The 72,089-nt window shown below is 42.0% G+C and overlaps 2 protein-coding genes and 1 long non-coding RNA gene across 8 annotated transcripts; 1 reads left to right on the forward strand and 2 right to left on the reverse strand.

Moving 5' to 3' along the window:
• The first annotated feature begins 27,566 nt into the window (after positions 1-27,566).
• Positions 27,567-28,376, forward strand: LOC121818576 (B-cell CLL/lymphoma 7 protein family member A-like). The gene has a single exon (XM_042242785.2). The coding sequence runs from the start codon at positions 27,591-27,593 to the stop codon at positions 28,284-28,286; it is 696 nt and encodes a 231-aa protein (XP_042098719.1). The 5' UTR covers positions 27,567-27,590; the 3' UTR covers positions 28,287-28,376.
• Positions 28,377-33,465: 5,089 nt separating this feature from the next.
• CDV3 (CDV3 homolog) lies at positions 33,466-47,725 on the reverse strand. 6 transcript variants are annotated; one of them, XM_060395731.1, is made up of 6 exons: positions 47,115-47,725; positions 46,361-46,437; positions 37,664-37,809; positions 36,987-37,146; positions 35,785-35,834; positions 33,466-35,377 (listed from the first exon to the last, which is right to left on the reverse strand). In XM_060395731.1, exons 1-6 carry the CDS (start codon positions 47,352-47,354, stop codon positions 35,361-35,363), a joined length of 690 nt encoding a protein of 229 aa, XP_060251714.1. In that variant the 5' UTR covers positions 47,355-47,725; the 3' UTR covers positions 33,466-35,360. The 6 variants fall into 6 exon arrangements, with proteins under 6 accessions (XP_060251714.1, XP_027816155.1, XP_027816149.1 ...); XM_027960354.2 differs by lacking the exon at positions 35,785-35,834; XM_027960348.2 differs by having other exon boundaries at positions 33,466-35,834.
• Positions 47,726-53,139: 5,414 nt separating this feature from the next.
• On the reverse strand, positions 53,140-54,412 carry LOC132657429 (uncharacterized). Its single transcript, XR_009595607.1, has 2 exons — positions 54,082-54,412; positions 53,140-53,364 (listed from the first exon to the last, which is right to left on the reverse strand). It is a non-coding gene; the product is annotated as an uncharacterized LOC132657429 (long non-coding RNA).
• Between the last annotated feature and the right edge of the window lie 17,677 nt (positions 54,413-72,089).

Here is a 72,089-nt window from a genome sequence, read left to right on the forward strand (position 1 = left end):
AGAAAAGCATCATTTTTCCTAATTTCAAACTATATTACAAAGATATAATAATCAATATAGCATGGCATGGACATAAAACCAGACACATGTATCAATGGAACAGAGTAAGCCTACACATGCATGGTCAGCTTGCAACACAGGTGTTAAGGATATACAATGGGGTAGAGAGAATCTCTTCAGTAAATGGTGATGGGAAAACTGAGCAACCACATACAAAACAATGAAACTGGACCACTATCTTATTATTCCATACACAAAAATAAAACTCAAATGGATTAAAGACTCGAACATAAGACCTGAAACCATAAAACTCCTGGAAGAAAACACAGCAGTGATCTCCTTGACATAGGTATTGGTGATGATGTTTTTAGATTTGACACCAAAACCAAAATAAACAAGTGGGACTAAATGCTTCTGCATGGTAAAGAAAGCCATCAACAAAATGAGATGGTAACCCATCAAATGGGAGAAAATATTTGCAAACTACGTAACTGATAAAAGGCTAATATCCAAATTATAGAAGAATTCATACAATTCAATAGCAAACATCCAAACTGATTAAAAACGTGGGTAGAAGGTCTGAATAGACATTTGTCCAAAGAAGACATACAGATGGCCAACAGGTACATGAAAAGGCGCTTTACATCACTTATCAGGGAAGTGCAAATCAAAACTATATGATATCACTCACACCTGTTAGAATGGCTATCATCGAAAAGACAGAAATAACAAAGAGTTGCTGAAGATATAGAGAAAAGGGGACACTTGCCCCACTGAGGGTAATATAAATTGGTGTAGTGACCGTGGAAAACAGTATGTATTTTCCTTAGAAAATTAAAAATAGAACTACCATGTAATCCAACAGTTCCAATTCTGGGTATTATCTAAAGAAAATGAAAACACTAACCCCCCAAAATTGACCCCCATGTTCATTGCAGCATTATTTACAATAACCAAGATATGGAAGCAAACTTAGGTGTCCTTTGATGGATGAATGAACAAGAAAATTGGTAAATACATACAATGGAATATTATTCGGCCATAAAAACAAGGAAAATTTGTCATTTGTGACCTTGGGGGTATAATGCTAAGTAAAAGAACTCAGATGGATAAAGACAAATGCCATATGATTTAACTTATACATGGGCTCTAAAACAAAACTCATAAAGAGAACAGATTGATGGTTGCCAGAAGCTGGGGTCAAGGGTGTGAAATGGGTGAGTGAAGGTGTTCAGAGGTATAAATAAGTAACTCCTGGGGAATGTAATGTACAGCACGGTGACTATTGTTAATAACATTGTATTGAATGTTTGAAAATTGCTGAGGGTAGATCTGAAAATTTCTCATCACAAGAAAAAATTTTTGTAACTATGTATGGTGATGGATATTAACTAGACTTATTGTGGGGACCATTCTGTAATATACACAAGTATCAAGTCATTATGTTGCATACCTGAAACTAATATGTTACATATAAATTTTACCTCAAAAAAACCCCAAAAAATATAGGTTGCCACTGAGTCCAAGTTTCAGTCAACCAACCAAGTAATAAGTTAGAGCTCTCGGTACTAACACTTTAGATCTAGAATCTCTGGTTAGTGAAACCATATCAATGGATTCAGCTCAGTCTAGTAGTATATCCTCTTCTCCTTACTCTGAAAGTCACCCCGTTGTGTCTGACCCTTTGTGACCCCATGGACTATACAGTCCATGGAATTCTCCAGGCCAGAAAACTGGAGTGGGTAGCCTTTCCCTTCTCCAGGGGATCTTCCCAACCCAGGGATCGAACCCAGGTCTCCCGCATTGCAGGCAGATTCTTTACCAACTGAGCTATCAGGGAAGCCTAATGCTCTTCAAATACATTCCCACATGTATATTTCAGAATTCTGCTTATATATGTTAGGAAAATCTTAATACTTCTTCCCCTTTCGGGTCACTTACTATGTGGGTGGTGGTGGTGGTTTAGCCGCTAAGTAGTGTCCAACTCTTGTGAGCCCACGGACTGTATGTAGCCTGTCAGGTTCCTCTGTCCATGGGATTCTCCAGGCAAGAATACTGGAGCGGGTTGCCATTTCCTTCTTCAGAGGATCTTTCTGACCCAGGGATCAAACCGAGGTCTCCTGCACTGCAGGCAGATTCTTTTACTGTGTGGGTAGTGGCGTCAAAGAAGTTCTTGAGAATGGGCATGTCTTTGCATGAGAATTTGACTCAAATGAAGAATCTCAGGATTTGCAAAAACAAACAAACAAACAAACAAAACATTAGCCACCTTGGTTAACACAGGATGATAAACTATGTCCACTGACAAAGAAGGTTCAGTTTAGTCTGAATCTGGCCAGAAGCTCCAAGTTTCCCCATCTCTCCCAGTCAATGTCCTAATCACATAAGCAATTTAATGATTTTGTAAATTCAACTGATGTTATAATTCTGCAACCTGCACAATTAAGTTTTGCTTGATTTTCAGCAACATCAAGCCCCCTGGCTCCATGAAATAATTCTCTTAGGATTGCCATGGATGCTCTCTGGTCTTTGGACTGTGACTTGAGCTGAGAGTTTAAGGGCTCAAGCTTGTCATTTCTTCCTGTAAGCACTCCGGTGCATGGAGAACCAACCCCACACTAGCCCTTGCAGACATCATTACTGCCATAAAAGTCAAGTGCAGCCCAAGTCCCAGGCTCACAAAACACTTACTTCAGTAGACACTTCATCCCAAACAGAGGTAGTAGCTGAACTCCTATGCATGTCATGGATTATGAATATCCCACTGGCCAGTGGCAAGGAGCTCATAATTTTGCTTGAGTTCCAAGGTACCACCAAACCAATCCCCAAATCAAATCTTTGAAGATTTTTCTCCTGAAACCATTCCTGGCACCATTTCATCCACCAGCATTCAGTCAGGAAACAAATTAAACCAGTAATTTAGACAGGAAACATATAAAGAATGCTTCCCTGGTGGCTCAGAGGTTAAAGCGTCTGCCTGCAATGCGGGAGACCTGGGTTTGATCCCTAGGTCGGGAAGATCCCCTGGAGAAGGAAATGGCAACCCACTCCAGTATTCTTGCCTGGAGAATCCCATGGGCGGAGGAGCCTGGTGGACTACAGTTCATGGGGTCGCAAAGAGTCGGACACGACTGAGTGACTTCACTTCACTTCAAAAGTGGTTAACATTTAAGAAGGATAAAAGTGTATGCTAAGACATACATCAGTAGCAACTATAGAAAGCAGCCACAAGCCCTAGAGTTGAGGAAGAGTGAACAAGAAAGGAACTTATAGGCCAATGGTACAAGATAGAAAGTCCAGAGATAAACCCATGCATCTATAGGAACCTTATCTTTGACAAAGGAGGCAAGAATATACAATGGAGAAAATATAGTCTCCAATAAGTGGTGCTGGGAAAACTGTACAGCTACATGTAAAAGATGAAATTAGAACACTACCTAACACCATACACAAAGATAAACTCAAAATAGATTAAAGACCTAAATGTAAGACCAGAAACTATAAAACTCTTAGAGGAAGACAGAGGCAAGACATCTATGACATAAATCACAGCAAGATCTCCTCTGACCCACCTGATGGAATAATGGAAATAAAAATAAACAAGTGGGACCTAATTAAACTTAAAAGCTTTTGCATAGCAAAGGAAACTATAAACAAGGTGAGAAGAAAACCTTCACAATAGGAAAAAAATAATAGCAAATGAAACAACTGACAATGGATTAATTTCCAAAATGTTCAAGCCGCTCATGCAGCTCCATACCAGAAAAACAACCCAATTAAAAAGCGGGCAAAAGACCTAAACAGACATTTCTCTAAAGAAGACATACAGATGGCTAACAGACACATGAAAAGATGCTCAACATCTCCCATTATTAGACAAATGCAAATCAAAACTATAACGAGGTATCACCTTGCCTTGGTCAGAATGACTATCATCAAAATATCTACAAACCATAAAAGCTGGAGATGGCGTGGAGGAAAGGGAACCCTCTTATACTGTTGGTGGGAATGCAAATTAATACAGCCACTATGGAACACAGTATGGAGATTCCTTAAAAACCTAGGAATAAAGCTACCATGCACGCGTGTCTGCTCAGTCGTTTCAGTCTTGTCCGACTCTGCAACCCCATGGACTGTAGCTAGCCAGGGTCCTCTGTCCATGGGATTATCTAGGCAAGAATACTGGAGTGGGTTTCCATGGCCTCCTCCAGGGGATCTTCTCAACCCAGGGATTGAACCAGTGTCTCCTGTGTGTCTTCCATTGCAGGCAGATACCTTACTGCTGAGCCACCAGGGAAGCTCAAAACTCCCACGTAGCCCAACAATCCCACTACTGGGTATATACCCTGAGAAAACTATAATTGAAAAAGACACATGTACCCCAACGTTCATTGCAGCACTATTTACAAAATGGCTTCCCTGGTGGCTCAGAGGTTAAAGCGTCTGCCTCCAATGCGGGAGACCTGGGTTTGATCCCTGGGTTGGGAAGATCCCCTGGAGAAGGAAATGGCAATCCACTCCAGTATTCTTGCCTGGAGAATCCCATGGATGGAGAAGCCTAGTTGGTTACAGTCCATGGGGTCGCAAAGAGTCGGACACAACTGAGCGACTTCACCTTCACCTTCAGGATATGAAAGCAACTTAGATGTCCATCGACAGATGAATGCGTAAAGAAATTGTGGTGCATATATACAATGGAATATTACTCAGCCACAGAAAGGAACACATTTGAGGCAGTGCTAATGAAGTGGATGAACCTAGAGCCATTTATACAGAGTGAAGTAAGTCAGAAAGAGAAAAACAAATGTCATATATTAATGCATATATGTGAAATCTAGAAAAATAGTACTGATGAGCGTAGTTGCTGGGCAGCAATGGAGACACAGCCATAGAGAACAGAGTTGCGGACATGAAGAGGGGGCAAGAAGAGGAGGGTGGGATGATGAGAGAGTAACATGGAAACATGTACGCTACCACATGTAAAACAGATAGCAGAGGAGAATTTACCGCATGACTCAGGGAACTCAAACTGGGGCTCTGTGACCACCTAGAGGGGTGGGATGGGGTGGGAGGTGGGAAGGAGCTTCAGGACGGAGGGGACATATGTATACCATGGCTGATTCATGTGGATGTTTGGCAGAAACACAATACTGTAAAGCAATGATCCTTCAACTAAAAATAAATAAACTAAAAAGAAAGGAACTTAGAAACTTAAAGGCAGGGTCCCTCTCAAGGCTGAGGTTCAAACTTGGGAGGGGAGAGTATGGCTGCACTGCAACAGCCAACCTGCTAAAAAACCTGCTGGTGGATATGGGCTGAAGTAACAACTGGAGGGTGTGAGCCACGGCTGAACCGTGAGGGCTACCGAGGTGAACATCCCAGGTGAATATGACAATCTGCCCAGAGGACTGGAAGAAAGGCATAGGCCTGTTGCTAACTCTACCGTTTTCCTCCAGCTCCCTCTGTTGGCAAAGCAGAGCTGTGTCCAGAGTTCCTTGAATCACAATGCAAGGCGAAGGAGGGTAGCTTTGGAAACTAAAGTCTATAAGTTAATAATGGGCACACCACTTATTTATAGGAGTTGTAGGAAAGTACTCTGCTAAATTCAGAATGTGGACAATTCTACAAGCCAAATAACCAGAACTGTAAGAATACAATGAGAAAATCATAGGAGGTTAAAGACTAAATGCAATGGTCATTCTTGTCTGGTTTCAAACAAACCAACTGAGAAGCATCAGGAGAAATCAGAGTAACACCAGCAGACACTTGATATTAAGAAGATGTTAGTTGTTTAGGTGTGATAATGGTGATATGGTTAGGAATCTTTATCCCTAGGTGAAATATTTACAGATGAAATAGATCTGGGATTAGCTTTAAATGAATCCAGGAAATGGGGAAAACATGTTCCCAGGTGAAATAAGAGTGACCCACAGACTGATCATTGTTGAAGCTAGGTCATAACCTCAAGGACATTTATTATACTATTCTCTCTTCTAATGTATTTGAAATTTTTCATCATAAAACATCCTAAAAAATAAAATCCCACACTCAGAAAAAGATTTAAAGATAACACAACTCACCTCAATGTCAGGAACTCTATATTCTGCTGCTTTGAGAGGGAGACAGTAAGGAAGACAGCCTCAAAGGCATCCATGCCGGCTTTGGGCTGGGAATACAGCAAAATGCATTTCCAAACCCAGTGTGAAGACACAGTAGTTTCCTGCTTTATTTCTCTAGCCTTAAATCTAACAAGAGTGGAAGCAAAGCCTCATGGTCACAAACATACCAGAGTCAAAACAGCTGGGGTGGAATCCTGGCTCCTTCATCACCTGCTCTGTGATTCAGGCAAGCTTATCTAAGCTTTCAGAAGCAATTTTCCCATCTTTAAGGGATTGCCAGGAATTAAATGAATAACATTTGTTACATGTTTTGGACAGTGCCTGCCCCAGGGTTAAACACTTTATTTTTTTTAAATTCTAAAAAAATGATTTGCTATTTGATACTCTTGCTAGACTGGAGCTAAGGTTAAAAAAATATATGAAAGGAACATGGGAGGGTCAGAGAAGGACATAGGAACATAACAGAAGCTGCAACCTGCCTTTAACCCCATTACACTAACATGGTGCTACTGAGGTGGTGAGTCCCTGACATCCAAGTTTAATTCAGGCTCTAATTAAAGCCATACATTTGGACTGTAAAATCAGAGAAACCCAGGAAGACAACTGCAATAGTTCCACCAATTTAAAACCAAAGACAAGCCTAAGAGGCTGCTTCTCTGTGCCCGCATGCTATTCGAAAGGATGCTTCAGTGCAACCCAGATGACCCCTAGAAGGTGACTGAAGTCAACCACCAGCCCGAAATGTGGTCAGTAAAGAGCCTGAATTTCCAGTGCTGAGTAGGCAAATTGCACGACAGTGCAGTTGCTGACGCCTGTCTCTGATAAAGTTAATCATGTTCATTTCATAGTCACCTGAGAGAACTACAGAATTGCAAAGAAACCCTTAAAACCCAGAGGTGTTGTTACTAGCAACATAATGGAAGGGCAAATTTAAAGTAGCCAGGAGTGATGTAAGGCAAGTTAAGATTTACAGTGAGTAACTTCTGGAATGATCAGATTTATTGTCAAGACACAAGAGAGACAAAGTTAGTATATGAGAAGGAAAACAAAGGAACTATAGTAATTATATTGACGGTGAGGTAGTTTTCTTGGAAATGAGAGGATATATTTAACAGTTTTTATACTGATAATTACTGAATGATAAAAATGTGTATGTAAAAATTAAAAAAAAGTTGTATTTCAGCTGCCCACACTGTTTCAGTATCTATTCTCCACCCTCACCCCTCATTTCACAGTCTCTGATAATGCAAAGATGCCTGCTCCTTGGAAGGAAAGCTATGATGAACCTAGACAGCATATTAAAAAGTAGAGACATCACTCTCCCAACGAAAGTCCATATACTCAAAGCTATTGTTTTTCCAGTAGTCATGTATGGATGTGAGAGTTGGACCATAAGGAAGGCTGAGTGCCAAAGAATTGATGCTTTCGAATTGTGGTGAAACTTGAGAGTCCCTTGGGCAGCAAGAAGATCAAGTCAGTTGATCTTAAAGGAAATCAACCCTGAATATTCATTAGAAGGACTGATGCTGAAGCTCCAATACTTTGGCCACCTGATGCAAAGAGCTGGCTCATCGGAAAAGACCCTGATGCTGGAAAAGATTGAGGGCAAAAGGAGAAAGAGGTTGGCAGAGGATGAGACAGTTGGTTGGCATCACTGACTCAATCAATGGACATGAATCTGAGCAAACTCTGGGAGATAGTGAAGGACAGGGAAGCCTGGTGCTGCAGTCCATGGGGTCGCAAAGAGCTGGACACAACCTAGCGGCTGAGCAACAACAATAACACATTTAGAAATATGATAATCCTTTTGGGACTAAAACTACAATCAAAAGGATTTCCTATGCAACTGGCCATGTGTTTTCCCACTCCATCACAGAGAGATCAATTCTCTCCTTGACATACTTTGTGGTTCCCATATTTTGCCACATATTAGAATTAACTGGAGAAAAGAAAAAATCCCTATGTGCCATTCATACTCCATACCAGCTAAATCAGAACACCTGGGGTAGGGGTGGGAGTCGGGCATCAGTATTTTAAAAAAGATCTCCAGGTTCTTCCAAGATGAAGCAGTTTCAGAACCGTGGATGTAACCCATAGAGTTGCCTCACTTCTTAGGAAGAAAATCAGCTGCAGTCTTTTTTGGAATGATATACTGTCTAAACTTTGGCATTGAAAATCAAGGACACAAAGTCTCTGTCCTGAGGTAACGTTTTGAGTTTCCATATACTCACATTCAAAATAATTGATAGTTTATTTTATATATTTATCTCCCTACATAAAAAAAGATTTTAAAAATAAAAGTTTGAGTTTTCTGGGGGAAAAAAGGTAAAGTTATACAACAGAAGTTGAGTGATGGTATAGAAAATTATTGTCAGATAGTTTGTCTGTAACAAAGTAAGAAAAGGTAAAATATCCTGGTTTAGGTTTTGAAAGGAGAGTTTGGGGTCTGTAGGGAAAGAGCAAATAAGCCAAGATGGCACGGTCAGGCTCTCTGTCCCCACGGCCTCTCACTCTTGTCCCATGATTTATAAGTTGTAAATATTGACTATGTAATGGCTGAGATCACTTACAGCACTGCACGTGTGTGTCATGAGGTACTTGCTTGGCCATGAGCTACTTTTGTTCTGTAAGCATATATAAGCTGGAAAGCCCTTGCGGGTTGTTATGTGATGGTTGCTGCATCAGCCAGGAGGGAATAAATGTGTCCGCAGTTCCTACGGCTCCTTGAGTGTTCTTCCAGCTTCCCTGCTCGTGCCTTGCCTACCATGGGTTCAGCAAACAGTATTGCACAGTGAGATACAGTGAGTCAGTTGGTGTAGTCAGCAGGATCAGTAGATAGGGTCAAAAGCTATTCATGTTTAAAGAAAATCAAAAGACCATGTTTCCTAAAATGGCACTGCAAAAAAAGTAGAGCATCACATTCAATATTTGCAATAAATTTAAAAAATCATTCCCTTAGCTGAATCTGCTATCTGGTTAAGGGAGAAAGTGGCTGCCTTTTTAGTGGTGCTCACCTGATACTAAAGCTGTCTACTCAGCCTGTTACTGATTAAGAAAGACTATGGATGCTGCTTCTTTCATACTTAACACATTGTCTTCCACCATATTTGGAGACAAAGGATCTTATCCTTACACTTAAAAAAAAATTTTTACTAGAATATATGTTGCTTTACAATCTTGTGTTAGTTTCTGCTGTATAGCAAAATGAATCAATAATATGTGTGTGTGTATATATATATTCCCTCATTTTTGGATTTCCTTCCCTTTCAGGTTACCAGAGAGCACTGAGTAGAGTTCCCTGGGCTATTCAGTAGGTTCTCATTAGTTATCTATTTTTACATACTATCAATAGTGTGTGTATGTCAGTCCCAATCTTCCAAATTCATGCCACCCCCTGCTTTCCCCTTTGGTATCCACCAATTTGTTCTCTATGTTGGTGTCTCTATTTCTGCTTTGTAAATCTGTTGTTTTCATTCAGTTGCTAAGTCGTGTCTGACTCTTGGCGATCCCATGGACTGCAGTGTGCCAGGCTTCCCTGTCCTTCCTTATCTCCTGGAATTTTCTGTCTCATGTCCACTAGGTTGGTGATGCCATCCAACCATCTTATCCCCTGTCACCACGTTTTCCTCCTGCCCTTGATCTTTCCCAGCATCAGGGTCTTTTTCAATGAGTCAGCTCTTTGCATCAGATGGTCAAAGTATTGGAGCTTCAGCTTCAGCATCAGTCCTTCCAATGAATATTCAGGGTTGATTTCCTTTAGGATTGACTGGTTTGATTGCCATGCTGTCCAAGGGACTCTCAAGAGTTTTCTCCAGCCCCCACAATTTGAAGGCATCAATTCTTTGGCACTCAGCCTTCTTTATGGTCCAACTCTCACATCCATACAGGACTACTAGAAAAACCATAGCTTTGAGTATATGGACCTATGTCAGCAAAGTCTCTGCTTTTAAATATGCTGTTTAGATTTGTCATAGCTTTCCTTCCAAGGAAAGAGCATCTTTCACTTTCCTGTCTGCAGTCAACATCTGCAGTGATTTGGGACCCCAAGAAAGTAAAGTAAAATCTGTCACTGTTTCCACTTTTTCCCCTTCTATTTGCCATGAAGTGATGGGACCAGATGCCATGATCTTGGTGTTTTGAACGTTGAGTTTTAAGCCAGTTTTTTCACTCTCCTCTTTCACTCTCATCAAAGAGGCTTTTAGTTCCTCTTTGCTTTCTGCCATTAGAGTGGTATCATCTGCATATCTGAGGTTGTTACTATTTCTCCCGGTAAAACTGCAGTGTTGGAGAAGACTCTTGAGAGTCCCTTGGACTGCAAGGAGATCCAACCAGTCCATTCTGAAGGAGATCAGCCCTGGGATTTCTTTGGAAGGAATGATGCTAAAGCTGAAACTCCAGTACTTTGGCCACCTCATGCGAAGAGTTGACTCACTGGAAAAGACTCTGATGCTGGGAGGGATTAGGGGCAGGAGGAGAAGGGGACGACAGAGGATGAGATGGCTGGATAGCATCACTGACTTGATGGACATGAGTCTGAGTGAACTCCGGGAGTTGGTGATGGACAGGGAGGCCTGGTGTGCTGCAATTCATGGGGTCACAAAGAGTCGGACATGACTGAGCGACTGAACTGAACTGAATGCTCCCTAAAGCCCACTTGACTTCACACTCCAGGATGTCTGGCTCTGTGCTGTGCTGTGCTTAATCACTCAATCACATCCAACTCTTTTTGACCCCATGTATTGTAGACTGCCAGTCTTCTCTGTCCATGGGGATTCTCCAGGCAAGAATACTGGAGTAGGTTGCCATTCCCTCCTCCGGCGGATCTTCCCAACCCAACAATCGACTGGGTGAGTGATCAAACCATCATGGTTATCGACGTCATTAAGGCCTTTTTGTGTAGTTCTGTGTATTCTTGCTACCTCTTCTTAATCTCTTCTGCTTCTGTTAGGTCCTTACTTTTTCTGTTTTTTACTGTGCCCATCTTTGCATAAAATATTCCCTTAATACCTCCAATTTTCTTGAAGAGATGTCTAGTCTTTCCCATTCTATTGTTTCCCTCTTTCTTTGCATTGTTCACTTAAGAAGGCTTTCTTATCTTTTCTTGCTATTCTCTGGAACTCTGCATTCAGTTGGGTATATCTTTCCTCTTTCCCCTTGGCTTTTGCCTCTCTTCTTTTCTCAGATATTTGTAAAGCCTCCTCAGACAACCACTTTGCCTTCTTGCATTTCTTTTTCTTTGGGATGGTTTTGTTCACCACCTCTTATACACCGTTACAAACCTCTGTTCATAGTTCTTTAGGCACTCTGCTACCAGATCTAATCCCTTGAGTATCTATCACCTTCACAGAATAATCATAAGGATTTGATTTGGATGAAATCTGAATGGCCTAGTGGTTTTTCCTACTTTTTCAATTTAAGCCTGAATTTTGCAATAAGGAGCTCATGATCTGAACTCCAGGTCTTGTTTTTGCTGACTATATAGTTTCTCCATCTTCAGCTGCATAGACTATAACAGGTCTGATTTTGGTACTGACCATGTGGTGATATCCATGTGTAGAGTCATCTCCTGTGCTGTTATTGGATGAGGGTGTTTGCTATGGTCAGTGACCAGAGTGTTCTCTTGACAAATTCTGTTAGCTTTTGCCCTACTTTATTTTTTTATTTTTAAAAATATAAATGTATTTATTTTAATTGGAGCCTAATTACTTTACAATATTGTATTGGTCTTGCCATACATCAACATGAATCCGCCATGGGTGTAACATGTTCCCCATCCTGAACCCCCCTCCCACCTCCCTCCCCGTGCCCTACTTTATTTTGTACTCCAGAGCCAAACTTGCTTGTTACACCAGGTATCTTTTAATTTCCTATTTTTGCATTTCAATCCTCTATGATGAAAAGGACTTCTTTTTTGTATTAGTTCTGGAAGATCTTTTAGGTCTTCATAGAACCAGTCAACTTCAGCTTCATCAGCATTAGTGGTTAGGGCATAGACTTGGATTACTGTGATGTTGAATGGTTTGCCTCAGAAATGAACCAAGATTATTCTGTCATTTTTGAGACTGTACCCAAGCATTTCAGATTATTTTGTTGACCATGAGGTCTACTCCATTTCTTCTAAGGTATTCTTGCTCACAGTAGTAGATATAATAGTCATCTGAATTAAATTCACCTATTCCCATCCATTTTAGTTCACTGATTCCTAAGATGTTGAGATGGCATATACCAATTTTTTCAAATTCCACCTAATATACGATGTTTGTTTTTCTTTCTCTTAATTTATTCTGTGTGAAGGTCTATCCACATCTCTACAAATGACCCAATTTTGTTTCTTTTTATGGCTGAGTAATATTCCCATGTTCTTTATCCATTGTTCCTGTTAACAGACATTTAAGTTGTTTCTTGCTGTCTGCTCTGACTGGATCCCTGCAGAGTGCAGTTGGGTAATGGTGTTCAGTGGAGAGGATACTTACGGCTGAAATGAGAATTGATAACTTGAGTTCTACCCACCTTCTATTACTATATCCAGCTATTGTCTAAAATGCTAGTTCTCACTTGGGCTATAATTTTTTAAAAGTTTTAAAATACGTTAATGATTTCCTTGATGTGGACATAATCCCTTCTCATTTATTTTTAGATAATAAAAATGCTGTTTAGGGTGATTATTTATGTTCTTTGATTAATATAATCATAATATTCATTACCTTTATATCAAGCTTGAGAAGCAATTCATGGGAATTCCCTTGTTGTCCAGTGGTTATGACTTGGTGCTTCCACTGCTACAAGTTGCACAGTGCAGGCAAAAACCAAACAAATTTAAGAAGCAATTCAGGACTTCCCTAGTGGCACAGTGGATAAGAATCTGCCTGCCAGTGCAGGGGACATGGGCTCAATCTCTGGTCAGGCAAGATTTCACATGCTGCAGGGCAGGCGAGCCTGTGCACCTCAACTACCGAGCCCATGCTCTAGAGCCCATGAACTAAAACTACTGAGCCTGCGAGCCTAGAGCCCATGCTCTGCAAAAGGAGAAGCCACCACAATGAGAAGTCCATTCACAACAGATTAGCCCCTACTCACCACAACTAGAGGAAGCCTGTGCAAAGCAATGAAGACCTAGCTTAAAAAAAAAAAAAATCACAACTTGCCTGCATTTTTCAGGCCCCATTATACCTTGTCAGTAGCTGGGTGATAAAAACTATCATACAGTTTCAGGACTCTAGTTATTGGAGTATCTGTGTGTATGATTCTCTATGTCCTGGATTCTCCTTCCTAGCTCTGATTATCCTATTAAATTCTACCTCCACTGTGTAATACAGATTCTGACCTCAATCTTTTCCTGTCTACCACCTTCCACCTAATCTCTCACCAATTTCTATCCCACACTCCCAAACTCCTGACATCTTTTCCCATATGTTTTTATTCCAGTTTCACATTCTAGTGGAGGGTGGTATTAAGAAAGATGGGAAACAAATGTTTGCAAATCATGTATCTGATTAGGTATTAGTATCCAGAATATATAGAGAACTCTTCTGACTCAACAATAAAAAGAGAAAAAGCTCAATTTAAAAATTAGTGAAGGATTTGAATGGATGAATTTTTCCAGAGACATAAAAATGGCCAATAAGCACATGAACAGATGTTCAACATCATTAGTCATTACAGAAATGTGAATCAATACCGAGAGATACCACTTCATCCCAACTAGGATGACTAGAACTAAAAGTCAGGTAATGAGTAATTATAAAAAGAAATAAAAATCCCCAGACACTGCACAGCTATTTTGGAAAAGAGTTTGGTAGTTACTCAGAAAGTTAACATATGATCCAGCAATTTCACTCCTAGATCCTAACCCAAAACCAAGAGAATTGAAAAAACATGTTGATACAAAATCTTGTACTTGAAAGTTCATAGAAGCATTATTCATAACAAGGACAAAGTGGAAATGACAAAATGCTTATCAAATAATGAATAGGTAAGTGAAATATGGCACATCAACATGGTTGAATCCTGTCTAGCAATCAAAAGTAATGAAGTACTGATACATGCTACAAAATGGGTGAATCTCAAGAACATGCCAAATGAAAGAAGACAGTAAAAAAAGACCACATATTGTATAGCTCTACTTATATGAAATGTCCAGAATAGAGAAATCTATGAAGGAAAAATTATAGTTGCTACCTAAGGTTGGGGATTTGAAGGGAAGTGGGAAAGGACTGCTCATGGGCATGGGATTTCTTCTGGAGATGAAAACATTCCAGAATTAGAAGTAGTGATAGTTGCCCTCCTGGTACTAATAAGCCAGTGTCCTCATGATATAATGAGCTCTCCAGAATGGCTGCCACCCACCTTTAATGTTAAAAATTTACTATTTAGACAAACTTAGAGAAGGGAAGAGTGATAGGAAGTATGTTTTTGTGTGTGCTCTATCTTTGAATAGGACTATTGAGAATAATCTTAATCTAGTACAAAGAATGACCAAATAATAAATTATTAACAGTAATGGTGGGTGGCAACCATTCTGGAGAGCTCCTTTTTTCACGAGGACACTGGTGATGGCAAGTGCTATTTTGAAATCCTCCCTCTGGCTTATTAGCACTGGGACCTCACCACACTCACCAGCCTGTCAGTACCAGTCCTGGCCCTCCGCCTAAGCTGAGTAGCTATCTGCATGGGGACACAGCCTTACCCACCAGGAAGCCAGTAGCAGCTGTGGGCTGCCCTGAGGCCCCCAGGGTCCTGGGACCTGGCCTGTCATAACAGATAATTGAGGAGTTGGCCACACTAGTGGGCTAGCACTAACCTCAGGTCACCCGAAGTCCCTAAGCCCACCATGTCAAGACCATAGCCTCAACCACCAGCAGGCTGATACCAGCTTCAGAACCTCAGGCCCTTATAGCTAGAGTCCCAGGACCCAGCTCTGCCCTTTAGCCCCAGACTTGTCTCACTCACCAGAGGGTGGATGTCAGTTCTGAAACACCTGGGGTCCCTCAGCTAGCAGCCTGGAGTCTGGCCCTGCCTATGGTGGGCCAGCACTAGCCCTGGAACCTGTCCCCATGCACTTGAGTCTAACACCAGCTCTAGGACACCAGGACCGGCAAGCAACCATCCCAGGACCCAGATTTCTCACCAACAGGTTGGCACCAGCCCTGGAAGCTCCCTTGAAGCCAGTTGCCCTTGAATTAGTGCCAGGAGCCAGCATGAGGAATCCCGCCCATGGCAAAGGTCATGAGGAATAAAGCCAGACATATGCAAAGGCGTGATCTGGCTTCAGGGGTTCCCCCTGGGTTTTCCTGAACATCCACCCCCAAAAACCAGAGTCTGCCTACCTTATTGCACTGTGCTTTCCACTCTTCTGACACAACAGGGGGCCATCCCTGATCACCTTCCTCTAAAAGGAATTAACTTAGGGCTCCAGTTAACAGTCTCCTGCATATAAAAAGAATGTCTCGGTTTAAAGCCCCTTTGATGGCTTTCTAACTTACCTGACCAGTCTGCCTAGACTTTTACAACTTGTGAATTGTTTACAGCCCCCCAACCGTGAGAGGCACAAAGCTTAAAGCATCTTAAAAATACAGAGCCTTTTCTAAAGAGCTAAAAATTATATTGGTGACAGGTTTCACTGTTGAGTCAATGACTGCTGCCAGGCCTCCATACTCTTTATCTTTTAGGCACCTGAAGGATATTAATCAATGTAATTGGGATATAGAAAAAGGAATATAGTAGTTTTGATGTTAGCAACACTAGAATTTTGAGTTAATTACTTTTCTCTTTGCTATAAATCACTGTACTTCTTTCATTGTTATAAATTGTTGTGTCCTTGCTATGTAAGAATGTAACTTTATTTAGTGCTTTCCGAGAGTGGCACCAGACTTTTGGAAGAACAACACAAATAAGTTCTCTGGTTGACAGACACTTATCAGAAAAGGGCTGTAAAATGTTAATTAGCCTTCTGGCCAGAAGATGATGTAAATCACCTAAGGCTTATGTATACAACTAGGTATGCAGAGAGAAAGCCTGGTCTCGATAAGAGTCAGGGCTGCAGACACTGCATAATTTTGTATTATCCATTGATCTCTATGTACAATCAAAAGTATAAAAGGCCTTTCTGGACAATAGAGGAGGGGCAAGTCACTGGAAAGACTGATTCCCCCGTGTCTTTTCTTACTCTATTTTCAGGCTGAATTCCCATCTGGGGTGTGGAGGCTCGCCATGTCTACTTACTTGCCCTGGCTTCTAAGACCCACGAGAGAGGGAGCCCAAGGCAGGGCAACCTCCGCTATTCAAATGGGCGCTATTCAAATGGGCGCTAACATAGATGGTGCAAACCTCTTGTCCTGAGGTTTTATTAGTAATCCATGTAAACCAAGTTATTCAGCTTCTTTTCTTCACTAAATTTTCCTACTATACTATTTCTTCCTAATCTCTCCTTAATATTTCTAAATAAATAAGTTTTTCCTTGCCACACCCTCTCCCCTTCAAATTACCCTGGATCCACCAGGGCTGGACCCTGGCAAACTAGTCCAGCGGCTGGTGGCCTCTGCATTAGATAGGGCCTGGTAACCAACTGGACCAAGGGCTAGTCATGACTACCAGCATGCCCACCCACAACAGAAGGGCCTAGAACTTCACAAAGAGTGAAGAGCATATAGTGAAGAGCACCCCTAGAGCATATAGGCCTGGTGACCACAGGAGAAAGCACTGCTGTGATGTAGGACATTCTACAGAAGGCCACTTCTCCAAAATCAGGGAATGGCTGATCTGCCTAATACATAGAAATTAAAACAGCAAATTAGGCAAAAAAGAGGAAACAGAGGAATATGTTCCAATGAAGGAAAAAGATAAAAACCCAGAGGAAGAGCTAAATGAAGTGGAGATAAATAATCTATCCAGTAAAGAGTTCAAGGTAAATATTATAAAGATACTCAATGGACTCAGAAGAATGGATGAACACAGTGAGAAGTTTAACAAAGAGTTAAAAAATATATAAAGAAGACTCAGAGCTGAAGAATACAACTGAAAAAAAAATACACTAGATTGGAATCAACAGATTAGATGATACAGAGGAATGGATCTGCAAACTGGAAGTCACAGTAGGGAAAATCACCCAAGCTGAACAGGGAAAAAAAAAGTGAAGACAGACTTTTAAGAGATCTTCAGGATAACATCAAGTGTATTAACATTTGCATGATAGAGGTGTACCAGGAGAATAAAGAGGCAAAGAACATACTTGAAGACAAGGGTTCAGCACCACTAAACTGGTTCTACAAGAAATGTTAAGGGACTTCTTTAAGTGAAAAAGAAAAGACCACAACTAGAAACATGAAAGTTACTAAAGAAAAATCTCATTTGTGAAGGTAAGTATACAGTCAAGGTACTAGATCAATCACTTATGAAGCTACTAGGAGGGGAATATGACAAAAGCAGTAAAATCACCTACGCCCACAAGTATAGTTAAGGGATACATAAAACAGAAAGATGCAAAATATGTTGTCAAAAGCATTAAATATGGGAGAGTAAAAATGCAGGGCTGTCAAAATGTGTTCAAACTTGTTACCAACTTAAAATAATCATATATATATTACATATATATGTATATAGGTACATATAGGCTGCTGCTAAGTCACTTCAGTCATGTCTGACTCTGTGTGACCCTGTAGATGGCGGCCTACCAGGCTCCTCTGTCCTTGGGATTCTCCAGGCAAGAATGCTGGAGTGGGGTGCCATTTCCTTCTCCAATGCATGAAAGTGAAAGTGAAGTCGCTCAGTCATGTCTGACTCTTCGCGACTCCATGGACTGCAGCCTACCAGGCTCCTCCATCCATGGGAGTTTCCAGACAAGAGTACTGGAGTGGGTTGCCATTGCCTTCTCCAATATGTAGGCTGCTTTGTATTAATATAAACCTCATAGAAACCACAAACCAAAATCTACAATAGATACACACACAAGAGGAAACCGAATATAACACTAAAGAGAGTTATCAAATCACAAGGGAAGAGAACAAAAAAAGGAACCAAAAAGAACTATAAAAACAACCAGAAAATAATTAACAAAATGGCAATAAGTACATACTTATCAATAATTACTTTAATACAAGCAACTTATGCAGCTTAATTCCAGAAAAATAAACAACCCAATAAAAAATGGGCCAAAGAACTAAATAGACATTTCTCCAAAGAAGACATACGGATGGCTAACACACACATGAAAAGATGCTCAACATCACTCATTATTAGAGAAATGCAAATCAAAACCACAATGAGGTACCACTTCACACCAGTCAGAATGTCTGTGATCCAAAAATCTGCAAGCAATAAATGCTAGAGAGGGTGTGGAGAAAAGGGAACCCTCCTACACTGTTGGTGGGAATGCAAACTAGTACAGCCACTATGGAGAACAGTGTGGAGATTCCTTAAAAATTGCAAATAGAACTGCCTTATGACCCAGCAATCCCACTGCTGGGCATACACACTGAGGAAACCAGAATAGAAAGAGACACATGTACCCCAATGTTCATCGCAGCACTGTTTATAATAGTCAGGACATGTAAACAACCTAGATGTCCATCAGCAGATGAATGGATAAGAAAGCTGTGGTACATATACACAATGGAGTATTATTCAGCTGTTAAAAAGAATACATTTGAATCAGTTCTGATGAGATGGATGAAACTGGAGCCGATTATACAGAGTGAAGTAAGCCAGAAAGAAAAACACCAATACAATATACTAACACATATATACGGAATTTAGAAAGATGGCAATGATAACCCTGTATGCAAGACAGCAAAAAAGACACAGATGTATATAGCAGATTTTTGGACTCAGAGGGAGAGGGAGAGGGTGGGATGATTTGGGAGAATGGCATTGAAACATGTATACTATCATGTAAGAATCGAATCGCCAGTCTATGTCTGATGCAGGATACAGCATGCTTGGGGCTGGTACACAGGGATGACCCAGAAAGATGTTATGGGGAGGGAGGTGGGAGGGGGGTTCATGTTTGGGAATGCATGTACACCCGTGGTGGATTCATGTCAATGTATGGCAAAACCAATACAGAATTGTAAAGTAAAATAAAGTAAAAATAAAAATAAAAAAATAATTACTTTAAATGTAAATGGACTAAAGAGTCTCTTGATGAAAGTGAAAGAGGAGAGTGAAAAAGTTGGCTTAAAGCTCAGCATTCAGAAAACGAAGATCATGGCATCTGGCCCCATCACTTCATGGCAAATAGATGGGGAAACAGTGGAAACAGTGTCAGACTTTATTTTTCTGGGCTCCAAAATCACTGCAGATGGTGATTGCAGCCATGAAATTAAAAGATGCTTACTCCTTGGAAGGAAAGTTATGACCAACCTAGACAGCATATTAAAAAGCAGAGACATTACTTTGCCAACAAAGGTCAGTCTAGTCAAGGCTATGGTTTTTCCAGTGGTCATGTATGGATGTGAGAGTTGGACTATAAAGAAAGCCAAGTGCTGAAGAATTGATTCTTTTGAACTGTGGTGCTGGAGAAGACTCTTGAGAGTCCCTTGGACTACAAGAAAATCCAACCAGTCCATCCTAAAGGAGATCAGTCCTGGGTGTTCACTGGAAGGACTGATGTTGAAGATGAAACTCTAATACTTTGGCCACCTCATGCAAAGAGCTGACTCATTTGAAAAGACCCTGATGCTGGGAAAGATAGAAGGCAGGAGGAGAAGGAGACAATGGAGGATGAGATGGTTGGATGGCATCACCAACTCAATGGACATGGGTTTGGGTAAACTCCGGGAGTTGGTGATGGACAGGGAGGCCTGGTGTGATGCGGTTCATGGGATCGCAAAGAGTTAGACATGACTGAGTGACTGAACTGAACTGAAATGGACTAAAAGACAGTGGCTGAATAGATACAAAAACAAGATCCATTTATGTGCTGCCTACAAGAGACTCACTTTAGGTCTAAAGACACACACAGACTGAAAGTGAGGGGATGGGGAAAGGTATTCCATACAAATGGAAATGAATAGAAAGTCAGGGCAGAAATACTTATATCAGACAAAATAGACTTTAAAACAAAGACTGAAACAAGAGACAAAAAGAAGGACATTACATAAGGATCAAGAGATCAATCCAAGAAGATATAACAATTGTAAATCCAAGAAGATATAATAATTGTAAATATACATAAACCCAACATAGGAGTACCACAATAAATACAACAAATGTTAATAGATATAAAGGGAGAAATTGACAGTAACACATAGTAAGGGACTTAAACTCCTTCCTCTCCTCACATAAATGGACAGATCATCCAGGTGGAAAATCAATAAACACTGGCCTTAAATGATACATCAGGCCAGATGGACTTAACAGATGTGTATTTTTCAACCATAATGCCATGAGACTAGAAATTACAAGAAAAAACTGCCAAAAAAAAAAACACATAGAGGCTAAACAATAAGCTACTAAAACAACCAGTAGATCACTGAAAAAAGTCAAAGAGGAAATAAATACATGGAGACAAATGAAAACATAATGAAGCAAAAATCTATGGGACACAGCAAAAGCTGTTTTAAGAGGAAAGTTAATAAGAACACAAGCCTCAGAAAACAAGAAAAATCTCAAATAAACAACCTTACACCTAAAGTAACTAGAAAAAGAAAAACAAAACCCAAAGTAGAAGGGAAGAAATAAAAAAGATCAGAGCAGAAATAAGTGAAAAAAAAAAAAAACTAAAACTACAACAGAAAAAAATCAATAAAACCAAGAGCTGTTTCTTTGAAAAGATAAATAAAATTCATTAATGTTTATCCAGATTCATCAAGGAAAAGAGAGAGCCCCAATAAATGAATTCTGAATTTTCTATTTCAGAAATGAAAATAGGAAAGTTACAACCAATGCCACAGGAACACAAGATCATGAGAATACTGTGAGCATTTATATCAATAAACTGGAAAACTTAGAAGAAATTCCTAGAAATGTACAATTTCCTAAAACTGAATCAGAAAGGAATAGAAGACATGAATGAACAGACTAATTAACAGGAATGGAAGTTGAGTCAGTATTTTTTATAACTTCCAACAAAAGTCCACAGACTTACAGCTGAATTCTACCAAACAGTTAAGGAGTTAACATCTAAACTTCTCAAACTCCAGAGGGTTCAGAGGAAGGAACACTTCCAAACTCATTCGACAAGGTCAACAACACTCTGATACCAAAACCAAAGATATAAAAACAAGAAAATTTCAGGCCAATATCATTGATAAATACAGATGTAAAAATACCCAACAAAATATTAGCAAACCAAATTCAACAGTACATTAAAAGGATCATACACCATGATTAAGTGAGATTTGTCTGAGAGAAGCAAGGATGGTTCATTATTCCCAAATCAATTAATGTGATATACCATATTAACAAACTGAAGAGGGAACATCCTTGGTGGTCCAGTGGCTAAGACTCCATGCTCCCAATGCACAGGGACTGGGTTCAATCCTTGGTCAGGGAACTAGATCCCACATGCCACAACTAAGAGCTCACATGCCACAACGAAAAGATCCTGCATGCTGCAACAGAGATTGAAGATCCTGCACCCTGCAACTGAGACCTGCCACAGCCAAATAAAATACTGAAAAAAAAAAAATCAGGAAGAAAAATCATGATCATCTTAATAGATTCAGAAAAGCTTTTGACAAGATTCAAAATCTATTTATAATTTAAAAATTCTCAACAAAGTTGGTATAGAGGGACACACCTCAATGTAATAAAAGTCATATATGATAAGCTCAGATAACATATGGTAAAAAGCTAGAAGCATTTCCTCTAAGATCAGGATCAAAACAAGGATGCCCACTTACTTTTCCTAAAATTTATTTTAATTGGAGGATAATTACTTTAAAATATTGTGATGGTTTTTGCTGTACAACATGAACTGGCCACAGGTATACATGTGTCCCTCCCCCCCCCACCCTCTGCCACCCTGAAACCCCTTCCCATCTCTGTCCCCAGTCTATCCCTTTGGGTTGTCCCAGAGCACTGGCTTTGGGCACCCTGCTTCATGTATCAAACTTGCACTGGTCATCTATTTTACATATGGTAATATACAATTTCAATTCTATTTTCTCAAATTATCCCACCCTCACCTTCTCCCACTGAGTCCAAAAGTCTATTCTTTACATCTGTCTCCTTTGCTGCCCTGCATGTAGGATCGTCAGTATCATCTTTCTAAATTCCACATACATGTGTTAATATATAGTATTTGTCTTTCTCTTTCTGACTTACTTCCCTCTATATAATAGGCTCCAGGTTCATCTACCTCATTAGAACTGACTTAAACGTGTTCCTTTTTATAGCTGAATGATATTCCATTGTGTATACGTATCACAACTTTCTTAATCTGCCGACAGACATCTAGGTTGCTTTCATGTCCTCAGGTCAGTTCAGTTCAGTTGCTCAGTCGTGTCCGACTCTTTGCAACCCCGTGAATCCCAGCACGCCAGGCCTCCCTGTCCATCACCATCTCCTGGAGTTCACTCAAACTCACATCCATTGAGTCGGTGAAGCCATCCAGCCATCTCATCCTCTGTTGTCCGCTCTTCCTCCTGCCCCCAATCCCTCCCAGCATCAGAGTCTTTTCCAGTGAGTCAACTCTTCACATGAGGTGGCCAAAGTACTGGAGTTTCCACCTCAGCACCATTCCTTCTGAAGAACACCTAGGGCTGATCTCCTTTAGAATGGACTGGTTGGACCTCCTTGCAGTCCAAGGGACTCTCAAGAGTCTTCTCCAACACCACAGTTCAAAAACATCTATTCTTCAGTGCTCAGCTTTCTTCACAGTCCAACTTTCACATCCATTCATGTCCTAGCTATTGTAAATAGTGCTGCAGTGAACATTGGGATACATGTGTCTCAATTCTGGTTTCCTAGGGGTGTATGGCCAGCAGTGGGACTGCTTCATCATGTGGCAATTCTACTCCCAGTTTTTTAAGGAATCTCCACTCTGTTCTCACAGTGGCTGTTGTGGTTTGCACTCCCAACAACAGCGTAAGAGGGTTCCCTTTCCTCCACACCCTCTCCAGCATTTATTGTTTGTAGACTTTTTTGTTTTGTTTTGTTTTGTTTGTAGACTTTTTGATGATGGTCATTTTGACTGGTGTAAGATGATACTTTATTGTGGTTTTGATTTGCATTTCTCTGAGTGATGTTGAGCATATTTTCATTTATTAGCCATCTGTATGTCTTTTTTGGAGAAATGTCTGTTTAGGTTTTTGGCCCACTTTTTGATTGGGTTGTTCACTTTTCTGGTATTGAGCTGCATAAGCTGCTTGTATATTTTGGAGATTGTCAGTTGTTTCCTTTGCTATTATTTTCTCCCATTCTGAGAGCTGTCATTTACCTTGCTTATTGTTTCCTTTGTTGTGCAAAAGCTTTTAAACTTAATTAGGTCCCATTTGTTTATTTTTTTGTTTTTATTTCCATTACTCAATGAGGTTAGTCATACAGGATCTTGCTGTGATTTATTTCAAAGAGAGTTCTGCTTATGTTTTCCTCTAAGAAGCTTATAGTTTCTGGTCTTGTATTTAGGTCTTTAATCCATTTTGAGTTTACTTTTGTGTATGGTGTTAGAAAGTGTTCTAGTTTCATTCCTTTACATGTAATTAAACAGTTTTCCCATACATATTCAATGGAGACTATCTTTTCTCCATTGTATATTTTTGCCTCCTTGTCAAAAAAAAAGTGTCCATAGGTGAGTGGATTTATCTCTGGACTTTCTATTTTGTTCCACTGATCTGTATTTCTGTCTTTGTGTCAGTACCATACTGTCTTGATGACTGTAGCTTTGTAGTATAGTCTGAAGTCAGACAGGTTGATTCCTCCAGTTCCATTCTTCTTTCTCAAGACTGCTTTGGCTATTTGGGGTCTTTTGTGTTTCCATACAAATTGTGAAATTATTTATTATACTTCTATGAAAAATAACATTGGTAGCTTGATAGGGATTGCATTGAATTTATAGATTGCTTTGGGAAGTATAATCATTTTCTCTATATTGATTCTTCCAATCCAAGAACATGGTATGTTTCTCCATCTATTTGTGTCATCTTTGATTTCTTTCATTAGTGTTTTATACTTTTCTGTATAGAAGTCTTCTGTTTCTTTAGGTAAATTAATTCATAGGTATTTTACTCTTTTCATTGCAGTTATGAAGGGGATTGCTTCCTTAATTTCGCTGATTTTTCATGATTAGTGTATAGGAATGAAAGTGATTTCTGTGTATTAATTTTATATCCTGCAACTTTACCATATTTATTGATTAGCTACAGTAATTTTCTGGTGGCATATTTAGGGTTTTCTATGTAGAGGATCATGTCATCTTCAAACAGTGAGAGTTTTACTTCTCTTCCAATCTGGATTCCTTTCTATTTCTTCTCTGATTGCTGTGGCCAGGACTTCCAAATCTATGTTGAATAGTAGTATCACTCTCACCACTTCTATTCAACACAGTATTATAAGTCCTAGTAACAGCAATCAGATGAGAAAAATAAAAGAAATTCAAATTTCAAAGGATGAAGTAATGCTGTCACTGTTTGCAGATGACATAATCCTAGTATATATAAGATCCTAAGTGAAAATGTTAGTCACTCAGTTGTGCCCAACTCATTGTGTTTCTCTTTCATGGGATTTTCCAGCCAAGAAGACTAGAGTCGTTTGCCATTTCCTTCTCTAGGAGATTTTCCTGCCCCAGGGATTGAACCCATCTCCTGTACTGCAGGCAGATTCTTTACCAACTGAGCTACCAGGGAAGCCCAATAAAATCCTAAGTTCAGTTCAGTTCAGTTCAGTCACTCAGTCACGTCCGACTCTTTGCGACCCCATGAACTGCAGTACGCCAAGCCTCCCTGTCCATCACCAACTCCCAGAGTTCACTCAGACTCATGTCCATCGAGTCAGTAATGCCATCCAGCCATCTCATCCTGTCGTCCCCTTCTCCTCCTGCCCCCAATCCCTCCCAGCATCAAAGTCTTTTCCAATGAGTCAACTCTTCGCACGAGGTGGCTGAAGTACTGGAGTTTCAGCTTTAGCATCATTCCTTCCAAAGAAATCCCAGGGCTGATCTCCTTCAGAATGGACTGGTTGGATCTCCTTGCAGTCCAAGGGACTCTCAAGAGTCTTCTCCAACACCACAGTTCAAAAGCATCAATTCTTCAGCGCTCAGCGTTCTTCACAGTCCAAATCTCACGTCCATACATGACTACTGGAAAACCATAGCCTTGACTAGATGGACCTTAGTCGGCAAAGTAATGTCTCTGCTTTTGAATATGTTATTTAGGTTGGTCATAACTTTTCCTCCAAGGAGTGAGCGTCTTTTAATTTCATGTTCACTGCAGTCAACATCTGCAGTGATTTTGGAGCCCCAAAAAATAAAGTCTGACACTGTTTCCACTGTTTCCCATCTATTTCCCATGAAGTGATGGGACCAGATGCCATGATCTTCGTTTTCTGAATGTTGAGCTTTAAGCCAACTTTTTTCACTCTCCTCTTTCACTTTCATCAAGAGGCTTTTTAGTTCCTCTTCACTTTCTGCCATAAGGGTGGTGTCATCTGCAGATCTGAGGTTATTGATATTTCTCCTGGCAATCTTGATTCCAGCTTGTGCTTCTTCCAGACCAGCGTTTCTCATGATGTACTCTGCATAGAAGTTAAATAAGCAGGTTGACAATATACAGCCTTGACATACTCCTTTTCCTATTTGGAACCAGTCTGTAGTTCCATGTCCAGTTCTAACTGTTGCTTCCTGACCTGCATACAGATTTCTCAAGAGGCTGGTCAGGTGGTCAGGTATTCCCATCTCCTTCAGAATTTTCCACAGTTTATTGGGATCCATACAGTCAAAGGCTTTGGCATAATCAATAAAGCAGAAATAGATGTTTTTCTGGAACTCTCTTGCTTTTTCCATGATCCAGCAGATGTTGGCAATTTGATCTCTGGTTCCTCTGCCTTTTCTAAAACCAGCTTGAACATCAGGAAGTTCATGGTTCACATACTGCTGAAGCCTGGCTTGGAGAATTTTGAGCATTACTTTACTAGCATGTGAGATGAGTGCAATTGTGCGGTAGTTTGAGCCTTCTTTGGCATTGACTTTCTTTGGGACTGGAATGAAAACTGACCTTTTCCAGTCCTGTGTCCACTGCTGAGTTTTCCAAATTTGCTGGCATATTGAGTGCAGCACTTTCACAGCATCTTCTTTCAGGATTTGAAACAGCTCAACTGGAATTCCATCACCTCCACTAGCTTTGTTCGTAGTGATGCTTTCTAAGGCCCACTTGACTTCACATTCCAAGATGTCTGGCTTTAGATGAGTGATCATACCATGATTATCCAGGTCGCGAAGATGTTTTTTGTACAGTTCTTCTGTGTATTCTTGCCACCTCTTCTTAATATCTTCTGCTTCTGTTAGGTCCATACCATTTCTGTCCTTTATCGAGCCCATCTTTGCATGAAATGTTCCCTTGGTATCTCTATTTTTCTTGAAGAGATCTCTAGTCTTTCCCATTCTGTTCTTTTCCTCTATTTCTTTGCACTGATCGCTGAAGAAGACTTTCTTATCTCTTGCTATTGTTTGGAACTTTGGAACTCTGCATTCAGATGCTTATATCTTTCCTTTTCTCCTTGGCTTTTCACTTCTCTTCTTTTCACAGCTATTTGTAAGTCCTCCCCAGACAGCCATTTTGCTTTTTTGCATTTCTTTTCCATGGGGATGGTCTTGATCCCTGTCTCCTGTACAATGTCACAAACCTCATTCCATAGTTAAAACTATTAGAATTTACCAATGAATTCAGTAAAACTCAGGATACAAAATTAATATACAGAAAATCTATTGCATTTCTATATACTATCAGAAAGAAAAATTCTGTTTACAGTTTCATTAAAAGTAATACAAGGAATAAATCTAACTAAGGTGAAAGGCCTGTACTCACTGATGAATGAAACTGATGACACTAACAAATGGAAAGATGTATGGTGCTCGTTGATTGAAGAATTTTGTTAAAATGACCATACTCTACAGATTCAATGCAATCCCCATCAAAATACCGATGATGTTTTCCACAATGATGCTATTGTTATCCAGTTTAACTTATATAGAGTATATCTTGTGAAACGCTGGGCTGGATGAGTTACAGCTGGAATCAAGATTGCCAGGAAAAATAACAATCTCAGATATATGTGGATGATACCACTCGAATGGCAGAAAGTGAAGAGGAAATTAAGAGCATTTTGTTGAGAGTGGAGGAGAGTGAAAAAGCTGGCTTAAAATTCAATATGAAACTAAGATCATGGCATCCAGTCCATCAGTTCATGACAAATAGAAGGAGAAAAGGTGGAAGTAATGACAATTTCCTCTTCTTTCACTCTAAAATCACTGCTGTGTGTGTATGCGAGTGTGTGTGTGTGTGTGTGTGGCCTCCCAGCCTCTCTCTCCCCGCCAGAACCATGTCGGGCAGGTCGGTTCGAGCCGAGACCAGGAGCCGGGCCAAAGATGATATCAAGAGGGTCATGGCGGCTATCGAGAAAGTGCGCAAATGGGAGAAGAAGTGGGTAACTGTGGGCGACACATCCCTGCGAATCTACAAGTGGGTCCCCGTGACGGAGCCAAAGGTTGACGATAAAAACAAGAACAAGAAGAAGGGCAAAGACGAGAAGTGTGGCTCAGAGGTGACCACGCCGGAGAACAGCTCCTCCCCGGGAATGATGGACATGCATGATGATAACAGCAACCAGAGCTCCATCGCAGACGCCTCCCCTATCAAACAGGAGAACAGCAGCAACTCCAGCCCTGCTCCTGAGCCCAACTCAGCTGCGCCCGGCGATGGCACCGACACCAAGGTGGACGAGGCCCAGGCCGATGGGAAGGAGCTCCCTGGGGCCGAAGATGCTTCCGACGAGCAGAATTCACAGTCTTCAATGGAAAACTCGATGAACAGTTCAGAGCAAGTCGATCGGCAGCCATCTGGAGATGCGGGCCTGGCTGCAGAGACATCTACAATCTCTCAGGTACCTCGATCGAGGTCTCAGAGGGGCAGCCAGCTCGGCCAGGAGCCTGCTGGGGTGTCGGGGGATCTGGAAGGAGTGCCACCCTCCAAAAAGATGAAACTGGAGGCTTCGCAACAGAACTCCGAGGAGATGTAGACGCCGAGTTCAGTCCTCTGATCCACGTCTCACGGGAGATCCATCAGCAGGCTTAGTTGTTGAACAACCTCACCCGAGCAGATCCCTGTCGGGTGCTGCTGTGAAGCAAAACACTCGAATCTTGAAGTGACTTTCCTGGGGAAGGCGAGGTCGACAGCTCAGGAGCGTCTGGACACTGTCTCTGAAGCCAAGATTACATTTGTGTTGCTGCTGTATTTTTTCCTCCCACTCCTCTATTTAATGATATAAGCTATTTGAGGTGGTACTGATCAGAATTCGCTTTTCATCGGGGCTTTCACTGTTCAACCGATATTCCTTCTGCTTTCTTTTTCGTGCCTTGTGCCCTTGAGGTGACCTCTGGCATGTTTTCCTGGTTGTTTTGCGTCTCCTTACAAGTGCCCTCTTGGTTCAGTTCAGGCAGCCATTGCTCCGGTCCTCGAGTCTTTCTCCTCCCTGCCCCAGGACTTCAGCTGGAGTGGACCAGGCAGGAGAAGGAGAGCTTGAGGCCGCAGAAGAGCAGGACCTCCCCGGCCATCTGGTTTTCTAGGTGCAGCTGGGAGGCTGCAGAATACACCCTGAGCCCTGGTTGGGGACAATGCTAGCTTCCAGGGTCCGAGGAGTCTCAGATGTCTGGGCATTGTTCCCAGGCTTGCGAGCCCTTGGATTGTCCTGGCACTTCCCCCCTCAGCCCCTCCCCACCATGTGGCAACCTCCCACACCTCCGAAGACGGACTGGCTCCTGTGGCTGATGGCAGGATGGTCTCCTTAAGACGATAAAGGGCTGGAGGAGGCTGGGAGCAGATGGCAGGAATAGCTGGTGCTGAACTTTCTCTCATAGGACGTTGCTTGGATTTCAAATCCACAGTCACCTGCTGCCCTAGTCTACCTCCCCAGCTCCACCTGGCCCCACCCGCGGGGGAGGTGAGGTTGCAGTCGGCCGAAATGCAGAGTCCACCGGCTTTCTGCACACTGTTCCGACTCCTGGAGCCAACAGTTGGATCACGTCTCTTTCCCAGGATGCTCCGAGGGTCCCCACGGGGGAGCAGGCCTTAAGGGTTGGAACTTGAGGCCAGAAATGAGGCCCCCGAGAAACTGGAGAGCTTTGCACTCCTCCAGAAAGGGAACGGATGAACTGCCTCACTCTTTGGTTCTGACTCTCAGACCCTTAACCCTTCTCCTGAGCTTTCTTTACTGCACTGGAGTTCCAACTCCCTTTGAGTTGTGTGAGGGGGGAGGGGGAGGGTTCCGGGTTTTGTTGGTGTTTTTTTTTTTTTTTTCTGTTTGTTTGTTTGTTTTGTTTCTGTTTCGGCCAATTGGTGCATATATTCAAGTAAAAAAAAAAAATAAAATAAAATAAAATCACTGCCAAAGGTTACTGCAACAGCCATGAAATTAGAAGATTGCTTCTTGGCAGGAAAGCTCTAACAAACCTAGACAGTGTGTTAAAAAGCAAAGATAACACTTTGCTGACAAAGGGCCATATAGTCAAGGCTATGGTCTTTCCAGTAGTGACGTATGGATGTGAGAGGTGGACCATAAAGGCAGAACGTTGCAGAACTGATGCTTTTGAACTGTGGTGTTGGAGAAGACTCTTGAGAGTCCTTTGGACAGCAAGGAGATCAAAACCAGTCAATCTTAAAGGAAACCAACCCTGAATACTCATTGGAAGGGCTGATGCTGAAGCTCCAATTCTTTGGCCACTTGATGCAAACAGCCAGCTGGAAAAGACCTTGATGCTGGCAAAGATTGAAGGCAGAAGAAGAGGGGACAGAGGGTGAGATGGTTGGATGGCATCACCAATTCAATGGACATGAACTTGGGCAAACTCTGGGAGATGGTAAGGGAAAGGGAAGCATAATGTGCTGCAGTCCATGGGGTTGCAAAGAGTTGGTCATGATTTAGCAACTAAGCAACAACATTCTTCATAGGATTAGAATAATTCTAAAATTTCCATAAACACCAAATATGCAAAACAATCTTGAGAAAGAACAAAGTTGGAGGTAACATGATCCCTGATTTCAAAGTATACTACAAAGTTATAGTAATCAAAACAGCATGATACTGGCATAAAAACATACATAAATCAATGGAAAAGAACAGAGAGCCCAGAAACAAACCCACACTTATATCATCAATTAATCTATGATAGTGAAGTCACTCAGTCGTGTCCAACTCTTTGCGACCCCATGGACACCAGGCTCCTCCGTCCATGGGATTTTCTAGGCAAGAGTACTGGAGTGGATTGCCATTTCCTTCTCCAGGGAACTTCCCGACCCAGGGATCAAATCCAGGTCTCCCACATTGTAGACAGACGCTTTACTGTCTGAGCCACCAGGGAAGTCAGTCTATAATAAGGGACAACAACAGAAAAAAGACAGCCTCTTCAACAAATGATTTGGGAAGCAGCTACCTGGAAAAGAAACTGGACTACTTACTCACACCATACATAAAAATAGACTCAAAATGGATTAAAGATTTAAATTTAAGACCCGAAACCATAAAACTTCTAAAAGAAAACACATAGGGATCATGCTCTTTACTCTCTCTGTTGTTGTTCAGTTGCAAAGCTGTGTACAACTTTTTGTGACCCCGTGGAATGCAGCATGCCAGGCTTCCCTGTCTTCCACTATCTCCTGGAGTTTGTCCATTGAGTCAGTGATGCCATTCAACCATCTCATGCTGTCACCCCTTTCTCCTCCTGCCTTCAATCTTGCCCAGCATCAGTCTTTTCCAATGGAAAAGTCTCTTCCAGAGTCTCTTCACAACAGGTAGCTGAAGTATTGGAGCTTCAGCTTCAATTCTTCTAATGAATATTCAGGGCTGATTTCTTTTAGGATTAACTGGTTTTATCTCCTTGCAGTCCAAGGGACTTAGTCATCTATAGCACAATTCGAAAGCATCAATTCTTCAGCACTCAACCTTCCTTATGGCCAACTCTCACATTCATACATGACTACTAGAGAAACCGCTAACTTTGACTGTATGGATCTTTGCTGGCAAAGTGATGTCCCTGCTTTCTAATACACTGTCTAGGTTTGTCATAGCTTTTCTTTCAAGGAGCAAGTGTCTTTTAAGGGCTGCAGTCACCATCTGCTATGATTTTGGAGCCCAAGAAAATAAAATCTGCTGTTGCCTCCCCTTTTTCTCCATCTGTTTGATGTCTCCTCAGGCAAAAGAAACAAAAAAATGGGACTACATCAACCTAAAAAAGCTTTTACTCATTTGCACAGTGAGGGAAACTACCAACAAAATGAAAAGGCCACCTACTGAATGGGAGAAGCTATTTGCAAAGGATATATCTGGTAAGTGCTTAATGTCCAAATTTTTAAAAAATTGGAGGCTGATTACATTATAGTGGTTTTTGCCATACAATGACATGAATCAGCCATGTTAATGTCCAAATTTAACTCATACAAGGATTTTCCTGGTGGTTCAGTGGTTAAGACTTCATGCTTCCACTGTAGGGAGCGAGGTTTTGGTTCCCAATTGGGGAACTAAGATCCCACATGCTGTGCAGCAGGACCAAAAAAAAAAAAAAAAATTCAAATTCAAATGGACAGAGGACCTGAGAAGACATTTTGCCACTGAAGTCATACAGATAGTCAGACACATGAAAGGATGTTCAATATCAGTATTACTCAGGGAAGTGTAAACCACAATATCACCTCACACCTGTCAAAATGGCCATTATCATAAAGACAACAAATAAGTGTTCTCAAGGATGTGGAGAAAAGGGAACCCTCATGCTATTTGTGGGAATGTAAATCTGTGCAGCCACTATGGAAAACTGTATGGATATTTCTCAAAAAATTAAAAACTGCAGTACAACCCAGCAATAACTACTCCTGGGTGTTTATCCAAGAAAAGCAAAATCTCTAAATTGAAGACATGTTCATCTCTATGTTCAATGCAGCATTATTTACAATAGCCAAGTTACTGTAATAGGAAGCAACCTGTGTCCATCAAGACACATGAAGAAAATGTGCTACATATATACAGTAATTGTTTAGTCACTAAGTTGTTTCTGACTCTTTGTGGCCCCATGGACTACAGCCTGCCACGCTCCTCTGTCCATGGGATTTTCCAGGCAATAGTACTGGAATGGATTGTCATTTCCTTCTCCAGGGGATCTTCCCAACCCAGGGCTTGAACCTGGGTCTCCCGCATTGTAGACACGCTTTACCGTCTGAGCCAAATTTAAAAAAAAATTAACAGAACTTTGAACATGTGGTTGCCAGAGTGGAGATGGGCATATGGGGATGGGTGAAATGGATGAGGAACAGGTACATACTTCAGTTACTAAACAAATGAGTTGCAGGCATGAAAAAAAACTACATATACTTACATTCCAAAATGAATAGTTCAAATACTTGTATCTCACTTTTGGTATTTCAAAAATTACTTTAAAAATATACTTTATTGTTTAGAAATTTAGGCACTACACGTGCTATGCTGTGCTTAGTCGCTCAGTCATGTCTGACTCTGTGACCCCATGGACTGCAGCCCACCATGCGCTTCTGTCCCAGTGGGATTTCCCAGGCAAGAATACTTAAGCAGGTTTCAATGGCCTTCTCCAGAGGATCTTCCCAACCCAGGGATTGAACCCAGGTCTCCAACCCATGTCTCCCACATTGCAGGCAGATTTATTGTCTGAGCCATCAGAGAAACCCAAGAATACTTGAGTGGGTAGCCTATCCCTTCTCCAGGGGAACTTTCCTACCCAGGAATGGAAGCAGGGTCTGCTGCATTGTAGGTGGATCTTTTACCATCTGAGCTACCAGGGAAGCCTAGTAGGGACTATAATTCAGACTAAATTCTGAAATTTCTCATTCGAGAAATTTGTAAATTTCTCAGAGGATAAGGCCTCAAATATTTAGTTTACATAGTGTACACTATGTAGTGTAGATTCCCCTGCCATGGTCTAATAAGACAACAAAACAATACAGCAATGAAGACAAGTGTGCATCTCAGTTTTGATCTTTGGAAAAGAATATTCGTCACAGCTTCACAATTTCATTCCAGGTCTGGTTTTTTAACATTAAAAACAAACATTTCTCAAATGGGAAGGTCACTCAGGATGAGATTATCATCCTCCCAGAGCAAAGCAGGAATGTCATCAATCCTCCATTTCCAAAGACAGAGGATAAGTTACCAGTTGAGCAAAAACCAGACTCCAAAATCCATATATTTACTTTTTATTGAATTTGTTAATGACACATAGTTTTTGCACTGCCAAACCATGCCTGAGAATTCAAAGAAAGAAATGGTACAATGGACAGCCTCATCCACCCATCATACAGCATATTAAAACTTGATTCATGTGCACTTTGATAATTCCACGTATCTTTTAAAAAGTTGTAACAAGGGTTGGGATTTTTAAGTCTCCTTGCAGGTCTTTAGATTTCTATGCTATTAAATAACTTTTCCCATATAGTCATCTCAGTTCCTCAATAACATAACCCCCACAAAATTTTGCTGGAAAAAAATGCACTTTTCAGGGGATTTATGTGGCTCAAGGTCCAAGAGATTATTTGTTAAAAGATTTTTGGTTCCCAAATGATGTCTTCAGATTAACCAAGAATCCTTTGTTTCTCAATCATCCAACCTCTCCTTGGCTGGCTCAGCTACTCACCCAAGCACAACAGAACATAGGCATCCTGCCTGCCACCTCAAGTAACTCCAACATTATTGCCCAGATACACTTTGCAGGTCCCATCAGGTGATTCTGTTAGCTTCCCAGGAGTGGGATTCCTGCACTGACACTTTTATCAAGACTCAACTCCTAGAGGAAAATGCTCCCACAACAGGATCGTTTTACTCACCCATTTGCTTCACTCTTGGCCAGTAGCAAGTCTGCAACTCCTACATTTGGCAAAGGGATTTTATTATAGAGAAACCCAGACTCTGCATCAAGTGGTCACATGCCACTTTGAAATAGTTCTACTGAAGATAAAAAACTAGGAAATTACCAGACTATCTCATTAGACGGAAAGACTTTTCAGTAATCCTGGGTAGCATCCTGGTGTCCCTTTTCAGGACTAAAAATTACTGGATAGTTTAAGCTGTAATTATTAAAAACAGAAGTGCTACATCACCTGTCTCTCACCCCTGACTCTCCAAATGATCAACTTAAAGACATACCAGAAGGTTGATACCAAAGCTAGGCTGGGACAATCACTGCATCTACAGAATACCTAACACCTTAAATGTTTGGGCACAAGTGCATCTGGAATTCTTGTCAAAGATCATGCAAGATCTGTGAAACTTGAGCGTATTTTAAGTTGAGGTTCTGCTCTTACTGCTTTGAATTTGTAAGGACAAGACAGTGACTCCCTTGGCCTGAGCAGAAACTAAACAAAGTCTTTCCACCAGTTTACTATACAATTTAGACCTGATTAGAGGAGGCTTTAGCAGCACCTGAAGTAGAGCCCCCTGCATTTACTGCCCTTTACATTAAAGGCCATTTGGTTCCACTCTAGGGACTGGCAAATTCATGAGACATTTCACAATTCCAATGCATACTTCAGGTTACTGTGCTAAGCAATATGCTCTGTAAAAGACCTATTCCAAGTGATAGCAAAAAAAAAAAAAAAAAAGCCTTAATATGGAACACAGAAAAAGCATTACCCAAATAAAAAATTACTAAAAGAAATAAGATTCTTCCCTCCTACCCCTTTCCCCACTTGGTGACCAAAGTTTGGTTGAATTTAATTTGTGGTTACCTCAGAATACAACTCAAAGTTTTAAATTATAAATCAGAGCCCTACAGATTTTCCAAGCACATCAGTTCTTTTGAGAGCGGCATGTTCCAGGAAGTCTAATCCAGCCACAGCCCACCTCAGAGTATTCCTTATAGATGGGGCACAGGACAGGTTAATTAAGGTCACTTAAATCTTCATCTTTTACAGCAGATCAGAACCCAGATGGCTGACTTTCTGCAGGATTTCTGATAGGAATCCAGTAGAGCTGGTTTCAAGTTTCACATCGACACTTAACAGCTGTAACCTTCTTATCCAGAAGTTGTGATCCACATGAAGTCCACAATGAGTGCAGCAAATCTGAGGTAGTCAACCCTTACGAAGGCTCAGTATCTGAACATAAAAAGATTTTGATATGACCACTGGCTGCAGGTTTTGACTTTTTGTACTCGCAGAGTAATTATCAAAGAACACTGCTGAATCTAGTTCAAACATTAATATAACTATGAAAACCCCCCTAAATCCAACACACATAAAGAGCAGTTGTAACACTTAAACTTCCATAGTGCAACATGGTCAGTCATGTAGACCAAGTGGTCTGCATCGGCGGTAGATCCAGCAGAGATCAGATGAGGGATGGCTGTCCGTGGTGGTTAGCTGTGGCTTAGTTATCTTAGAAGGGTTAGCAAACACCATTCCTTAATTGTACTGTGTGTGGCTGCTTTTCTGATTCTCAAGCACAGCATACTGGTTGTCTAGCTGAAGTTTAAGGGCCTGGTTTTTTGAAAACTCATCCCTACCTCTAGTTTTGTGTCTTACTACTTCAAAGCTCTTCTCCATTTCTTTATCCCTAAGGGAAAAGAAATGTAATCAGTAAATATTTTTTCTTCACTAGGCTGTTCTGAAAATATTTTCTTGAATTAAAATAAAAAAGCCACCCCTTTGAAAAATCTTGAGGAAGGGATAGGAGGGGGAAACTGGCGAGTAAAATCCTTATCAAAATCATTTTTAAGGCTTCAATTGAACAGAAATTATAGAATACTGTACTGAAGCTCTACGGTCATATTTTCTGTGGTAGCAATCTACCAAGTATTATTAACTGAAATCCTATTCTGGGACCAACTTCAAGACAACCACAAAGTTAAAAAGCTGTCTAATGACATGGTGAATGCTTCTAAGACTCACTTTTACTCTTAGCAAAAAAAACACAATACCTCTTTTTTTTATACGTAAGGGCAACAATTTTCTCATTTGAATAAAGTTCTACTCATTATTCAAAGATCTCTCTGCACTTCTACTTTATGGGAATGGATCAGAAAAAGATGTGTGTGGTGAATCAGTGCCTTGTGTGTAGGACAGAGCAAGTCAGAGGTTTAAATTCAAGTCAGCTGTGCCCTCAAAGAGGCAAAAAGGCTAGGATTTAATTTAAAAGCCACCCCTCCAAATTCCATATTATGTCATTTACATTTCTTATTTTATTACATAAAAAAAAAAACCATGTCCCTATATAAGATGTGGATGTGCCATATGTGGTCATTTAACTCCTGGTAGCATTCATTTTAAGTACTTGCTGAAATAAGATTATTTTTAGTATTAGATATATAAATGTCAGCATCTTTCATCTATTCACATTAACTGGGAATACAATAAAATATTGCCAATTTCTCTAGTCTATAAGAAACGTTGAAGCAGCAATAATGGATCCAATACTTCTTAAGAATTCTAACTAGGTAAGACTTGTCATGGCTACAGAATGGCATAAACCAGGGAAAAGAGCAACTTGCAGAAGATGTCTGTCTTTGGTGCTCTTTCCCCTCAGCCCTTCTAGGGTTCTTCCTCTCCTCCTCAATTCCTGGGCATGTAAGACCTACCTTAATTCTTAATTACCTCTCAGCTGCAGCCTGGGCTTTACTGCAATCCTCAAGGCAGGTTTTCAAATACCAAACACCCCATTTTCTGGCCAAGGCAAATGGTTTCAAAACAAAATATTGAGAATACTTACTTCCGGCTTTCTACATGCTTGGCAGTGGACTGCAGGGATGGGAACTGCGTATCACTATAGATTTCTGGTGGTCCTTGTGGTGCTTTCCTTGTTGTGGTCAACCTGGCTCCAGGAGGCCTATACACGCCACTAGTCATTGTTGGTTCTGGGGTTTCTGTAACTGACATTTCACAACAGTTTAGAGAAACCACTGAAGTGCCTGGCATTTTAACAAGCTACTCCTGAATTCTTGATCATTTAACAACTATGGGGAAAAAAACCCCCACAATATTTATTTGCATTAAAGGTCTCTGAACAACACAAAGAAAGAAAATTATCTGAGAGATTACCCTTCTGAGAACTCATTCTTCAGACTGAGTAAAATGGGAAAAGGAAAAAAAAAGATGGGTACTTAGTCAGCTGTCAAAAACCAAAAAACAAACAAACAAAAAACCTTAAATATGTCTGGCAAGCTATAGGATCACTATAGGATTACTGTAAGACTTAAGCAGCCTACAGCCTTAACTTCCAGGTTCCTTTGAGGATATGAACATGTTTAGATCAGACACAAATCTCTCTCCTAGCAATGGAAAAGACCCTACTCACTCACTGCAAATATGCATTTAGTTGAAAGCTGACTACCTATTAAAACTATAGACAAATAACACATCTTTATGAAAATGAAATATTAAGATTACCAACTACTGGAGCAGGAGGTGCTTGTACCGGAGCAGTTTTATTCCAAGGTCCTGAAGATTTTTCTACACCACCACCACCACCTCCACCTTCTTCCCAATTATCACTTGGATCTTCTCTCTTTTCAACTTCATCTTCTTCCTTTTCACTATTGGAAAATAAATACGTGAATTTAATTACAGAAACAAGTTTTTTGTTTGGGTCCTGGGGGACAGGCCTCAAGAGGGATATGGAAAAAAATTAAGCACCCGAGCAGTCCAATCTTCAGGTGGAAAATCTGTCAGTCCAAATCCTTAGTTCTATCAATACTGATCTGTGACTCTGGAGAAGGTACTTAACCCTCTTCAAGCCCAAATGCCAAGTTCTTTTTTTTAAACAAAAAAGGGAAAGGAAGAAATAGGGGATTTTATTTTATGTACTGGGGCCTCAACTTAACTTCATGTGAAAGAATTCATCACTGGAAAAAAGTTCATAAAACCACTGACAGTCTCCATTTCCCTTTCTGCAAACTTCATACACTCAAGAACATCTAGAAATATTTAACATACTGACACATCAACTTATAACAATCTACGTTGATTACTTATAGGAGTCCCCACTGAGGGAGGGAAGAAAGGTCAATCTAACCTGACATGTAGAGAAAAATATTCAAAAGTACAATTACTAGATTTTTTTCTGGAACCAAAGTATACAGCCATTTATAGTAAGCATATTTTCAGATTAATTCAGATCAAATGAATTGTTTTTAAAAGTTGCCTAATTTCATTTGCTAATCCTTTAGTACATGTAACAAAATACTCTCAGAATTAATTCACATTCCAACAGAGGAAAACAAGTTAAGTTTTCAGCATCAGTCTCTACTATCCAGACACAGGGAATACACAGAACTGGTTCCTAATAACAGAGATGTGTCACCCATTTAAAGAAGAGTAAAAGAACTCAGTCTTTGGCTTACTAGTGATTACAAATGCAAAACACATTCTCAGTGGTGACATACCATTCTAAGATTCTATTTAATGCCTCTTTTTAATTTATCTATTCTTGAATTGACTTGAGTCAGAAGTGTATAATCTCTCCAAGGTATCTTTGATGATGTCTCCTTGTGTTGGATTACTTATTACTGGGTCATGTAAACCTGAATGTGCTAAATTAACAAGTACATATATCTTGTCTCTCTATTGCACTGGCTTGACAGCACAACGATAACTGCCAAGTCAAACTTGCCTTGCCCCTGCAAATGACGCATCTGGCACAGACATCACCTTTTCCCTGGATTATTTCCCATGACACTAGTGGTGTTTCCTAGGTCTTCAGCTTTTCAATCTCCACCATCAATCTAACTATCCTTTCCTCTATTAAAAAAACATACTGTCCTTGGCCTTCCACTCTTTGATATATTTTCTCTTTTTGACAGCTGATCCATAATGATGGTCCATCACAATGTGTACATGACTCCTACCCTGACTGTGACCTTGGGAACATTAGGGCTTCTCTTGGTTTTTGCAAAATAACATGAGGGTGTTAGCCTTCTATGTCTATTAAAATAAGTTCTGGCTATACGACAAACTTCTTGAATTGCTAATGGTCTCCTTTAGTGACACTGAGACAATGGTACCATGCAACACTACCCACCAACCAGAGGTAACTGCAGAATTTAGAGGCCTAGGGTGGCAACAGGAAGGGGAAAGTGGAATGAACTTACCTTCAATCTGCATTTATAGCAAGATTTTACTTAAGACTACGGTTTGAGAGGAGAAAAGGGTAGAGAGTATGGCTAAGCCAGCCTTCAATTTTCCTTGTTGATAACATGTAGTAGAATTCCATGCAGTCATTTAAAATAATGTGTTAGGCTTATACTAACATGGAAATAATAATCATTTCATATAAACAATGTACTAAAACAAAACCTATTGTACCTAATATAAATAGAAAGACATCTAGAATGATTGTTTAGCTAAATGTTAAAAAGTGGGTGCTAGAATGCATGATTTTACTTTCTTCATGCAGTTAGGAGCAAATTCTAAGGCCAAACTGCCTGTTCAATACATGCAGACTCTGCGATTTACCAGCCAGAAAGAGTAAGTACGGCACCTAACTTCTGTATGCCTCAGTCTCCTCATGTGTAAAATGGGGAAAACAATCCCATCATGAAGACCGATTAACAGACATAAAGCACTCGGAACAGTGCTTGGTACACAGTAAGTAAGTGCTGTCAGTACTTGCTATTATATGCTTTTTTAATATTTTGAGTTTTCATAAAAGAATCACATTCTTTAACAGGAAAAAAATATAGCATTTGGAAAAAGCAAAAACACAACAAGAAAACGTTCTTTTAAATCAGATACCAAGCAGTATGACCTTCTTCCTAAAGCTTTTAAGCAGAATGACTAGGTAAGAGTATGAATGTCATAATTTATCCAGGAGTGTAACAGTGGTACTCAAATGTCAAAATTGTCCCCAAAGAAGCTTTTTTTTTAAAAAAAAGTTACCCACTTCTGAACCCACACCTATGTAAATTACACTATAATGTAATTTGGGCTATGAATAAAAGTACAGGTGTTATTCACTTAGCTATAATGACTAAGTAGTTAGTAATGTCCTAGCGACCCAATTCATGCCAGATGGGGAGATAAGAGGCTCATAAAGATTTAAGTGACTTCATGGCACTTTTTGGAGAAGGCAATGGCAACCCACTCCAGTTCCCTTGCCTGGAGAATCTCATGGATGGAGGAGCCTGGTAGGCTGCAGTCCATGGGGTCGCAAAGAGTCGGACACGACTGAAGTGACTTAGCAGCAGCAGTAGCAGCATGGCACTTTTACACTCTAATATTCCCCTAAACTATGATAGCTTTCATTTGGTCAGTTACATTTTGAAATGGTTTTTCAGCAATGCACTGAATCACAATTGTTCACATATATATAACTTAAAAATAGCTATTTCCTTAAATTATTTTAATATTTGGTGATTAATAATTTAAACTCCAAAATTATCAGCTTGTAATAAACTGAAAGCCAAAAAAATGTTAACGTTGATTATCCCTTGAATATGTCTTTATGCTGCTTTACTTTTCAAATGTTCTAAAACCAAAAAACCTTGTTTTCCTAATCTGCAAAAAAAAGAGAAAAATTCCAATTCAGTATGATAGAATGCTGAAAGTTTTCACTTTCTCTCAGAGACAAGTGACAGAAATGAATTTTTTTAAAAACCCCACAAATCCTAAATACCTCCAGAGTATAAACTACACTAGAAAATAAGTGATCTATTTTAATTACAGGGATTTTATATTGATAATAGGCACAAGACAACTTAGTATTTTGGCTTCATAAGATTCTGAAATATTAGCTCAAGGCTGGAAAATTGTCTAGTTGAGATACTTCATTCAACAGAGGGAAATAAGGCCCAGAGATGCTAAGAGCCTTGCTAAAATGCTACAGTACCAACAGCAGGACAGAAATAATTTAAATATCGTATTACTCTTTCATACTTAGGTATTTCAGAAAATATCAAACCTCCAAATGCCAAAGAACAAAAAACATGTTACAAAGAATTATTTCCACAGAAGACAACTAGGCTAGAATTTAATGGTTAACCCAATATACAGCTTCTCATCAGCTAAATTTGATGCTTTAAAAACTACAATGCCACTATAAACTCATTATCACAACTCAAAAGTATACTGTCTTAAATATGCTTTGGTCTACACTATTGGTGGGGTACGAGGAATGATAATGCTAGAAAAAGGAGTATTTACTTAGTATCTCTATACCAGGCCAGGCAGTGTTATACCCACTTTACAAAGCTAAACCTCGAAATAACAAAGACAGGGAGGAGACCCATTGTACATATGCTGCTGCTGCTAAGTCATTTCAGTCATGTCTGACTCTGTGCAACCCCACAGACGGCAGCCCACCAGGCTGCCCCGTCCCTGGGATTCTCCAGGCAAGAACACTGGAGTGGGTTGCCATTTCCTTCTCCAATGCATGAGAGTGAAAAAGTCAAAGTGAAGTCACTCAGTTGTGTCTGACCCTCAGTGACCCCATGGACTGCAGCCTTCCAGGCTCCTCCATCCATGGGATTTTCCAAGCAACAGTACTGGAGTGGGGTGATTGTACATATGAGGAAACTCATATTCAGATACTTAAAGGACCTTCCCCAGGGCTACAAGGTAGCAGAGTCAAGTCAGTGGGACTCCAGAGCCCATGTTCTTTCAGGCTGCCCCTCAATTCATTTTATTCTCTTTATAGCTCTAAAATATGATACGAAAATTTTCTATATTTTCAGATTTGAGAAACTCACCTTTTTGAAGTAAGACTAATCAGGATCACCCATGCTACAGCAAAAAAACATAATATTCTTACCTCCTTATCTCAAGGGACATTACAGAATTTAAGCATCCTATCTCCCCTCTCCCAACACTAAAGCAGCTAACACAAAATTCAGACTTGACTGCACTTTTGCCAGTAATAATGGGCAGCTCCACTGGTTTTATGCAACCACTGCCATGATAGTAAACTGGGGAGACAGAAACCGCCTGACGAGTCATGCCTGGCAGCTTAAAATGTCACTGTATCCCATCCAAGGACTCTTTCTCGACCCCTTCATGGCAGATCTAAGCGTCTCTCTCCTGGGCTCCATCCACAGCCTCTACAAATCACTGAAATGACCCACAGGTGTTCAGCTGAGCATGAGTTATTTATTTTTTTTTACAACTCCAAGACCTAACAATCAATGCTCGGACATCAAGTATTTTCTACAATGAATCCAGATTGGATGCTGAAGTAATTTCTTCTCTTCAAAGGACAACTTAACTAGTTCTACCTAATCGCTTTAAGTCTAGCTGTTCAAAGATTTCTAGACAACCACTGGGCTCATGTTAGTGAAACATGACAAATGCTCACCATTTAGTAACAAGTAGTAAATGAAATCTTTCTCCCTCAAATCCATTTTAAAGATGGGAAAGGCCTATAGGTCCTACCATCAACCAATAATCTAAGCTTAAGCACCAGGCTCTTTCTTTTATCATCTCAGTGGCTTCTCTCTCAGAACCTGTCTGTAAACAATGATGCAATCCTGAATAAGAGTTATTAACTTAGACACAAAACTTGACACGTGACTGCCTACTACTCCTGGTACTTAAATCTTGAGCTAGTTGGTAAATGTGAGCTACAATGTTAACACAGTATGTTTACTGCTGTTGAAAACTTCCCCTCTTTCAATTGCACTTAACTTCAACAAAGGCTGAGCATGCTAACTTACTACAACGACTAGTGCCAAGAACTTTTAAGACTGTATGCAGCTAACTAAAGAGAAAGCAAATGTAGCAAAAATGATTGGTAGATCTCAGGCAAAAGTATAAGGGTACTTATTCTACTATTCTTTCAACTTTTCTGTGGTTTGCAATTTTTCAACACAAAAAGGAGGAAAAACATTAGCACTACAGACAGAGAATTTCAAGATATTTTAAGTCAGTTTCTAAAGTTTCCTTTTCTCTTGTCCCATACTGAAAGGCTGCCTCTCTCATGGATAGAAAAGATGACAAATTAGCCACCCCACTCCAATATCTGAGAGGAGAGAGATTCATTTCTCTCTCCTTCCAAGGGCCAGCCCAAAAGGTAAGATCAAGCCATAGACAATCATTCAAGAACTCCAGCAACTCTGAGGATTTGTTTGTATGATTACACTACTGCCAGCCTGAAATGGCATGTTGTCCTACTAAGTCCACAGTGAACTGACTCATGCATGCGTGCTCAGTCACATCCAACTCTGTGACCCCATGGGTTGTAGCCCGTCAGGCTCCCCAGGCCATAGGATTCTTCAGGCAAGAATACTGGAGTGGGTCCTTCTCCAGGGGCTCTTACTGATAGAGACTGACGCAGCCTCTCCTGTGTTGTCAGGCGGATTCTTAACCACTGAGCAATCTGGAAAGCCCACTGACTCACCAGCCTAGGGCTTTAGTCATGTGTCTCCACAACTCCTTCAAATATTGGAATCATAAAGCAGATGCTTCATGGCTAAACAGTGAAATTCCCAAGAGTAAATCACTCTACCCACGAAACAGAGAAGTTGATTAACATGAACCAAGTGGATGTATTATGAACATCCTGTTCAAAATCCTCACAACAAATCTGAGCAGTCATCTCAATTCTGCAGATGAGAACACTCACAAGTAAAGTGACTCACCCAAGGTCACACATAAGCATCAGGGCTACAATGCAGGCCCAGGTTCATCTTTCCCTAAGTCCATGTTTTTGCCATACTATCAACTACAGCCTATGTGTGTGAATAACCTACTTTCCATTCTATTGAACTAATGTGTCTTTCCCTGGGGATTTCCACTTCTACTGGAATGGGTTGCCATTTCCTTCCCCAGGTTATCTTCCCCACCCAGGGACTGAATCTGCATCTCCTGCATGGGCAGGAGGATTCTTTACTACTGAGCCATCTGAGAAGGCCCAAATCCAGTCCAAAGTTAAAACTTTCAGTCATTATTATGAAACCTCTGACAGCTTCTCACTCTCAAGCCTTTCCTGGAAACTTACGTTCCCTTCTACTGATTTATGAAGGCAACAGAGACCCCAGACGCCATAATGACTAAGGAGCCACAAAAGCAGCTTTCTTCAGGAAGAAGGTATGGTTTTCAATGTTAGCAGCTAAGAGAAAGACCTCTGCATGGCCACTAAGTGGGCATGACTAGATGCTAAAAATGTAAAATGCAGTATAAAAGCTGCTCTATTTTGGGTCAAGCAAACCTCAGTGCTCACACTAGCTGAGATTTAATTACATCTCTGGCAAAAGTGAAGGATAAAAGTGATTTAAGTAATGTTCCACCACCTCAGGAGTAGCTAAAAATGAAGAAAAATAACCCTGAATGGATATGGGATATACAGTCAATGACAAAAATTGATGGTAGCTTAAATATCCTGTGTAACAAAATCAACTTCTAGCACTCAATGCACTTGAAACCTCTTCCCTCAGAAAGTGCTGCTCTTGCTCAGTAATCGAGTCTTTGAGAACATACAGTACATGGGCTGGCAATCAGGAAAGGCAGGGCAAAAGCCTACTCCACCACTGAGCACAGGAACCCATCACACAGGCACCCATCACACAGGCGGTTCCACTACCACAAATAACTGTTAACAACTCCACATCCCTCCTCCCCGTTTTTAAAAGCCAAGCCCCAGGAGAGAGAAAATGGATTATTTTCTAAACTATACCTCTTCAAAAAGATCTAACACATGAAGGAAGCCAAGAAGTGGTTGGGAATAAACCTCCCGTTTTATCACCTCTACTTCACACCACCAGGAAGGTATTTCAAACGTAGAGAAAGTATTCCCCAAGTTTCCCACTATCAATCATGTTTCACTTTGCAACGACGTGAAAGCACCTAGGACATGAATACCTAGTTGTGGTTTAAGTATTCAACAAATGTCAAACTTTAGCCCTGCTTTTTAACAAGTTATTTAACATTATAAACATTACCATCTAGTGAGTCCTTCATTGGAAGGACTGATGCTGAAACTCCAATACTGTGGTCACCTGATGTGAAGAACTGACTCACTGAAAAAGACCCTGATACTGGGAAAGATTAAAGGCAGGAGGAGAAGGGGACGACAGAGGATGAGATGTCTGGATGGCATCACTGACCTCCAGAAGCTGCTGATGGACAGGGAAGCCTGCAGTCCATGGGGTCGCAAAGTTGGACACGACTGAGCGACTGAACTTAACTGAGTGAGGTCAAAGAACAGTATTCTGTTAAGGAAAAGTTATTTCCTCCACTGTGCCAGGTGGTCACGAGTAAATATAAATCACAAACTTCAATCTGGAAGGCAGTGCATCAGGATCATTTCTTTTTTTGGCTACACCACATGGTATGCAGGACTAGTTCCCCAACCAGCAGAAGAACTTGGGCCTCTAGTAGGGAGAGCACTGAGGTAATTCCCTAGGATCACTTGTTTCTTGAAACTGGGAATAAACAGTTTTTAATCTAAGCTAGTGGATTTTCTACTTCATGAAACCCTCAAAAACATGACATTAATTTACATGAATCTAAAGTTCATGTGACTACCATACACTGGATTTGATATAACATGTTAATTTCAAATCTTCTAAACCAACCAATGTAATTTTCAGGAATTACTGTTTTCTTAAAACTTTACACTTATACTATGACTCCATTTCTATAAATTTCTAGGGGAAATTAATCTATATTGTTAGGACAGTGGTTATTTGGGGGTGAAAACAATGACTACAAGAGGTTAGGAGAGGGGCTTTCTTCTCTACCAGTAAAGTTTCCTTTCTTGACTTCCGTGCTGATTACACAAGTTGAATAGGTAAAATCTGTATTTCCCTGTAACTATGCTTCAATTACAACCACCCATGTTATCTTTTGGGACAAAAGCTAAGTTCAACCCACCAACATTAAAAGCAAAAATTTTGAAAGCACAAAATCCATTTTAGCTGTCTCAAAAAGGCCTAACCAAGATTTGAAGTAGGCAAGCTCTCACAGGATTTTAGAACTGGCAGCTAATTTGGCATATAAAAGCGCTGCCATCACAGAGGAGGAACAGACACAATCCATTAGTGGTAATAAGCATACCTAAAGCACAAGAGTACTGTGATGCTGTTTTAGGACCAAAAAAACCCCCATACAGTGTTTATCCTGTGAGTGACATAAACGTTATTTGTAACCAAGCCATACCTTATTTGCATTGCTTGAACTCTTAAGCCGCTGTAATCAACCTCTTTTTGCTCAAATTCTTTCCACTCATCTTCCTCCTGTAAAACAAGTAGCCGGTAGTCAATTAAAGCTATTTTAAAAACACAACTAAAACAACTATCAGACTATGAAAAAGGGATCCAGTGGCTGGAACCTAAAGTGTAGACTCGTTTTCTGGCCAAAGCCCTTGCTCAATCCCAAGGCCACTAGGCTTGAGGATAAACGTGACTAAACTTTGTTACTTCCACGAGACTTTTGTTACTTTAAAAACAACCAGGAAACGTCGGATGAAGTCAATAGTAAGCCCAGAACTAAACGTCTACCTCAATCTTGTATGAGACTTTTACAGATTTCCAGACCAAGTCGAGCCAATTAGATCCGCCACAAATGTAACTGTTAGAAAATTCAGCTCACACTACTGGGCTGAAATCAGAACGCTAAATTACTCAGAGTAGACGTCACCCGATAGATGCACTTCCGACCCGGGCCGATTCCCCGGGAGGGTGCCGCCGCCTGCCTGCGTGTTGGCCCGAGCCAGGCAACGAGGGTCGGGAGCTGGGCTGCTGTGGTCCGGCGGGGAACGCTAGGCGGCCCGCCGTGGGAAGCCCGCGTCACGTGGCAGCCTCCGCGCCCGTCAGCCCGCCGGCCGGCCCCGGCCGCTTCCCCAGGCAGGCAGGCGGGGGCGGGCACATGGGCGCAAGCGCGCGGCCCGGGCCCTAACTCCCCGGCCCCTCACCTTTGTCACAACCTTGGTGGCGGCCCCAGGGCCAGTGGCCCCCAAGCCCGCGGTCCCGCTATCGCCCGGCCGGGTCCCCGCGCCCGCCCCACCGCCCGCCGCGCCCGTGGCTCCGCTGCTCCCGCCAGCGCCGCCCGCCGCGCTCGCTGCGCTCGCCGCCCGGTTGCTCCGCTCCTTCTTCTTCTTTTTATCTCTCTTGGCGAAGAAGTTGTCTAGGCTCCGCTCCTCCGTCTCAGCCATGGCCGCGGCCTCCTTGGCCCGGATGGGTGGGGCCGGTGGCGGGCGAGGCCCGCCGGGGCTCCGAGCTCGGGGTCGAGGCCGGCTCGGCGCTCAAGCTCCCTGGCGCGGCGACGCCTCAGTCCCGCGGGGTCGCTGAGGCGTGTGCAGCGGGGCGACCGGGCCCCCCCCCCGCCTGCTGGCGGACGGTGGTACGGTCCTCCTAGGGGCTCGCGTGCCGCTTCCGCTGCCCGAGCCCGCCCGGGCTGCAGCTGCTGCCGCGATCGCGGTGCAGGATCCCGCCCGCTCCACAGCTGGAGGGAAAAAGGAACGCGCGGGCCAGAGGCTCCGGCAAGAGTGCTGGGTTAGCGGCGGCGCGTGCAGGAGGAAGACGCGAGGACGCAGGCCGGGAGAGGAGGGGATAGGGGGTGGGGAGGGGAGGGAGGGGGAGGAGGGAGGGCGGGCCACCAGAAAAGAGAGGCAGCGCCCGCGCCTGCGTACTTAGCTCCGCCTGCCACTGTGGGAGCGTGGAGGGGAGGGCGGTGAGAGGAGACGGAGGCGGAGCTGGCAAGGGAGCCAATCAGGTGCCAGGACGAAGCGCTTAGGCGACAATCCCTGCCTCAGACGGGGCGGGGCTGTGGCTTGGGGGCGGGGAGAGGGTGTATGCTAAATAAGTGACGTATATGATGGCTCTTGCCTCCTGATTGGTCGAGGGTTTAGCCTTGAGGGCGGGCATTTAGAGGGCTTGGTGACTTGGCTAAAGAGGTCCGGTCGAAGGGGCGGGTAGGTCCGTTCTAGGCGCATGCGTAGGGTACACGTGTGTCTCCTAGTCCGCCGCAAACTGTGGCCTTGTAGTGGTTTGAACTTGAGTGAGCCAGAAAAGCCCTGTGCTAAGCTAGCTATATAGAGCTGGCCTCTGTATTTTCACCCTCTCTGATCTGGCAACTGTTCATTTTATTCGGTGATGATTATTATGAAAATTAGGTGCTTTTGGCTTGACGTTTAGTTCTTTCTTACTAAAAGGTCTACGTAAACCAGTAGGTAGTCAAAAGGAGATTGGTTTTATCTGAATTTTACTTTCTGTGAGATAGCTAGAAATAGGTCAAGCTAAATCTGACCCTCAAGCGCCTGATCTGTAAAGTGGAGATGTTAGCTCTTGCAAGATACGTGGGGAAAGATTACCTCTTAGCTGCCAGAGCAGTACTTAATACACATTGTGCGTGCTAAGTCGCTTCAGTCGTGTCTGACTCTTTGCGAGTGCATGGACTGTAGCTGCCAGGCTCCTCTGTCATTGTAATTCTCCAGGCAAAAATACTGGAGTGGGTTGCCATTTCCTTCTGCAGGGATCGAACCGTTTCTCTATGTCTCCTGCATTGGCAAGCAGTTTCTAATACACATTAGATGCTATAAATAATTTTACATGTAAATAATACCCTCTACCCTGATGAGATGATGGCTGTAATCTATCTTTTTTATCCCTGATAAGAGGAAAGGAATGGCATATATAGAAGAAGGGACCAAATGTGCCCAGACTGTACGTGGTTGTACCATTTAAGTACTTTCTGGGCGTTTCGAATGAATCCTCCCATATGAAAAAGGCGGTCTAATAAAAGGTATTAGGCTTTCCACTTCCTTCTAAAGACAGAACTGTCACAAACACTGAGGAAATGACTCAGAGTTATGCCTTGTAGGGTAGATAGAACACAGCCAATACATGGAGGTACTTGTCTTTTCCTTCACAGTTTTTCTGTTAAAGTCTGTCTCCCCTACACCCCCTTCACCTCTACTATTAAAGTACTAAATCCAGAATATGTCAAAGCAAATCAAGGAGCTGGCCTTGGCCAATAGCAAGCTTATGTTTAATTCCCCATACTGACTGCAACTACCTGGGATGGGTCTCTAGGTAACTTCCTTCTGTGACATCAGGCATCATCTTGTGATGTGAGCCAAGTTCAGTATTGCCTCTCCCCTACCTTCCTTGACATCTCTGATCAAATTTTTCTTCCCTTCTCTCCCTCCCTTCTTTCCCTCCTTGCTCCTCCATCCCTTCCTTCCTTTTGTTCTTTCTTTCCTCACCTGTGAAACCCCTTTTCATTATATTTAAGGCAACGTGGTTTATTCTAGGCAAAGTAATTTTTCATTCCTGCCTTCAACTCCCTTATAATCTACAAGAAAAGATCTAGATATGAATAACTGAAATTTAACCCTCTCTTTCTTAGATCTCCATCAATGTATCAGTGTGTCTTGAAGGAATTAATGATGGGAAAAAGCAGAGAAGGAACAGCAGCTGCAGCAAAATTCCCCACTACATCTTCCAGTGATTGATGGCATGTTCTTCAAACTTGATTATATGTAAAAGACTCAGGTCAGCCAATAGAGACACTAGGGTCTTTGTGGTTGTGTCATTATCTAGAGTTAATTCTCTCCTCCAGGAATCTAGTCTCCTCCCCCTCATTGAATCCCCTGACCTGAAACTGACAGCATATATTCATACCAGATTTTCCTCTTAAATCTGTGCTCCCTCTTCTGATGTGTTATACAGGGCCTTGAAACCTACCATCACCGCACCCCTTATCTTCACCCCACCCCTCATCATGAAGCACCTTCCAGTGCTCTCTTGATGTTTGGACCTTCACCATCTTTAAAGCAAAACAGACCTTCATTTGTACTTGGTGAGTGGAGAGTTGAATAGTAGTGAGAACTTGGGCCATTACCAGGTATTTCAGCACATCTTCTAAGGAGCCTAATGCTGTCTGAATGTGAAAATTTCTGAGTCCTCTGAAGTGGTACAATCCAAAGGACATCATTTGTCTCCCTCGACAAGGCCAGCTGAGCTTCAGTATTCCATGAGCTCAGGAGCTGGCACAGGGAGGCTGGGCTCAGCCCCATTGTCCCTGGGTTCTTTTTTGCTGAGCTATTCATTCCAAGTTCCATTCTGCTACCTAGGCTGGAAGTTCCACACATGCTCAGCTCAAAGGAATGCAGCTGGTGCTAGCCAAAGACTTCCCAGGAAATGAGGAGCAGCTTTTCATTTGTGACTTCCTCTCTCAGAAATCTGAGGGACTGAGCTACTTCCTGGGGTATTCCATTAATGACCTTTTCCAGTTGGGGAGTAACTACTTTCAGATCACTTCCTCTGGGGAAAAACTTCTGCTGATTTCTACAGGCAGTCTGGTTCCTGACCTTTAAAGGCCCAGAGACCTTTTGTTTGGTATGGGTATTTGATGGCTTCCAGATATTTCCATGATTTATTTGTTGTTTAACCATTCATCCATTCATAACTCATTCATTTATGTAAAACATTTATTTCATGAGCACCTACTGTATGCCAGGCCTGATACTAGCAGTTAAGTATAAGTCAGATGTAGGCCTCTCCCTCACAGAGCTTACTGTATGATAAACTGGTAGTCAGAAGCACACAAGTATACATACAATTATAAGACATTGAAAATATAATGGGGCAGGGTTGGAGCATAGCCGTTAGTGACTTGATTAGAGATCCATTCTACCAACAGTCAACCTCAGAGCGGTCCTTGTGGCAGAGAGAGTGGGATGGCTGCTTCCTCCCTGACCTCAAGAACAAAGGATCTGCTACCAAGAAGTTTACAACAGCTAATTATGCCCCTCTCTCACTTTTTCTATGAAAGAGATTTGCTGACAGCTTTTAGGAGTTTGGAGTTTTTAAGGCATGAGCCTTCCATCTCCTTTCATGCCCCCACAGTAAACCCTTGTTCCCAACGCTGACGACGTTTTGGTGTTGTTTTGCCTCACTATGTGTTAGGCACATGGACTCTTGTTTGGCAACAAAAACACTTGAAGGTAGGAATAGGGTTGGGCATACAGCCTACATCACATAGACATTTGGCTGAAGTTTGTAAAATGTGGCCACTAGTCCCTAGTTTTCCACATTAACAGGGGATTGCACAAACCATGGACTGTCTCAATGTTCCTTAACATTGTTCTTTGTTGGCTTTAGAACATATAGTCAGTCATGGGTAGCAAAGAATTTGACCTTCTTCAACCTCAAGACCCTTGTTAGGTCATCCTTGACTTAAAGGTTCTAGTTGGCAGATGAATGGACAGCAAGAGGAACGAGGTCTCAGATACCAGTGGCTACCCAGAAGAGCCTGTTTCCAGAAAGAGGTAAAGGGCTGCCATGCATGACCCTTCTCCTTCCCTTCCCCCAACCCCACCTACCACAAGGCTTGCAAAAGAGAGTTGGACTTAGTAAGCCCACCCCTAGTGGATCCTGTCTCCTGTTTGATGAACCACATGAAGTTGCCGCTATCTGACTGTTTTTTTACCTGCCAAAACAGCAGTTTCATATGGTTCAGCCTAAATATATCTGAGAATAAACAAAAAAAATTCTGTAAATGACTGAAGAGCTTGGGAACAACCAACCCAGTCATCAAGGTGACTGATTTCAGGAGAAGGACTGGACTGTGATGATAATTGAATAATCAGCAATCTCACTGTATTCTGTGGAGAATGCATGAAACAAAGATAAAGAATGAGGCTGGCAAACAGAAAGAGGAAGGAAAAAGAAGTAGGATAAAGCCAGGAGGCTAGAAGTTGGCATTTATTACCTGTAACTGCCCAGGAAAGAGCAATATGAAACCGGAGCTCACACAGTGCCCTGCTGTGAGGTGGAGATGACTTGCCAAGGCCCACCCTGCCTTGGGTGAAATCCTTCCTTCACTCAAGAACCAGCATGCTGATGACTGATTTGGCTCCCTGGGATTGTTGATATCAGAAAAAGGGTGCTCTGGTTGAGGGAGGAGCCATCCAGTTATGGAAGGACTAACACCAGCTGTTAATGAATACATGAGTATCTGGTTATATACATCAGCCTCCCATGAGTTGGATTGCTGGGAGTTAGTCTTCTTTAGGCAGACAAATCTCAGACTTGACTATGAAACAGGTTCAGCTCTATGGTAAACTCATCAAGGTAAAACTATCCTGGGTGGCCTCTTTGGCAGCTAGTCAGATGACTCTAGCACAAAGCAAAACCTTCTGACCCAAATCATCTTTATCACAGAGTGCAAGGGATATAATTATATTGGCAAGGTACCATTATCCTATCCCTGACCCTAGCTCTAGTCCTAATCCTACTTCATGACCTAACAGGTAGATGCAAAATTGTCTGGCATTGTATGCTTCTGAATCCGAGCCAGCCCAGTCCTGGTTACCAGGTCAGTAGGTCAATAGTCGGAGAAGGCAATGGCACCCCACTCCAGTACTCTTGCCTGGAAAATCCCATGGATGGAGGAGCCTGGTGGGCTACAGTCCATGGGGTCGCACAGAGTTGGACACGACTGAGTGACTTCACTTTCACTTTTCACTTTCATGCATTGGAGAAGGAAATGGCAACCCACTCCAGTGTTCTTGCCTGGAGAATCCCAGGGACGGGGGAGCCTGGTGGGCTGCCATCTAGGGGGTCACACAGAGTCGGACACAACTGAAGCAACTTAGCAGCAGCAGCAGCAGGTCAATAGTATTCTCTTCCTACTTGGGCTAACAAGCAAGAAAGAGTGAGGTGTAGGGAGCATAGAGAGAGCTTCCCATGTTGAAGGCAAGTCTTTTACATTCTCCCAAGCACCATGCTCTTTACTTCACAGTCAAGTGTCTGTTTTCTAGACCTTGATTGAAATCAAAACTCTGCCTCTTCCTAGCAAGTCACTTATCTCTGCATCTCAGGTTTTTTTTTTTAAAATCTTACCTTACGAGTAAGGATGATAAACACACCTGCCTTGCTGAGCTGTGAGGACTCAGTGTAAGGATGGACTTGAAGACCACCTGGCTCAGTATCTGACAATCATCTCAGTTAATATTATTTTTATTAGTTTTTTGGCTGCGCTGGGTCTTCATTGCTGTGTGCAGGTTTTCTCTAGTCGTTGTGTGAGGGCTTCTCATTGCTGTGACTTCTGTTGCAGAGCAGGAGCTCTAGAGCACAGGCTCAGTAGTTGCATCACACGGGTTTAGTTGCCCCACGGCATGTGGAATCTTCCTGGACCAGGGATCAAACCTTTGTTCCCTGCATTGGCGGGTGGAGTCAGTCTTAACCAGTGGATTACCAGCAAAGTCCAAATTGTTATTATTAATAGCACTTATGTACTAAGGCATAGAATATCGTTTATAGTTACATGAGGGGTTTTGGTGACTGTTCCTTTATCTGTTCTCTCTGACCCTGCTGTCGTAACTGGGTGTTCAGCACCTGCTGAGTGGCACTAGCCCCATAGTAAACAATCACTAAACATTTGTTGACAATTAAAAGGATCATTTAAAAAACAGTGAAAAAACTAAAGTTTCATGATGTGTATTTGTAGTTACTAAATATGAAATCACTTAGTACTTTTGTAATAGGAGGGAAAGGAGCAGCTCACAACTTTTGAAAGAATGACATAGCCCAAGGACACAACATAAAACGATTAAGATCAAATGGGACCACAATGGCAGACAAGACTAGACCTTGATCCTCAATCAGCAAGTGAAATGACACACCCAAAGGTCCATGACAGTTCCAAGGCACTGCTAAAAGACCAAGGAGTGGGTAGTGGCCCGAATCCTGGAAATCTCTGCCCCTTCCCCAAAATAGTTGGAATAATCCTCCCATTCAATAACATATGAAATTACCCAGCTTATATAAAAACTAACCATGCCATATTTTGTGGTCACACTCACCCTCTGAGATGGTGCAAACACTGTCTGTGGAGTGTGCTTCTCTCTGAATGTGAATAAATCCACTTCTTACCTATCACTTTGTCTCTCACTGAGTTCTTCATGCGACGAGACATCAAGAACCTGAGCTTCATTAGGTCCTGAAGCCAGCTACTGTGGGTTTTGGCTGGGTTTGAGTCCCAGCCAGGTGGGTTCAAGTCCCAATCTGTGGTCAAAGGTTTCACTTTGGCCTCTTCTCTCCAGTCTCCTGGTTATAGAGTCCCTGCTCATGCTAAACTTTCTGTGACTTCGAAATGGAGCCAAATAGCCACCACAAGTGCCCATCTGCTTAGAGCTCCTGTGGTGCCCCCTGGGGACCTCCGTACTACCCACCATCCACTCAGTCTTCTGAGCTGGCAAGGCACCCTTCCCCTCAGCCCAAATAAAACTGAGTAAGTCAGCAAGAAGTTAAACTCTGCCTCAGGTAATCATTGATTAGCCCCCAGTCAAAGGGTTACACAGAGGAAGTGAAGTGAAGTGAATTGAAGTCGCTCAGTTGTGTCTGACTCTTTGCGACCCCATGGACAGTAGCCTACCAGGCTCTACCATCCATGGGATTTTCCAGGCAAGAATACTGGAGTGGGCTGCCATTTCCTTCTCCAGGGGATCTTCCCATTGAACTCGGGTCTCCTGCATCGCAGACAGACGCTTTACCGTCTGAGCCACCAAGGAAGCCCAACACAGAGGAAGAAAGCATTTTGATGGCACTGGCCCAACCTCTGCGTGGAGTTCATCCCAGACGGTATGATTCTGAGGTCTGCACCCCACCTCGCTCCATCCCCAGGCCCATCCTCCGGGAGACCTCTCCACGCAGTGAGATGTCTGGCCTGAGATATGCCAGAAGGGTAGAAACTAGAAAAGTTTTGTGAGGCTTCTGGGAGCTTTCACCCTTGTCACTGGCAAATCTCCTTCTGTGGGTCTTGGCCCTGGAAGAACAAAAAGTGTGTCATGTAAACAATTGTAAAATTATAAAAATCAATAAGATACAATTAAAGGTTATGTATTAAAGCTGCTGCCAAACACAGCTAAGTGAAGAATAACTGCTTGTATGTACTCAGTAAAGTGGCAAAATTAGTAAAGTTTCTTAGTGATACTATGCCCTTCCTTCTCCTCTGTCCCCACATCCATGACAAAGAAGCTTCGATCCCAACCTAAGCCTGCCCTGCTCCATGAAACTGCAACAAATCTGCAACGGCTCCAAGACTGCTTATCACTACATCCCAACTTAATTCCCAGGCCCTTGGGTCCTCACATTTCCCAGGATGTTACACTAAAGGGAACCTTGTTTCCCAGGAGGTGTGGAAAATGTGCAGCCTGAATATCTCCCTTTACCTTTGAATGTGACATTTGGATGAAAATGACCTGAAATCTGGTCTTGCCTGACCAGCCTCAGAGCAATCAGATTCCGTGTGCTTGATAACCTTCTAAGTTTCCCTGGGGACTTCTGTGTTCAGTTCTAGTTCACTGCAGGCACTGTCCTCAGAGTCCCCTGCCCAAGCTTGTTCTTTCCTGCCCTTCATTTAGGGTCCTCTACTGGACCCTTGCCCTGTCTCCACTCATGAGACTCAGAGCCCTTCTGAAGACTTGGTAGATACTGGAATGGTTTTGAAAGTATGGCTTAATGTTTTATCGACACAGGACGAGATGGCTGGATGGCATCACTGACTCGATGGACGCGAGTCTAAGTGAACTCTGGGATTTGGTGATGGACAGGGAGGCCTGGCGTGCTGCGATTCATGGGGTCGCGAAGAGTCGGACACGACTGAGCGACTGAACTGAACTGAACTGAAGCTTATTTTCACACACCTAATTTCCTCATCTAAAGGCTTAAATAGAAAGAAAGCAAAAGGAAAAATACAGGTAGGAAAGTAAGGCAGGAAGAGATGAGTTTAATACAAAAAATGCAAATGCTCTGCAAAGTTGCTTTTAGAGGTAGGGACAGGGCGAGTTCAGAATGTGTACCCTAGAATTTTTCCCAGATGATGTAATAGGAAATTTCTATCTTATGCACTGATGCTGAAGATGATTTTGAGGCCAAGGCTGGATTGTTGCCTCAGATCCTTACAATCTTGTGAGTCTGAGCAGTAAAAATGAAACAGGAGGGAAGGTGGCAGGGCAAAACCTTTGAAGGAGTGACAGAGCCTGAGGACAAAATATAAACTGATTAAAACGAAAATGGGTCCAAGATGGCAGACAAGTCAACTTCCACTACCTTGAACCTCAATATATGCTCATTGTAACACATCACTGAGCTACGTGACGCGTCTACAGGCACCATCAAAGATAAAAAAATGGGCAGTGTCCTAAATTCTGGGAATCTCTGCCCCTTCCTCCAAATAGTTGGAATAACCCTCCCACTCATTAGCTTGTGAAATTACCCAGCCCATAAAAGCTAACCACACCACGTTTTGAGGCCACACTAGTCCTCTGTGGTGGCCCACATTCTCATCTATGGTGTGCGTTTCTCTCTAAATAAATCCACTTCTTACCTATCATTTTGTCTCTCACTGAGTTCTTTCTGCTATGAGACATTAAGAACTTGAGCTTTATTAGGTCCAGAAACCAGGTGTGTATTCTCAGCTGGAAGACTGTGGGTTTTGGCTGGGTTCAAGTCCCAAGCTGAGGTGAATGGTTTCACAAACAGTGGTATATTCTTGCCTCTAGAAAGAATCTTGCCACTGCATAGCTTTCCTGTCTCCCACAGGTCCTGAATTTCCCCTCTTTGGATCTTTTCATCAGTTATTGCCTCTTCTGAGAAGGCTCTGTCCTCTCCTGTCTACCTGTGGAAGTCAATCTGTGTTTTAGGGCCCTCATCACTTCTCCATCTCCCCAGATGCCCAGGTGGGATTAAACTCTGCCTTTCCCAAGTTGCCTAAGTCTTTGCATCTCTCTTAAAGCACTGATCCCAGTCTGGGCTAGTCACCTTGGTATTGTCACTGGCTAGCTATATATCTTTGGAACAGCAGGGACCAGGGGATTTTCTTTCCAGGACTACATCTGAGGTGATGTTTTCTAAGTATAGAATCAGTCAGAATCTTCAAGTTGAGGAGCTAGCTCCAGGGACTTGATGACCTCCAGCTCAAACAGTCCCAGAAGATGGAGTAGTCCCGGTCCCTCTGTAGGAAGGAGGGGATTAACAATCTCTGGGTTACTAAGGCCTCATGGACTAGAAGTGAAGTTGCTCAGTCATGTGGGACACTTTGCGATCCCATGGACTGTAGCCTACCAGGCCCCTCCGTCGGTGGACTTTTCCAGGCAAGAGTACTGGAGTGGGTTTCCATTTTCTTCTCCAGGGGATCTTCCCGACCTGGGGATTGAACCCAGGTCTCCCACATTTCAGGCATATATTTTACCCTCTGAGTCATCAGGCAAGCCTGTGGACTCAGGGCCTTCCTCAATGTCCCCAGTTTGCTGGGCCAGCTGTGGCTTCCTAGAAGACTCTGATTCCACAAGCTGGCCTGGGCTATGGGGCCCCTCCCTCTGTGACCAAGTAGTCAGCCTGTCAGAGCTCTAGGGCATGAGATCTGATCTAGGGCATGAGCCCGCCTTCAAGCAGGCAACCTGGTCCAAGAGAGAACTACTTTCTGATCACTCCTTTCCTTTCTGCTTCACATCCAACCCACACAGTTGCCCTTGGGCAGAGCCCTAAGGTCAGGCTACAGTACTCACCCTCCATCCAATTAATCACTAAACCCTGCCCTCCAAACCAGGTTTGTTTGTTTTTTTCTGGATCAAAAAATAAGATTAGTTTATCATTCCCTGATTAAAACCATTCAATGATTACTCATTGCTCTGAGGATTTCTCAGGCTAAAATTCTTAACAGGATTTGAAAACCTTTCACCTGGCCCTTTCAAAATAAGAGGATTTATAATCTTTTCAAAAACAACAAGAATCTTGACACAATCTTAATTACTCCAACTGTCAAAACTGTTCAAGATTGATGAGGTCTGCATTAAGCTGTTAGAAGGTGATTAACTCATCTGTCCTGAATGGGTGTGAATTCCAAGGAAATTGTTTTTCCACCCTTTTCTCTGTTCTGCCTGTGATATTATCCTTAGGTGACTGCTGGTGACAGGATTCATTATTAAGGCAGTCAGGGTGGAAAGGACTGTGGAGGGGATTGAAGGGGGAGTCTTGTAGATGAGATTCCTTCGTTGTTGTTCAGTAGCTAAGTTGCTAAGTTGTGTCTGACTCTGTGACCCTGACTCTGTGGGCTGCAGCATGCCAGGCTTCCTTGTCCTTCATTGTCTCTGGGAGTTTGTCCAGATTCATGTCCACTGAGTTGGTGATGTATTTTACCATCTCATCTTCTGCCGCCCACTTCTCCTTTTGCCTTCCATCTTTCCCAACATCAGGGTCTTTTCTAATGAGTCAGCTCTTTGCATCAGATGGCCAAAGCACTGGAGTTTCAGCTTAGCATCAGTCCTTCCAGTGAATATTCAGGATCGATTTCCTTTAGGATAAACTGGTTTGATCTTGCAGTCCAAGGGACTCTCAGGAGTCTTTAAAGCACCATAGTTTGAAAGCATCAATTTTTTGGAGCTCTGCTTTTTTTATTGTCCAGCTCTCACATCCATACATGACTACTGGGAAAACCATACTTTGACTATATAGACATTTGTTAATAAAGTAATGTTTCAAGTTTTTAATACACTGTGTTTGCCATTGCTTTTCTTCCAAAGAGCAAGCACCTTTTAATTTCATGGCTGGAGTCACCATCTGAAGTGATTTTGGAGTCCCAGAATATAAAGTCTCTCACTGTTTCCATTGTTTCCCCATGAAGTGATGGGACTGGATGCTGTGATCTTAGATTTTTAATGTTGAGTTAAGCCAGTTTTTTCACTCTCCTCTTTCACCTTCATCAAGAGGCTCTTTAGTTCTTCTTCCCTTTCTGCCATAAGTGTGGTGTCATCACCGTATCTGAGGTTATTGATTCTCCGGGCAATCTTTTTTTTTTTTTTTTTTTGATATAAATTAGAGCATATTTTTTTATTTGTCTAAGGCAAAGAAAACAAAAGCAAAAATAAACAAATGAGACCTAATAAAACTTAAAAGCCTTTGCACAGCAAAGGAAATCATCGACAAAATGAAAAGATGACCTACTGAATGGGAGAAAATACTTGCAAATGATATGGTTGATAAGGGGTTAATATTCAAAATATATAAACAGCTCATACAACTCAGTATCAAAAAAGAAGCAACTCAATTTTAAAATGGGCATAAGTCTTGAATAAATATTTCTCTAAAGAAGACACACAGATGGCCTACAGGCATATGAAAAGATGTTTAACACTGCTAATCAGAGAAATGCAAGTTAAAACCATAATGAGATATCACCTCACACCAGGGTGGCTATTATCAAAAAGACCACAAATAAGAAATGTTGGCAAGAATGTAGAACAAAGCTAACCCTTGTATACTGTTGGCGGGAATGTGTATTAGTACAGTCACTGTGGAAAACAGTATGGAATTTCCTCAAAAAATTAAAAATAGAATTACTATACAATGCAGCAATTTCACTGCTGGGTGTATATCTAAAAACACAAATTCAAAAAGATACAGGCACCCCAGTGTTTGTAACTGCCAAAATATGGAAGCAAACTAAATGTCCATCAACAGATGAATGGATAAAGATGTGGCAGTATACATAATGGAATACTACTCAGCCATAGAAAATAATGAAACTCTGGCACCTGCAACAACCTGCGGATGGACCTAGATAGTATTATGCTTAGTGAAACAAGTCAGAGAAGGACAGATACTCTGTTATTGGTTATGTGTGTAACCTGAAAAATAAGACAAATGAATGTATATAACAAAACAGAAACGGACTCACAGATATCGAGAACAAACTAATGGTTACCAGTGGAGAGGGGGAAGAGAGGAGGGGCATGTTAGGAGTATAGGACTAACAGATACAAGCTGCTGCTGCTGCTGCTGCTGCTAAGTCGCTTCAGTCGTGTCCGATTCTGTGCAACCCCATAGATGGCAGCCCACCAGGCTCCGCCATCCCTGGGATTCTCCAGGCAAGAACACTGGAGTGGGTTGCCATTTCCTTCTCCATGGGCAATCTTGATTCCAGCTTGTGCTTCATCCAGCCCAGCATTTCACATGATGTACTCTGCATAAAAGTTGAATGAGCAGAGCAACAATATACAGCCTTGACGTACTTCTTCCCCAATTTTGAACCAGTCCATTGTTACATGTCTGGTTCTATTGCTTCTTGACCTGCATACAGATTTCTCAGGAGGCAGGTCAGGTGATCTGTATTCCCATCTCTTGAAGAATTTCCCACAGTTCGTTATGATCTACACAGTCAAAGGCTTTGGCATAGTCAATGAAGGAGATGTTTTTCTGGGATCCTCTAGCTTTTTCTATGACCCAACAGATGTTGGCAATTTGATCTCTGGTTCCTCTGCCTTTTTAAAGTCCAGCCTGTACATCTGGAAATTCTCAGTTCACATACTGTTGAAGCCTAGCTTGAAGGATTTTGAGCATTACTTTGCTAGCATGAGAGATGAGTGCAACTGTGCAGTAGTTTGAGCATTCTTTGGCATTACCTTTCTTTGGGATTGGAATGAAAACTGACCTTTTCCAGTCCTGTGACCACTGCTGAGTTTTCCAAATTTGCTGGCACATTGAGTGCAGCACTTTCACAGCATCATGGTTTAGGATTTGAAATAGCTCTACTGGAATTCTATCACCTCCACTAGCTTTGTCCATAGTGATGCTTCCTAAGGCCCACTTCACTTTGGACTCCAGGATGTCTGGCTCTAGGTGAGTGATCACACCCTTGTGGTTATCTGGGTTATGAAGATCTTTTTTTAATAGTTGTTCTGTGTATTCTTGCCACCTCTCCTTAATATCTTCTGCTTCTGTTAGGTCCACACTGTTTCCATGCTTTATTATGCCTATATTTGCATGAAATATTCCCTTGGTATCTCTAATTTTCTTGAAGAGATCCCTAGTCTTTCCCATTCTATTGTTTCCCTCTATTTCTTTTCATTGTTCATTTAAAAAGGCTTTCTTATCTCTCCTTGCTATTCTCTGAAACTTTGCATAAGGATGGGTATATCCTTCCTTTGCCTTTAGCTTCTCTTCCTTTTTCAGCTATTTATAAGGCCTCCTCAGACATCCTTCTTGACATTTTGCATTTCTTTTTCTCGGTTATAGTTTTGATCACCACCTCCTATGGAATGTTATGAACCTCCATCTATAGTTCTACAGGCTCTCTGAAATAGCTGAGGGGAGGTCAAGTGTATGGTGATAGATGGTAACCAGATTTTGGGGCTAATCACTTTGTAATGAACACAAACATCAAATCTCAAGAAAAGTAGTGAAGTCAGTATTTTAATCCATATCTCCTTAGCTCTAGTACTTTCCTTTATTCCTCTCTGATCCAGCATAGCTGAGTGTCAGGCACTTCTGCATTCACCATCTCACTGAATCCTCACGATACACCAGGAGGTGAACACTTGTGGTTGGAATATGATGGATGAGGGGACTGAAACGCAGAGAGGAAAAATGAGTGGACCAAGGTCACCCAGCCAATAAATCACTTCTTTTTTTCTCACTCTAGCTGTACTACTTGTAATATTTCTTTCACTACGTTATCTGTCATCCCAGTGCAGACATAATAGAGTAGAACATTTTCCTCTACAAAGGTTTGCTGATAATCTTGGGATCAAAGGTACTCAGCCAACAGATTGAATACATTGAATACAGATTGAAGTTACGTAATCAATCATTCTAAAGACTGATTACTGACTGTTAGGGGTTCAGTCAGTGGCCTACCTCAGTTCTACAGCAGACAAAGCATTCTGTTTCCGTAAGGGTCAGCTCCTGCCAAGTTCAGAAAGCTCAGCCCAGGTCTGTTGTTAATTCTTCAGATGGAAGAACTCTTACACACACACACAAGAATGCTTCCATGAGGCTTCACTCCTGGGACAAAACAACGAACCATTGAAAGAGGATGGGGGCCCTCTCTCACCCTCTGAGATGGCACTTGTTCTGTCTGTAGAGTGTGTTTGTCTCTAACCAAATCCACTTCTTACCTTAAAAAAAGGAAAGAGGACGGAGGAACTTTCCTGGTTGTCCAGTGGTTAAGAATCTGCCTTCCAGAATCCACCTATCCAGTGGTTAAAAGCAAGGGATGCAGGTTTGATACTTGGTTGTGAACATAGGATTCCACGTGCCTCAGGGCAACTAAGCCCACACCACAACTAAAGAGAAGCCCAAGCTCAACAACAAAAGATCTGAAGCGGCCAAAATAAATAAATTAATTAATTAATGGAAAAAAAAAAACTTTAAAAAAAAAAAAGGAAGAAAGAGGATGGGTTATATAAGACTGAAAAATGAGAAGTCCTGAAAGGTGGGAATCAGCTGCCAGGCCCAATCCAAAGTTCCCTAGCAAACCAGCCATAGTATAGAGAGGATTCTAAAAGGCCAAAACCAAAAACACACTCAAACACACTGGAGATGAATTCTTTCAAAGCAGCTTAGTCCTCTGGTGGGGCCTTCCCTGTCTTTCCTCCACCCACTCTGCCCCTGCAAATATCCAGGGAGAGCAGACGCCCACCAGCCTCATCTGGCCCACAGAAGAGTTTTCTTTAACCTGCACACAGTTTTTAAATAGCTGTAAACATCAAAAGTGAGAAGTTTTACCTAAGAATTTAGACTTTTTCTTCTCTTTTGGAAAATCAAAAGTTTTTCATATGAAGCCAAGTGGCTTTATATCTCTGAATGATAATTGTGACAAAGGTGAATAGTGGCTGCCTCCAAGGTATTTGTATACCCAGACCACTTGACTCACTTATCTTCCCTGCCTGACCCCTGTGGGCATCTGTTTTTCACTCAGGCCAGGTGAAACTTCCCATCTGCATATCAAGTGAAACAGATCTCCTCTCACCCTAACATTCAAAAATCCTTCACAACACAGCTTATTCTGACTTACCCTTGTGACTAGACTTCCTGCATAAACAGGTCCCTTACCTTCCCACATTCACATCTTTGCTGGTGTTTTTTCATTTCCTCTAAGATGCCTTCCATCCCAACCAAATCTGGGAACTCTCCAGCACCCTCAAAAGTCCATGTGAGGGCCTTTTTGAAATCTCTCAAACAGAAATAACCTTTCTTTCATTAGAGGCTCCAAAGTGCCATGTTATTTTGCAGTATAGTCATAACATGTATTCTTCTTTACAGATGTTGGGACTTATACAGATTGAAGGTTTACAGCAACCCTGTGTTGTCAGATGATGGTTAGCATTTTTTAACAGTAAAGACGTAAAGCTATTGCATACTCAACAGATTACAGTATAGTGTAAACATAACTTTTATATGCACTGGAAAAGCAAAAAAAAAAAAAAAAAAAAAGGCTTGATTCACTTGCCTGCGATATTTGCTTTACTGTGGTGTTCTGGACGGAACTGGCAGTACCACCCAGGTCTGCCTGTACTTGTTCTGGACTTTCACAATTTTACACATTTACATATTATAAGTTCTTTTCCTGTGATTCACTTCTGTCCTGGCCAGTAGTCCAACTGAGCCAGCCAAGGCCTTACCTGTGAATAAGGAAGCTATCTTAACCCTCCTGACCAGCCAAGTCACCAGATAAATACCACAGAATGGCTTCATTTAATGCCATATGGAACAGTACAACTTCCTGACTGAGATTTGCCCAAATTCCTGACTTTTGTGACAGTTGTGTGATAGGATAATAAGGTTATTGTTTTAAGCCACTGCTTTGTCACATAGCAACAGATAACTAAACTGGTTCAGAAAATTTTAAAAGTCTTTAATCTTGTTAATTATTTTCAAGCCTTTTTACAAAATTAAAAATAAACACACATACAACTTAAAGAAGGAGAAGGGAACTCATTTATTGAGTTCTTAATTTGATTCAGTTCAGTTCAGTTCAGTTCAGTCGCTCAGTCGTCCAGCTCTTTACTGCCTGACAAGTTATACGTGTTACATTATCTAACACTCAAGACAATCTAACTTGTGCTATTATCTACATTTCTGAGAAGAAGAAACCAAAGCTGAGAGGGAGTGTGCTTTGCCAGCTCAGAAGACTGAGTGGACGTTGGGTAGTACTGAGGTCCTGGGGGGATACCACAGGAGCTCTAAGCACATGGGCACTTGTGGTGGCTATTTTGCTCCCTCCATTTAGAAGTCACAGATAGTTTAGCATGAGCAAGAACTATATAACCAGGAGACTGGAGAGAAGAGGCCAAAGTACAAGTGATTTCATATTTAGTAACTACAAATACACATCATGAAGCTTTAATTTTTTCACTTTTTAAAAAATTATCATTTTAATTGTCAACAAATGTTGATTGAAGGCAGGAGGAGGAGAAGACAACAGAAGATGAGATGGTTGAATGGCATCACCAACTCAATGGACATGAGTTTGAACAAACTCTGGGAGATGGTGAAGGACCAGGAAGCCTGGCGTGCTACAGTCCATGGGGTTGCAAATAGTCAGACAGGCTGAGGGACTGAAAAACAACACCACCACTTATTTTACTCCTGTCCCCAACCGCCTTCCCCTCTGTTAACCACTAGTTTGTTGTCTGTGTCTAAGGGTCTATTATTGTTTTGTTTTGTTTGGATTCCACATATGAGTGAAATCTTCAGGTTTGTGTTTTTCACTTTCCATCTTATTTCACTTGATTCTACAACTAGAATAACAGCTGCTATGAACTCAGTAATTACTATGTACCAGGCTCTGTGCATCTTTTAAAATGTTTGCAACAACCCTAAATGGATAGAGGTATAGTTTTTATTATCTCCATTTTACAAATGAGGAAACTAAGGCACAGAAAATGTAAGTAACTTACCTAAGACCTCCCAGCTAAGTGGTGAAGCCAAGCTATCTAATTCCAGAGCCTGTACTTGTAATTGTGTAAATTAAGACAAGCCCTGTAACCTTTCTGATCTTCAGTTTCTGATCTATAAAATTGGGAAATCTTTGTGAGGATTAGAAATAATGTATATGAAATGACTATCCTGGCAAGTGCCTAGTATTTTATGGATATTAACGGTTTCCCTAATGGCTTAGTGTTAAGGGTTAAGGGTTAAGTGTTAAGTGTTAAGGATTGTGTCCCTCCTGAAGATGTTGAAGTCCTAGCCCTTGGTGCCTATGAATATGACCTTGTTTGGAAGCAAGGTCTTTGCAGATGATGAAGTTAAGATGAGGTCATTAGGATGAGAAATCTGGACACAGAGAGAGACACAAAGTGAGAGTGCCATCTGAACAACAAGGCAAAGATCGGGGTGATGTATCAACAAGACAAACAACACCAAAGATTGAAAACGAACCGCCAGCATCTCGGGGAGAGGCTTGGAACAGATTCCATCAGAGCCCTCAGAAGGAATCAGCCCTGCTGACACCTTAATTTTGGACACCCAGCCTCCAGGACCATGAGAGACTACGCTTCTGCTGCTTTCAGCCACTCAGTTTGCGGCCCTTTGCTATGGCAGCCCTGGGGAACTAATAGCTCAGCATGTGGTACTTGTACCTTTGATACTCAGCAATGTGTCTCTGAGTCTCTGGGTATACACAGCAACCTGCTGCTAGCATGCTGGGTGCTCTGCACATGTGCAGCCCTGCAGCCCAGCTGTACATGGAGTCAGTCTAGTACATTGGAAGGTGGGCAAAGGTCAACTCTTCGAGATCCCACCTGCTTTAGTGCTCCTCTGGATCAAGTGCCCACTACTCTTATGCTACCTTGGGTAGAGCAGAATGTCTTCAGTAAACTCATTCATTCAGAAGAAGGTGCTGGTGGATAATTTGTCCTCTCAAATGAATTAATCACACCTGAGAGGTGATCTCTCTGATACCTTGGTGCCTGGTTGGAAGAGATTTTAGGTTAAGACCCCTCAGGCTCCCCCAGAATATCTGCATGCCCTACAGGCCACGCACCATGTGCACTGCTCTCTGCAAACAGATATCCATGTTCAGAGATCAAGGGATACTTTCCAGCAGAGAAGGTGATTTAAGCAGCCTAGATAAATGCCTCAGGCCTTCAGGGAAATCAGGACAGCCTCAGAGAGCATTTAGAAATGGAGAGGTAGGAGGGCTTTGTGTGCCCAAGAGATTCATTGTTAAGGCTTGGAAAATAATTAGAGTTGGAATGAGCTCAAGCTGCAGCAACCAGGGACCCTGTGGGACACTGTTTTTCAGGAACTCTAGAAGCAGCATTCCCTCAGGTTCATTTTCAGGAAAGGAAAAGATCTCCGAACAGAAAGACCATCATAGCTGTTTAAAATAGGTGGAGATCATGATCTGTTACTGTTCCCTGATCTATTAGGGGGCAACAGACCCCCTGCATATTGCTGTTTAACAAACTACCCCACACTGAGCAGCTTAAAATAACAATATTTATTGTCTCACATAATTTCTAAGGGTCACCTTACCTGGGTGGCTCTGGATCAGGGTCTTTCATGAGGTTGCAGTTGGGCAGTTGGCTGGGGCTGCAGGCTTTCCAAGGCTTGACTGGGCCTGGGGGATTTACTTCCCAGATGGCTCCCTCATGTGGCTGTTGGTAAGAGGCCTTATTTTTTGTTCACTGTTGTCCTGAAGTCTCACTACCTTACCACATAGGGTCACCAATCATCTTGGTTTGCCCAGGACTAAGGGGGTTCTCAGGATGTGAGACATTCATTCTAAAACCAGGAAAGTCCTGGGCAACCTGGGGACAAGTTGGTCCTCATATGTGGACTTCTCTCCCAGGGGCTGCTCAGAATAGGAAGAGAGTGGCCAAGGTAGAGCTATGAGGCATTTTATCATCTAATCTTACAAGTAACATACTGTACATCATTTCTGGTCTATTCCACTGGTCAGACAGACCAGCCTTGGTACTGTGTGCAAAGCTACTATACAAGGTATAAATATTAGGAGGTAGGGATCAGTGGAGCCGTCTTGGAGGCTGGCTACTACATTTCCCCAAAACTCAGTGGTTTAAAGCAACCATCCTGTTAGTATCTCTCATGAGTCTGTGGGTTAACAGGGCTCAGCTGGATGGTTCTTCTGCACCCCACGATGTCTGTTGGATCTGCAGCCACTAGGGCTCAGTTGAGCTGGACTCTCAAATGACATATTCCCATGGCTGGCTGTTGGTGCTGGCTGTTGGCTAGGAGCTAATCTAAGGCTGTCTATGGGAAAGTCTTGGCTCTCCTCCATGTGACCTTTCCATATGGCTTTGACTGGATTTTGAGAGGGAACATCCCAAGAACAGGAATGTAAGCAGAAGGAAACAGAAGCTACCAAATCTCCTAAGACTTGAAATCAGAAGCCCTCGAACATTTTATATTGCATTCCATTGGCCAAAGCAGTCACAGGGACAGCCTAGATATAAGGAAAGGGAAAATAAACCATACTTCTTGATATGAGGAATAACATATGTTTGCAGTAAGGGGAAGGATTACTAGTAGCTACTACGCAGCCTAATGGGGCTACCACTACCCAAAGATTGTGCTTCAGGGTTTCTCACTAGCGAATGTGCAAAAGCTCCAGAAGTGGTAAAATATTCCAGGTGCTCTTAAATTTCTGAATCTATAACCCTGGCTTCATTTTTCTTTAATATTTTTAATTAAAAATTTATACATGTAATTGTAATGAAGTTGATATAGAAAAATTAGGTAATCAATACTTAAGAGACTATGTAATTTTGGTACATAGCATCTTAGAATTTACACTATGCAAAAATAATAATTTTATTTTACAAAACTGTAACCATTTTGAACCTGCTATTTTTGAATCTGCCATTTTCTCCTAAAACTAAATTGTGAGTCTCTTTCTGTGATGGTTAATATAGAGCTACCTCAGTTTAAGGGTTGCATAGTATTTCATTGTATATCTACCAGCCAAGACTGTTGATAGCAACAACAGAGATACACTGTGGTTAGGTTATTTAGCAAAAGAGGAAATTTTTTGAAAAGTATTGGATAGCCCATGGAATCTATGCTATGTCAGTTTAGAGTTCCATTAGCTATTTTTGTGTAATAATCTGTAAGACTTAGTAGAATAAAACATTCACCATTTTAATATACTCATAAATTCTGTGGGTCAGAAATTCTAACAGGGCACAGCAGGGATGATGCACAATGTCTGGGATCTTGGCTGGGAAAATTCACACTAAGAGTGAGATGAAAGGCTGGGATGGGGGTGGAGTGGTAGAATCATCTGGAGGCTATTTCATGCACATGTTTGGAGACTGGGCTGCCATGAATTGAACTCTGGGCTGGGCAGGGACTCTTGATCAGAGTACCTGTACAAGCTCTCTCTGTATGATTTGGGCTTCCTCACAGTGTGGTGGCCTCTGGGTAGTCTGACTTCTCACAAGGTGGTTCAGTGCTCCAGGTGATGGTGTTCTAGCAAGCAGGGAGGAAGCTTCACAGCCTTTTGTGACCTAACCCTGGAAATCACTTTCACCAAAGTCTATTGATTGAAGTGGTCACAAGCCTGCTCAAATTCAAAAGAGGGGACATAGTCTCTACTTCTCAACAGGAGGAGTAGAAAAGAATTTGTGGCTATGTTCTAAAATCACCATAATTAGGATAATCTAAGTTACCATAACAAAGAAACTTCAACTTAAGTGACTTAATGAATACGGAAATTTATTTCTCTGGCACATAACAGTTACAAGGTGAGTAGTCTAAGTCATTGAGGCAGCTCTGCTCCACCAGACACCACTATGTCCTGGAATCTAGGCTCCACTGCCAACACGGCAGTCTTGAAAACTGCTACCTGTTTTTGTGTCTTTGTGGGCAAAACCTTAGGCAGGAGTCCACACACTGGCCACTCAGCTCACATGCTTGTATATTGTCTTCCAGGGAGCAAGGAGTGGGCATATTTGTCTTCTTAATGCGGATGTTGGCAATTTGATCTCTGGTTCCTCTGCCTTTTCTAAAACCAGCTTGAACATCAGGAAGTTCACGGTTCACATATTGCTGAAGCCTAGCTTGGAGAATTTTGAGCATTACTTTACTAGCATGTGAGATGAATGCAATTGTGTGGTAGTTTAAACATTCTTTGGCATTGCCTTTCTTTGGGATTGGAATGAAAACTGTCCTTTTCCAGTCCTGTGGCCACTGCTGAGTTTTCCAAATTGGCTGGCATATTGAGTGTAGCACTTTCACAGCATCATCTTTCAGGATTTGAAATAACTCAACTGGAATTCCATCACCTCCGCTAGCTTTGTTCATAGTGATGCTTTCTAAGGCCCACTTGACTTTACATTCCAGGGTGTCTGGCTCTAGGTGAGTGATCACACCATCGTGATTATCTTGCACTTATCTCACACGCTAGTAAAGTAATGCTCAAAATTCTCCAAGCCAGGCTTCAGCAATACATGAACCATGAACTTCCAGATGTTCAAGCTGGTTTTAGAAAAGGCAGAGGAACCAGAGATCAAATTGCCAACATCTGCTGGATCATGGAAAAAGCAAGAGAATTCCAGAAAAACATCTATTTCTGCTTTATTGACTATGCCAAAGCCTTTGACTGTGTGGATCACAATAAACTGGAAAATTCTGAAAGAGATGGGAATACCAGACCACCTGACCTGTCTCTTGAGAAACCTATATGCAGGTCAGGAAGTAAGAGTTAGAACTGGACATGGAACAACAGACTGGTTCCAAATAGGATAAGGAGTACGTCAAGGCTGTATATTGTCAACCTGCTTATTTAACTTCTATGCAGAGTACATCATGAGGAACGCTGGGCTGGAAGAAGCACAAGCTGGAATCAAGATTGCCAAGTGAAATATCAATAATCTCAGATATACAGATGACACCACCCTTATGGCAGAAAGTGAAGAGGAACTAAAAGCCTCTTGATGAAAGTGAAAGAGGAGAGTGAAAAAGTTGGCTTAAAGCTCAACATTCAGAAAACTAAGATCATGGCATCCAGTCCCATCACTTCATGGGAAATAGATGCGGAGACAGTGGAAACAGCATCAGACTTTATTTTGTGGGGCTCCAAAATCAGTGCAGATGGTGACTGAAGCCATGACATTAAAAGACGCTTACTCCTTGGAAGAAAAGTTATGACCAACCTAGATAGCATATTCAAAAGCAGAGACCTTACTTTGCCAACAAAGGTCCATCTAGTCAAGGCTGTGGTTTTTCCAGTGGTCATGTATGGATGTGAGAGTTGGACTGTGAAGAAAGCTGAGTGCCGAAGAATTGATGCTTTTGAACTGTGGTGTTGGAGAAGACTCTTGAGAGTCCGTTGGACTGCAAGGAAATCCAACCAGTCCATTCTGAAGGAGATCAGCCCTGGGATTTCTTTAGAAGGAATGATGCTAAAGCTGAAACTCCAGTACTTTGGCCACCTCATGTGACGAGTTGACTCATTGGAAAAAACTCTGATGCTGGGAGGGATTAGAGGCAGAAGTAGAAAGGGACGACAGAGGATGAGATGGCTGGATGGCATCACCGACTCAATGGACGTGAGTTTGAGTGAACTCCTGGGGATGGTGATGGATAGGGAGGCCTGGCGTGCTGCGATTCATGGGGTCGCAAAGAGTTGGACACAACTGAGGGACTGAACTGAGCTGAACTGAACTGATGCTTCTGTAGTGGAAAGCAAGGGTGCTTCTTTCTTATCTTTAAATTTCTTCTTTAAACGAAGAATGATCAGATACTAGATACCCTAGAAACCAACAAATATCCAGTAGAATATGGATGTATCATATCCCAGCTCTTACTGATAGACATTTAGGTTGATAAGTTTCTGTTGATAAGATGTTATTTACACTGTTTGGAGGAACATTCAAATATCTTTGAATATTTGTAAGGTACTTTTTCCCTTTAAGATAATTTCAGGACTTCCTTGGTCGTCCAGTTGTTAAGAATACACGTTGCAATTCAGGGGATGTGGATTCAATCACTGGTCTGGGAATATCCCACATGACATGGAGCAACTAAGCTCATGCACCACGACTACAGAGCCTGCTCGCTAGAGCCTTTGCTCTGCAACAAGAAAAGCCACTGAAATGAGAAGCCTGTGCACGGCAGCAAAGAGTAGCCCCTGCTTGCCACGACTAGATAAAGCCCACTTGCAGCAATGAAGACCCAGCACAGCCAAAAAAAGCAATGAACAAAGGAAACACTGTTACTGCCTTGATCCTTATCATGCCCTTATCCAGACTGACTATATAACCTCTCCTTATTTATGGGGTGCAGGTGCGGGGGCGGGGAGTGGATAGTTCTTATGGAGCTAGCCTGCTGTGTTTCCCTTTGCCTGCTGCTGCTGCTGCTACGTTGCTTTAGTCGTGTCCGACCCTGTGCAACCCCATAGACGCCAGCCCACCAGGCTCCCCTGTCCCTGAGATTCTCCAGGCAAGAACACTGGAGTGGGTTGCCATTTCCTTCTCCAGTGCATGAAAGTGAAAAGTGAAAGTGAAGCCGCTCAGTCGTGTCCAACTCTTTGCGACCCCACGCACTGCAGCCTACCAGGCTCCTCCGTCCATGAGATTTGCCTGGCAAACTAATAAAGCCACCCTTTCCTTCTCTGTGGGGGTGGGGGGGGGAGATACTTTCCAAGGAGTCATGGCATAGTTTCTGATGCCTAGTCCACAGTTTCTGCGTCTAGTCCTACAGAAACCCACCAAAGATGGCAACCTCCTCCTTTTCTTCAAGTCAGGGGTGGCAGCCCAGCAATTTGTATGAGCCAGGGAGAAAGTCTGGAGAGATTCATTGTGTACTATCAGGGATGCTCCAGGATTAAGTGTTGGGGTGGCCATGATCATAACCTGCTCTTGTTTATGGAGCACTGTGTAAAGGGCTTTACTCAAACTGTCTCACTTAGTCTTTGCATTAATCTGATGGGGAAGATTCATCTTCACTTGATAAAGTGCCTTTATCAAATTATCTTTGACAAATTATCTTCATGTGATAGATGGAGAAGCTTAGGTTCGAAGAGATTAGGTAATTTATCTAAGGCCTTAGAGTCAAATCAGTGCTTGGAATACTTGCTTGTAGGATATTCCCTCTCTAACCCAGCTGCCATACTGTGGGAAGCCCAAGCCACATGA

Source organism: Ovis aries, chromosome 1 (assembly GCF_016772045.2).
Source record: "Ovis aries strain OAR_USU_Benz2616 breed Rambouillet chromosome 1, ARS-UI_Ramb_v3.0, whole genome shotgun sequence".
Classification (NCBI taxonomy): Eukaryota; Metazoa; Chordata; class Mammalia; order Artiodactyla; family Bovidae; genus Ovis; species Ovis aries.

What these genes read in the sequence shown, in the direction of transcription:
- LOC121818576 (XM_042242785.2), top strand. Translation starts at nt 27,591, where the DNA reads ATGTCGGGCAGGTCGGTTCGAGCCGAGACCAGGAGCCGGGCCAAAGAT.
- CDV3 (XM_027960348.2), bottom strand. Translation starts at nt 47,354, where the DNA reads ATGGCTGAGACGGAGGAGCGGAGCCTAGACAACTTCTTCGCCAAGAGA. An exon ending in CCACCAAGGTTGTGACAAAG is followed by an intron (nt 46,438 to 47,114) that starts GTGAGGGGCCGG and finishes CTTGTTTTACAG; the next exon opens with GAGGAAGATGAGTGGAAAGA. An exon ending in AAGCATGTAGAAAGCCGGAA is followed by an intron (nt 35,835 to 36,986) that starts GTAAGTATTCTC and finishes CTTTTCCCTTAG; the next exon opens with GGATAAAGAAATGGAGAAGA.